Raw genomic sequence first — 59,866 nt, 5'->3', positions numbered from 1 at the left:
CAAAGAAGAAGAATAGTGACTTTCTGGCCACCTTGACATCAGAACACCTTTTGAAGGTTCCTTTTAATCTCTGAAGGGAAATTTGACAAACATTTGGGTCTGTTCCACAGCTTTGGCCATAGACTATAGAAAAGTGGACTAGCTACTTAGAGTTAAAAAAATAGTTATAGGCGCAGATGGCTTAGCGGTTAAGTCGCACCCTTATGTACAAGGGCTGTAGTCCTTTAAGCGGACGGCCCAGGTTCAAGTCAGACCTGTGGCTCCTTTCCCACATGTCATTCCCCACTCTCTCTCCTAAGTTTCTGACTCCATCCACTGTCCCTATGATGAAGGCAAAAAGCCCAAAAATAAATCTTAAAAGTTAAAGCAGAAGAACCTGAAACATGTGTTACTTCTTACGGCCTGTAGGGGGCGGCTCCACAGATTGCAAATATGGACTTCAATAGTATGAAACCCAAAGGAAGAACTCTTGAGCAGAAACATTAAATCCAAAACTGCATATCATGCAGCCACTGATCACCAATCTCTCTCTCTAATTCTCCGCCCTATTATCCATATATGGTCATTTCTGTCTACAAAAAAAAAACACGATTTATTATGATTTGATGAAGACACTTGGGGTAAGGTCACAGTTGCTTGTTCAGCATCATATATGCTCTTTAAAGGGAACAAAAAAGAAAAGCCAACTCACCCACATATGGTAACCTCTAGCTCCCAAAAACCCAAGATAGCAATGGCTGTAATGCCAAATTTAAGGCTTCAAAACAGAAATTCACAAAACCAGTTGGTGACGTCTACGACCAAGTGGTCTAGCCTATACATCTGTGGCCTTAGGGAAGTGCCCCAACATGCAGGAGCATAAACAATAAAAAATGCTAGCTGGTGGGTTTAATGAGCCAGGATTTGAAAAAGGACATCTTAGCTATAAGGCCACAGTGCTGCACTGAGCCATCAAACTGCAAACGTTTACCCCGGTTAACAAGACTATGTCCAAATCAAAAGTTTCAAAAGTGTCTTTTAGCACATAGAGCTTAAAGTCTGATTTATTGTTTGTTTAACGCTGTTACTTTCTGAAATCTCTTACATGTTGCTTAGTAAACTGGTAGTGTGGATGTTCATTATACACTCAAACATCATAAATAATTTGTACCCATTTTTGGTTGCATGTGTATGTCGATGAAGCCTTTCTTACTGCTATTGGTAACTGCTAACACCCACTCTGCTTGCCAGCCACTCCCACGTCATCAAGCTCAACTCTGCTCACCTGTGCACACAGCTGCTCCACATCTGTAATCAAGCCACATGTATAAAAGCTTCTCCTTTTTCACCCACACATCGCCAGCTCGTTCTTCAGCTTGATGCAAGACTTTCCAACACTTTCACTTGGATTGATTACCCGTTGCCGACCCTGTTTGCATATGACCAACCAGCCTTTGTAATAATCCTCAGCCTTCCATCCCCGACCACGAGTTCTGTCTCTGCCCTCCTGGTTCTTGTCTGCCTGTCCCCCTGAGCTGTTCGGCTTTCCCCTGCGTCAGCTGCTTCAGTGTGAGTTCTCCTGTCTTTATCTGCGGATTTCTGTTACTCAAAGACTCTTGCTGTTAGACACTGTGTGGGTCTCCGGATTGTACCTGCTGCTTTCCCAACCTACCTTCTGCTAGTCCCGACTCAGTTGAAAGACTTTAACAGCTCTTGCATATATTAAACTGAACTCTGTTTTCACCTCTTGCCTGAACCTGCTGAAGTTATCAGTAAAAATGATTATCACTGAACGTTGTGTCTCCCGTGTGCTACATTCGGGTTTAAACACAGAATTAAGTTGGTAGTCCAAGTTATGTGATGTTGGGCTAAGTTTCTTGAGCTCATCTTCAAGACAAAGCATGATACCCTTAGGCTCCATGTGTCTGTGTGAGGCTGTTCATTTTTGTAAGTGCAGCTATAATGGTCAGACTAATATCTATGTCAGCCTAACTACGGATTAGACAAAAGAATGAAATGGTGCGTTTTGAATTGATGTCAAAGAAATATCGATTACTTGGCTGTGTACCATTCAAGAAACGCACACAAATGAGCAGCTTTATCATGAGGCCATTCAGGAGGTGTCCAATTTCCCCTCTCTAGTCATTGATAAACGTTCTCTTTGCCTGTCACTCAGGACTTAGACTGATTTGCTCTCAGCCCAGGAGCCCAATTTAGTCACCACAAGAATCTATCACACAGCGATGCTATCTGCAAGTAACCCAATCTCTCCCTTACCCTTCCATCTGTCTTCCCTTCTGTCTCTCTCCCTTCCTATATCCACCCTTCCCTCTTCTCTGCTTCTCTACCTACCCCTGCTCTTTATTTCAGTTGTACCTTTCAATGTTTTTTCTACCCTCTGTCTTTCACCCTCTGCTATCTTCCTGGAGGACCTCACAAACTAATCAAGTGTGTGGAGAACCTGACTTTGCATATAGATCATATCCCTCGCTGACAAGGGATAGAGAAGAAAAATGTCTACATCACTTACATATGAAGCCTTTCAGTAATGTGATGGATGAGTTGCATTTAGCTTCAGCAAACTTTTGAGACATTTCACTGATATGACTTGATTAATGGCCAAGTCGAGACGGCCACTACAAGAGGGAATCTATCGGGGAGGGAAATTCTCCTCAGAAGACCTGAGATAAAATACTAAACGGCTGCTTCTGTCAATCAGTACCCTCACATACCAGGGGTCTGAGGGGGCCGCAAGACAAAGCATATTGAGTAGATTCATGCCCGCTATACTGCATACTACACTCAGTATAGCTCCTAATGGAGAGTATGCAATATGTTTTTAGTGATAAAAATCAAAGTATCATCAGCATAAAGAGAGACAAAATGGGACAAAAGTATCGTAAATGGTGATTGGCTGTTCACCCGCAGACACATACTACATAAAAAAATAGGCCCCAGAGAAAAGGAAAATGGTTGAGGAGATATAATAGAACTCTAGGGGGGGAGCCTAGGGACTTCACCTGTCAGCACTGAACAGCAGACAGGATATTAAAATCCTTAATTATGAAAATTAGATTTTATTTAAGCCTGGATGTTGTGGAGCAAAGACCTTAATTAATCCATATCTAATGGTCAAATGTCTTCTAAGCTTCAAGGGAGAGAATATCTCCTGGGTTTTGTGACCTGGGAGCGCATTTTTTAATATGAAGCAGATGTTAAACATAATCAGAGTTGCATCTTAATTTTAATGAATCCTGCAGGGTCATTATAAGTGCCATTAAATACCACACGGCGCCACAAAGTCTGAAAACCATTCCAGTAGCTGGCTCCGATTATTGTGTGACAATATGGAGTGCATAAACCAAATGGGTATTGGGAGGGGGGGGGTTGTTTTGAAGGGTAAGATACAGCAGGGGATCAGACACTTTATTTCAACAAATCAGCAGGTCAGAATCCCTCCTACTGGACCCGTTCTTACCAGGGATCCAGACAATTTGATGGATCTGTACAAATGTCGTAATACTCTTGAATAAAATCTACCCTCTCCTGCAGAAACATTCAAATGTATAGGAATTTACCCAACACATATTTTCTGCATGCCCTTTCTTCTTAAGTAAAAGTAAATTACAATTATTTTCTGTAAATGGAAATGTTTTTACACATCTACTGAAAGTGTGCAATATTTGTCTAAATTCTCATTGAGTTTGTCAATTTGTGCATAACTTAAAATATGTTAAATGAATGACATCAAGTTCTGCAAGCCAGGAAATAAAAAAAGAAAAGACGAAGAAAGAGAAAATGACATTTAAGGAATACGACTGTTTCAAATGAAAGAGCTGCATGTTTTTTTTGTTTTTTTTGCAGACTGTGCAAAAGTTCAAGTGAAATAAATTCATTATGAAATAAATTAATAACAGCCCAATGTTAGTCTATTTCTAGCTCATGCAGAAATCACATTTGTGCAAAGAGCAGAAAATAAAGAGCACAATACAACTGTGGGTCCTGAGTCAAGGTTGTCTACGGTAGGCGTATGGCAAAGGACCAAAACATCATTAAAGTTACACTGTGCTCAGCTCTGCACGTTAAGTGTCTCATTAAAGGTGTGATTTGACATCAGGTTTGGCGTGTAACTGCAGTTATGATCATGTTCTTGGGAAAGCTGCTGCATCGACACATTTTGTTTGTTTGTGTAAGTCTGACGCTGAAGTCCATACCATCGTCAGCACAAACACCATGTCCCTCAGCTGCTTTCAAATTAGAAACCCAAACTATTCCTGACAATTGGAACATTTTAAAGGGTGTACAGTTCACTGTTTTTGTCCTCTCCCTGTCTCTCCAGGGTGGATACACCATAAGCAGTTACTATCATTTAGGAGGACCTTGCATTGACATACACAAAATGCCTAACCATGAATATTAGCCTCAAAGCAATTCTTCATGCTAAAGTTTGAGAGTTACCACAAATCGAAAACAGAAGAGTACCGATAAGTTTTGAAATTATATTTGTCCCCACAAAGAAAACGGGGACACACACACACACACACACGTACATGCATGCACACACTAGACTGAAGGACATACTGATGAGCTGTTACAGCCAATAAATGGAGCATACTCCTTACCATTTGCAGATTTAATCATAAATTTAAAACAAAATCAATCATCATGCTCAGTGAAGTATCTCAACATTTCTCCATTAAAAAATAAAGTAACCATGTCCTCAGCCGATTATGGTTTACTAAGTAGCATTGTGATTGTGGGAAACATGATGTAAGAACTAAGTGAAAGTGTTTTTCTAAGGAAAGTGAGATGTCGATAATCATCAGATCTTTAAAAGGTTTCTAGAGGGGGGGAAGTGCATGAAACTCTTAAACGATTCCCAGAAACTTGATCATTTGTATAAACTGAGTTCCCAGAGAAGTAAAAACACAACTTCCTCCCAGTAACAATCTGTAAAATAAATCAATCAAAATGTCCATTATCAAAAGTCGTGCCAAAGAAAGGCTGTGTTGTGGTGAGCTCAAAGAACAGAAGTTTCTTCAATAACTCTCATCGGAGAAAATGGTTTGGTGGTAATTTCATTTCACTCAAAGCCTATTTACTGACACATCCATGTTTGAGATATAGGAGTAGCAGTGTGCACATGGAGACAGACAGAAGAGAGAGTGATACCACAGTGACTCAAACCAACAGTTGATGGTGGGAATAATCATGCCAAGGATTGTTTTTGCTACCTGCACCAAATGAACTCGACCCTGACCTGACGTTGAGAGGCTGAACTGTGATTATTGATTGTAAAGAATAAAAAAATATTTAATTCATCACAAATGAAGAGTAACTGTATCTTGAGTTGTTGTCTCAGTTTTTCAGAGACCCTATTTTATCGCCTACTGTTCTTCTTCTTCACTCATTAAACTACTTGAGGCAGTCAGCTCATAGGAAGACATTGATGTCAGGATTTTTGCCATTTGAGGTAACAGCCATGTTGATGCACTAATTGTAAGATACTGTGAATAAAAGCTTCAGCTCAACACATTGTATTCATGTAAATCTTTGTTCTTGCTGCCATGCTCAAATGTATCAACTGTTAACATGATTGAAATGTAACTCAAAGAGTTTTTTTTTCACTTTCAATTCTCAAAAAAGACAAAAACAAGGATGGTATGAAAATTCATGCTCTTTCCCTCAGTGATTAAATGAAATTCAGCTTTCCAAGTTATCAATAAACTCAATAATGTATTTGCTATTTTCTTGTTCTGGCTTTCTATTAAAACTGGAGCTATTGATCGTACATCTCAGACTTTCTGTATGTAAAGGGCTCTGATAGAATTTTTGTGGACTCCATATGAAGAGGAGATTTGTTCTGATACATTTTGAATCTCTGCACTGCATGTAACCTTTGTCTTTGTCAGATCTTCATGTTTAAGTCCTTTTGAGAGACATTTCAGTAGAGATGGACTGACCCCTAATGCTTGCTGTATCAAGAGGTGTTGAATGTATTTTTCTTGCTTTTAAATTTGAACAATGAGGTATTTCATTTTTCTCCACAGCATGACTCAGAAAACAATTTGAGCACATCTTTCTATAAATTGGAGTATTGTCTATGTGACCTCTGACTCTGACTCTGATGTTTAAGAACTATTTCACGAATGCATACACATGGAAAAAATATAAAGGTCTGTATTAAAAGTAAACATCCTTACACATTGTCCTTTACAATACTCTTCCGTAAGCTCTTGTACTTCCCTTACTGTGGTTGCAGTCATTGCCTACACAGACTTTGCAACCCACGTCTATCAAACCCGTCCTTGCCAAAGTCATCTGCACCACCAAACAAATGACCACCTCACCTTCATCCTCCCACCTTTCTTCCTCTCCTTCCTTTACACAGATCTCTATCTTCATGCGAATAGAGCCATCTTAGCATGTCATGTTTTTTAATATCCCCCAGAGCCCCCTATAAATATTTATTCAAGATGTGCCATTAAGATGGTCCAGAAAGGACACAGCACTAGACTACTAGCTCTGTTAGAGAGCAGACATGCTCTGGCATCAGAAGGCAGAGGGACATCAGTACACCTGGTCAGCTTTATGTGTAGCCATACCTGTGTCTACATTTCAAACTCAAAGACATGTAAGAAGACAAAACAATGTGCGATTTAAAGGTTAGACAAGTAGTTGGAGAATAAAGGTGAAAACTTGTTTGGAAAATTAATTCTGGTTTTGGAAATGTGAACAGGATACTTATTTTGACATATACAATGGTCTTGGTGAATGCTTCATTCTGATTGGCTGCAAGTGTGTCAATCAATTCCTGGACACCTAGAAATATCAAAAATGCAATAAGCAAAAAGAAGGCAGCCAACATTAAACATGACGCATCAATTTGAGCCTTTAATCTGAATTCTGGTTTGGGAACAATGGATAGTTATAGGTAATTTCATTTGGTACCATATTAAGATATTTACTTTATGTAACTTTAAGGCAATGTTATTGACATTGAATCTTGCCGTCCTACTCATTCAAAGCTCATTTCCTGAGTCAGAGCGACCATGTCAGCTTCGATCAGTTCTATCTACTGGAGTAGTGAATTATGTTTTCTTCTCCTTGGAAACTTAAGATATGATAATGATTTTTTTTTTTTCAAGTATAGTCAAATCCCCAAGCGTTACCAGGAAAAATATAACGATCATAACAGGAAGCTGCGTGTAACAAGAATAAGTCCCATGTGACTTTATCACTGACGCCTTTTAAATCATAACTTTAAGAGAATCCTAACTTTTAAATTGAATACTGGTTGACTATGTCATCGATGGATTTTACAGGAAAATGTTTTTAAAGGGAGTCATTTGAAAAGAGTGAGGTGAGGAAGACACCTTTATGGTTATTGTCTTTTTAAGGGCTTGAAAAACGTAGCCCTTTCCTGTCTCTCCTTCTCATAACTCCTCCCTTCCTTCTCTTTCTCACCTTTCCTCAGGTCACATCAGCCCTCGGGTCGCTCCACCTCTCCATTTGGCGTCTGTACGTTCTGTCCTGCTTCCTTCCCTCTTCCTCCGAGGCCTTGCCTGGCCCACTTAGGATCAACTGCCAAAGTGAAGCGTGTGTTTCAGTGCACCAGTGCACCTTTGTCTGTGCACTTGTGTAAGTGTGTTTGTGTCTTATCTGCCTAAGGTCATATTTGCTCTGATTAGCTTGTATAGACTTCTTTAAAAACTGTTTACTTTTGTAAGTAATGATGTCATGTTCACTCTAAGAGGAGGAGACGTGAAGTAGTAAAAGCTACAACAGCTTCATGGACACAGTAAACTTTCAACTCTTTTTGCGGGATAGTTCAAGCATGTCAAAGTACCATATACATTATTTTCAGTAATCCTCCCATCAATAAACATAATTATTCAAAGTGCAGGGAATATATCAAAATGTTAATGTGTCAGTGCAACCAGATTTAAAGCTTAATGCAAATCAGAAAGCATCGAGCACCACTTAAAATCAATAGAGAGCAAAAGTGCAAATCATCAAATATGTTTCAGTTCAAGTAAGCAAGGGTCAGGTTCAGATGTGCATGCAAAGTAGTGTTGCCACATCCTATCCGCTGTGCAACTTGAACATATTGAACTGTACATTTGTGGTGCACGGGTTTTCCAACTGCCATTATGGTTGAAATAGGATGTTTGGCACACTGCTGGAAATCTGGCAAATGGGTCAACGAATGGGTAAAATCAAATCAAAGGGGCCGGGTGGCCTAGTGGTTCGGTTATGCCACATGTACGGAGCATGTAGTCCTCCAAGGGTCGGCTCGGGTTTGAGTCAGCATTTCATCTCCCTCTCTCTCTCTCTTTCTCTCTACCATGTTCCTACTCCATTCACTGTTTTATCACATAAAAAAAGCCCCATAAATCTATCGAAGTGAGCTTGAAGTTATTATCCAAACATCACATCGGCTACTTTTAGTCAGATTTGGAGAGAATAACATCAGCAGCACTGATTTGTTGACAACACAGTTTACATACATGGTCTTCCATTAAAGAGGGGAAATGGTACAACATGTTCTTCTTTACTCTCATTAAGAAACAAGCAACCATTGACATGAAGCAATATAAAACAATTGGTAATTGTAATAACTATGGACATTAAAACAACATATATAGTCAATCCTTTGTATACAGAGTCAATGTGTTTCTACCCTATTCTTTAAATTTAGTCTAACAGCTCCAGAGGACATTAAGCAACTGTGTTCAAAATGTGATGATATAAAGTTCAAACATAGCACCCTATGTGGAAAAACATGCTTTTTGATAAATCTTCAACATCAAATTGTCCCTATTTTAGACGTTTCATTACAACTATGAGATTAAAGAATTGCCATAAATGTATGCAGTGTCATGTGTCACGCTCCAGACCAAGTAGTTGTCTCCTTTTCTCCAGACACTCTCTCTTCAAAATGTCTTTGAGGTAGTTTTATTGTGCGATCCAAACTTGTTTTAATCTTTCAGCTGGATGAATACTAATGACAGGTCTGCACTAAAGTCTAAGACGTGTTTTATAGCCCTCCCTATGCCTGTAAAAGAAGCTGAGGAGAAAAATGATTACCCCATCTGTCTGAGGGACATGCAAATCAGAAAAGGTCGTGGCAAGGTCGCAGGTTGGGGGGGAGGGGGGGGGGGGGGTCAAAGATATTGTACAATAATGAAGAAAAGGAAATTGGCCTCTGCATGTCTATAAAAATATCTACAGCTAATTGTCTGTGAAAAGCACAGTGCAGGATCAAACCCAACACAGGGATGAGTCATGCTTTAGTCTGTACTTTAAAGGCTTTTAAATGTGTGTTAACCCGCTGTTATAGAGGAAATAACATCCACCAAAAAGGCCTAATGGTTCACTTACCTATATTAAGACACTGGGACAGAGTGCGCACTTATTTGTTAACAAATGATGTCACACATTAAACACTTTTTGTCTACTCTGATCAACATTCTTCTCTAAGTGTTGTCCATCAATGATCTATAGCCATCGTTCCAAAAGTCGAGACTTGAATCTAAATGACCACGCCCGAGGAGATGAGGCGAACAGAATCAGTAACTTCTTTTAAATCCCTTTTTTAAAGACTTGCTTTCACTTGATGTCGTCTAACCCATCTTACTTATTTCCCCCAAAATCCTAAATTAATTTCATTGTTGCTTTGGTTTTATTCATTTTGATTGTTTTTATTTGTGTTGTTGCCTTTCTCAATTTACTGCTTTAATCTCTTTTTTATTGAGTCCAGTTCTTTTTAATTGCTTCTATTGCTTTGGTGTTTTCACTGACTAAAATCTATTGAATGCATTAGATATATTATTGTTTATTTAAATTAAAAGCTTATACCCCCCTCTTCTCATTTGTATCTCATTTTTAATCTTCTTCAATATTTCTCTTGTCTCTTTTTATAGCTGCGAGCCACTTTTTTATTGTTTCAATCCTGCTTACATCCTCGGCCTGAGTTATTAGGAGTTATTATGTTACCTAAATTCTCATGATGTTTGGGTTCTGTTGTTGGTCGGGTTTCTGTTTGGGTTCTTTGACTGTTTGTAAACACACTAATCACTAATCTGTGAGCATAATGGAGGAGATTTGAGTTGAAGCTGAAAGATAATGAAACACTAAAATGTATTTTGAATACTGCATGATGGAAGGTGCGTCTTGTACATAAAACGAATCGTTTCACTACACCTTAAGAAATATAAAAGCATCATCTTCTTTAAGAAGTGCCCTTTAAAATACCCCAGACTGATTTTAAAAGAGAAAAACAGACTGAAATAAGTGTTGTAGAAAGTGCTTTCAAAGCGAGGGTAAGCGATGACAATGAAAACGTTTCAGAACAAACTAATAAAAGAGTCAGAATAACAAAATAAATTCCTGCTGCTCTCTAGTCTGTGATCATACTTCACTGTCTTTCCAATATTTGTGATAAAATCAGTGACACAAAACACACCTCCTTTCAAGAGGGACTTTGTGTCATTGATCAATGGGATGTATTAGAGCAGAATGATCCGACTAAGCATTTGATCCAGTTGAAGTGCACATTGATCCAACTGTAGTCTGTCATTCATGCTCTTACTTTCTGTGATTTGAGGCTGAGTCATGACATGTATTCCTGGTCTGATGCACATGTTATATGTTTACATTCATTTTAACATATTTGATATGCAAATTATTTTACATTTTTGTTTTGGCAAAGTGCTTGGTAGGCCTAAAATGTATTTTCGAGGCATTAACTGGTACTAATGGTTACAAACCTTTGCATTGTGAGGGAGTGGCACACCCAGAAATGTGTGACCACTTTTGTGTTGATTTTGGATTTAATTGGTACAATGTTTTTTTTGGCTACTAATACAAGCCTATATGGACATGAATGATCATTATGAAATTTAGTTTCATTACACACGTATGTACTGTCAGCAACGGAGCAGTTGTTCAGGGTTGTTTCAGGGGAACACTTCCGCCCACACCTCAGATGCAACCTGGAAGGCAAACCGAATGCTCTCGTTTCTTCATTGCTGCAGCACTTTTCCTGTATTTGGCAGGATTCATTTTGGTTGCTGTGCTCCTGTTATTCTTGATCAAGCAACAATGTAGCTTCTCATTGAACTTCTTTATTTTTGAAAGAGCAATCCCGGTTTCAAAAATGGTCAAAGTCGATCCTCCTGACATTTTGTGATATGCAAACATGTATTTGTAGGCTTTGCTTTTAGAACATTATTGTCATTAATGCTCTCAGTCATCATTTGGGACTTTTTGTGATTGACATAATGTCAACCACAAGGCATTACAAAAAAAGAGGTAAAGTGCATTTATGCACAATACCACTGAAATGCTGAAGGTTTAGAATATTACTAACGGTACGTTTATCATCTTTAACCCATAAACCTAATTTATTTAACTTTGAACAAGCACAGCTGCAATGTTCTTCTTATAATGTCTCTCCCAATAACTCAATGGGGAGAAAGCCGACAATAAACACAAACCTGCCTTTTATTGCCTCGCTAAGTGTGTGCTGATTGGATGAGATAGAGTGCAGAAAAAAAGACTGTTTACATTAAAGCACTTTATTAACTGATTAAACTAAGAGATTTACACAGTAAATGTTTACTTCTTTTCCTTTTTATAGCCAGACTTACCTCGTACAATAAAATCCACACAAACACAATGAAAGTGGATTGTTTATATCCATGTTTACAGAAATAATTTCACAAAACCAACAATGAGTTAAGTATGCATGCGTGTATGCCTGAGTGAAGGCGCAGGGAGGATGTTTTTGTGCCTCTGTCAGTGCTCATGCATTCATGCATGTGTGCAGAGTGTGTCAGTATGCATGCTCACATGTGAATTTGATTATGTACATCTTTGTGTCTTCTGCAGAGAAATCAACAACAACAATATAACCCAGGGGAGCCTATTAAATAGAAGGTCTCTTCAGTGTGTGTGTGTTTAAAATTAGGAGCCATGTGTTAGAGTGATGGGTGAGCTTCGGCAGCTTAGTCGGGAGACTCCATTTAAAGGAGTTTTTTTTTTTTTATTCCCCTCACCTGAAGTACATGGTGTGTGTGTGTGTGTGTGTGTGTAATACCCAGGGAAGGGACTGGACTCCGTCTACTGTGCAAATAACTTGAATTCCTGTGTAGGAAATGCGTCATTGATAAGCCATATTGCATAACATGGTGTTGCCTGCATTGAAACAGACCCTTTCAATCCTGTATGGTCATTTTAAATATCATCCCTTTGGATATTCCTGTAAAGCCTGTACAAGGTATATTAAGTGTTCCTTAGGCTATGAAAACATATAAAGACGGCTGAAACGCTTAACTCTTCTATTGACAAGAAGCTCTCAAAAAGAGTCTTAAAAACTGAATTCAATGTTATAAAAGGAACAACAGCGTCCAAATACAGGTACATTCAGTTGTCAACACGACACAACATGGCACATGTTTCTCTGGCTGTACTATGATCCTTAAACAGTGCGTGCGGTGCTATCACAGTTGGACAGATGTGCAGTCATGTCACTGAAGCATGCTACCACAGTGACACCGTGCTAATTTGTCTGTCAGCGTGTTCATTATGATACAAGAGAGAACGGAGGAGAGAGAGGGACATGTTCTGTTCCGTTAAAATCCGACCCAGATGTACGGTGTTGAAGCAAATGTGATGTGAATGACTGCGTGTCATTGTGTGTTTGTGTTTTGTACACCTTCATTTCAAACATTCGAATGCTGCGAGGGAAAATATACTCTGGTAAATGTGCAGACAAAAAGATTTGCAGTGAATTGAAAGTTACTTAGGGCCCAACTTAGCAATGTGAAAGAGTCTGCTGCTTGTCACTAAAGCCTTTTTTCATTTAAAACTTCAATACATGTTGTGCTTTTTAGATGTTTGATAAATCAACTCAGTGTTTAAAAAAATGGCAAAAGATTAATGTTTCTTTTTCTATTAAATCAGTTTGGGAGCTAAGCCATTTTAATGTCACTTGTTCTTGTCTTGTATTTTCCACACCTCTAAATAAATCAAAGTGGCAGAGAATTTACTTCATAACAACAAGAGGGAACACATATTTTTGAATGATGTTGCTTTAGAGGGTGTCATAGCTGTTATATATGGCACCAGACATTTTGGTCCAAATGCCTCAACATCCATCTTTGTTAAAACATGGACTAGTAGCAAAAGTAGAAGTTTGGCTGAGTAATGTATGACAATGATAGTTCATGGGTTTGAAGGTGACTTTTGGAATAGAAGTGATTCTTCTGGGGTTTCAGGTATGGAGCGGTTAAGAATGGCAATGACTTCCTCTCTACTACTACCAAGTCCAACAAGCAACTTCAGAAGCGAGGATGGAGTTGGATAAAGGATATGACGCACATTGATGGTGAGCTGGCATTGAGACTAATTAAAAAATATCAACTAAAGCGATTGAAAAAGGATTGTAAACAAATTCACTTATTACAGTTTCTTTACAGTCGATGTTTTCTGCCTCTATTGCTCTCCACATTTTCCTGCATTCAAAGCCTGCTAAAACACTATATTGTACTAAAACTGGAAACCAGACCACTTCCAACACCCAAAAATTGTGTCATCTCCCAACAGATGTTTAATTAAACCACATTTAGAAATGGAGACAGAATCTGGTGTAAGGTGACTCCCTAAGTGATGAATGCATTTAGTTTTTTCCTACCTTTGTAGTGTCTGCAATGCAACATTTTAAAGTACACAGTTTTGACTCATTCTACAGTGTGCATTTTCTTAATCTTGAGAGAAAGTGTTCTTGCGATTTGTAACTATACAATTACGATTCTGATCGTTAAGAGATTGTGACCATTGCCTTTAAAATTGGGCAAACAGTCCATGCGGATGTACTCACACATTTAAGTGAACAGGACAGCTCAGCACTGACATTTCTTCATGTGTCTGTATGATTTTTGAAAGCCTGCTGTGTTATTTCCACAAGCTGTTTTATCTACTTGAACATCTGTTTGCAAGACGCCAAAGCAATTTTGGATTTTTAACACCCTCAACAAAGAAACATAAACCACTGCAGTGATGCAATCTTTGTTTAAATAAAAAATCTATCAAAATAGATTAAGCTCTATAATAGATTGGCTTACAGAAATACTCCAATCCTCTGGACCGTGTATCCCTACAAACAGCTTCCTTGTGTATGCTGCTGATGCGGTGGGCTGCATTATACTTTTCATTTGAAGATATCAACCAGTGGGACTCCACTTTGCGACTCACACACTTGAGCTTCAAACGGCATAACTAACTCTGTAATCTAATCACTGGACAGTGTTGTAATGCGGTCCACAGCACGAGCCCCAGGAAACTGCCTGGCATACAAGCAATTAATTAACTTAATTGCATGGTTAACTTAATTGATTACCTTGTTATTTAGCTAGCCTTGATATGGCTTCATTGCACAGTGAGATAATGTAGACATAATGTGAGTATTAGCCGTGTGGCAGCAGTTGTTTCAGGTATCTCTCTTCCTGCCCCCTCTTTGGGCTTCTGACTCAGTGAAACAGCAAAGTGTCCTATTTGTGCGGTGAGTGAGTGATGTCGCGTTATCACTCCATTATCATACGCTTAATTAGGTTTATTTATTAGCCATTAGCTGAATACATCCAATCCAACAAAAAGATGATAAGCAGGGCACGTGAACGCACATAAGTGCTGCTGAGTCGTGCTAGCAAAGCGCTAATGACACGAGATAAAGACAAACACAGCATGGGAATGAATTATGGTTCCAATCAGCTTATAATAATGTCCTTTTGTATGGAATATATAATCACAGCACTGTTCTAATGTATCTAGAACTGATGTGAGAAGTTAGAGAAAGAGACGGAAACAGTGTGCGTGCCTCCCTCAGTGTGAAAGTTTGTAGAGCCTGAGGCATTTATCAGCGCAATGAGTTGGCCTCAGATTTGGCCTCCGTCAACTTTCATATCAACACCGCTAAAGGGAAGGGCAGCCATCTTTTCGTTCTTTCTTCCTCTCTGCTCTTGGTCCCCACATCTGTGCTCCAGTTCTCCATTATCTCCTCGCCTCTCCTCTCTGTTTCTTCTGTCTGGCTCGTCTTAATCTCCCTGTCTCCCCCTCCTGCTCACTCATCTCCATTCTTTTTCTCAAACTCTTCCTCCCCTCCCTCTCTCTCGCTCTCTCTCCTCCCTTCCCCCGTCTGCTGTGTGTATGAGGGATTGCTCTTCCTTCTGGCCTGAGTATATTAGATCCTGTCAGCTCCGACCTTGTTAGAACCAAAGTGAGCCGTCCACTCTCTACAGCAGTGAAAGCTGCAAGGGCACCTCTTTTTTACCATTTAGTTTTACCCTTGAAGATGGATGTACATAAACACATCATCATCAGAGGATGATCATTAAGTAAGGAGCTGCCAGCGCCAAAACTTCTCACTTCACAACTCCATGTGTATCTATTTTCATCCAAAGGACTATAGCTTGGCTTTAAGCATTCTGTCCTGAACTTGATTATTTGTGGAAAACTTTTTCTTAATGCCCCATAACGGGTTGGTGACTATGTGGCACCACCCACCTCACATGCACACCTTGATTTTTACGCTTCTTATGAAAACCAATTACCATATTCTATCATGCTCCATGGCACCATTAAATGAGCTCATTAAATAACTTTAGGATTACAAATCAAAGTAATTGCCAATTAAGATTAACCTAATTGTGCAAAACTTGAAGGATCGGATTCCTGCTCAAATAGTTTTTGTCAGTTTGAGTGAAATAACAATAAATACTTGTTTGTCATCCGAGGCATTCTTATGATTGATTCCGATATGCAGAACTGACATTTTTTAAATATTTAAGCCACAGTAAATTCTGCAACTTAAAGTAAGAGCAACAGGAAGGGCAGGACCTAAACACACTTAATTTATTTCCTTATTAAAACTTTAAATGGAGATATTTGTATAATTTTCCATATGAAATCCATATGAAAGCTACTCTGTTGTTGTTGGTTAAGTGGATTTTTTCCCCCTGAAAGTTTACAACTTCTAACTTTTCTACATTATCACAAAGGTAAAAAAAAAAAAGGCCAAATCGATTGGAGACTGTATCTTTTCACTAATTTATCATAATTCAGAAGAAAATGTAGATTTTTAAACAAAGGCTTACTTTCTCCTTTACGTCTATATGTTGTGTTTTATCTCATTCTCATCGTTTTTGGTCATCAGGCATTTACAAAAACACAGAAACAGATAATGTAGCTGTAACTGTTTGCAAGCAAGACCACAGAGATCAGTAATGATGCAAACAGAGTACGTCCAAATCTCTAAATCATTATCAAACTTATTTTAAAAAAGTTATTTTTCAAAAGAATACAATATAAATAGCATTCACACAATTGAGATTGGCTGATCATGACAAGAGATAGCAAAATATTGCAAGTGATGACAAGTGAAATCATCAACACTGTTACACTCGAATGGCAATGTCAAAAACCTGATATATCACAAATAACTGACTTCGGTCTTAGCTTAGCATGGTACCTTGTGAACATTGCTAATTAGAACAGACAGTTAAGGCTAATAACGCCAAACGTGAATCTGTGTCATAAAATGTACACCACAGTGGTGGACTGACAAACTGGCATTTCTCCCTAGAGCTACATTGCTAGAATTATAGCTGTTAGAGGGTTTTCTTTGCTGTATATAGACTACAACTTTTTTTTAAACACAATTTTCTGATTTAAAGAAAACTATCAAAACAGAAACAAGATCATGTGTTTCAATGCAAATGACAATTCTTGGAACCTAAGTGCATTGTTTTCCTCTCCACAGTGAGCTTTCTATGGTCGATGTTAAATGTCTGCTTACTTTACAGCATGATGTATCTAAACAGCCTCAGGGTTAGCTATGGAAACACCAACCTCTCAGAAACAGTGTGGCCATTTAAATAGGACAGTAAATCACATTTTGCCACCGGGTACAGAAGTCCATTTTCGTAGCCTGAATCGTAAATTTAAAGAGCATTTGTACAATGTATGGACATGCCTGAGGGTTTCTCTAAATTTAGGGAATGGTGCATGATGGAGGTCTGTCTAATGTGAACTCCTGAGGTACCTAATTGCTACCTCTGCACTGTGAGTCATAACGGGAACTGTATATCCAGCACTGCTATACAACAATAGCACTGCAGAATGAACTCAGGGGCAGCTATCACAGGAAGTGAACACTTACTGTGCCAATTTCCTTTCCCTTATTTAGCTCATGTGCAGGAGTTAACACACATATAACCTAAAATATTTAGGAAGTACCACTCATGTGTTTGTCCTAGTTGCATTTAAAAGGGATTTGGTCATGCTCAAATTCATTTTTACTCTTCCTGTGTGCTGTTATTTCCATGTAGACTAAGGCCTCGGCTTTGGGGTTGGCTCACTGAACCTATACACACTGAAGTATTTTTTTGTAGGGCGAAAAAGAACACAGTGTTATTTGTAGGCAGACTTGTGCTTCTGGTGCTTGACTGTGAACTAAGGCAGAGCTGTAGAATACTTAAGTAGTCCTCTGCTATGCATTGCCCCTTGGGCTGATAAGTTTCATCAGTGGGAAGTAGTTAGGTCAATTGGGCTTAAAATACACTTTTTAAAGTGTTTGGCAGGGATGCAAAGGTTGTGGGTGGATTCTTGCCTCCTTGCAGATATGCTGATGAAATGTTTCATAATAGAAAATAATAAGACTGTTTACGTTATCACAATATCTCACATGAATTGTGACTCTATTTCTCCTCCGAGTTGTTGAAAGTAGACAAGAACTTGCAATTCTTTATCTGTTGCCACAAATTCAGCAAGAAATCGATATTGCATGCATGTTCTTTATAACCTTGTGGTTTTATATTTCTGTGGTCTCAAAATATAAAATTTTCTCTAAATCTTGTCGCTTTGGTTCTGCCTCACAGTCCTTTAAAAAAGAGCACACTCAGCCACCTGCTCTTCGGTGTCCTCCATTGCTGCTATAACATGGCAGCGGTAATAGAAAACCATAAAAGGCCTGTGCCTGATGACAGAGTAATAACAGTAGATTTAAACTGTGGCAGAGCAGGCAGCCTCTCCCAGACATAATGACTAGGACAAATGCATGTCTTGGAACCTATATATTGGGGTCAATAATCATTGTTTACTGCATTCATTATGTGAAAATGGAAAATGTTCATAAATTGATAATTTCCCTTTGAGTGTAGTTGAGGGAAATCCCTGAGATGGAAATGTAAAGTTCCCCGCTTTAGTTAAGTGATAATGTCACCGATAAATCCCTGGGATTACATCAAACACACTCAGAAATCGACTGTATGCTGACTGTGATTTGATACAGTCAGCTTTATGATGGGGCACACGGCAGAGAGGTACAGAGAGGGAGATAGGGAGACTGGGGAGACTAACCCTACACAGAAGCAAATAAAACAACTGCGTGAAATACAATTCAAAAGCGCTAATGTCGGCAGAGTCGTACTGATATGCACACGCCCAGAACACATGTATTATGCAAATGCGCACAGACTAACTGGAAGCCGTTTCCAGAGCCGAGCAGTTGCTTTCAGAGATGGGACCAGCCTCCTACAAATGGAGGAGAATGCTAATCGGCTCACAAATGGGTCAGGGAGAGTTAAATGAGAGCTATGCAGGCCGGGCTAATTATGAGTTAACCAAGCATCTACCAATCAGATCTGAAGTCGAGAAAGGACTGGTTGTTGACAGATTGGCTGCCAATTACATTGTGCAATACAGCAGTGTAATGCATACGGGTCAGTGAAGAATGGCCTATTGATCGATTGTATCTTGAGAACTTGTAGAAACTGAACATATGACCCCCGCCAGTTACTCAAAATAAATCGGTATTTGACATCTGTTTTACATTTCTTTTGTTAACAAACCTAAAAGTCTCTTAAAAGCAAAAGAGCCTATTCAAAGAAAGTTTCAGTCGCTAAATTCCAAAGATCATGTAACATGTTTGATATTAATTCATTTTTTCAGGTGCTTTTTAGAATGATTGAAGTATTTGTTTTTCACCTTGACTGGCACCCGTCCCTAGAAAACTATTTATATCCTCATACTGAAGTTGTTTAGCAACATTTAACCTGGGTCTCCGTCTGTCATGTCAGATAGGTTCCAGCACTGTGAGAGAATTTATTCATCAAATTCATTAGAGTAATTAAAGATGGCACATTAATAATCCCTGTGAGAGCCTTCATTAATTCCATTTTTAAAGTTACCCATTAATTATAAAAGTTATTTGTCTGATCTACAACACACGGCAGAAAGTGTAGCAGTACAAGTTTGCTTTTTGCAGGTAATTTAATCTCCCAAAAACAGTCCAGATCCCCCTTTCTGTCAGATTCATTCACATCTCGTAGTCCTGCAGGCCGTGTCTTGAGCTCATGCTGCCATCTTCTGGTGGCGGGTGACCTTTTTTTTTTTTTTTTAAAAGAGAGTCGACTCTACTGTAGTTCATAACGTTTGCCCGACTGCTTAATCAAGCAGATAATGAGCAATAAGATTCGGTGCTGTCCGTGTGAGTGTTTGTGTGTCAAAACCTGTGAGAGACGGGGATTTCAATATAAATATTTATGCCTGGCAAACAGATCAATGGCTATTAAAAAGGTCAAGGGCAGATGATGATGGATACTGGCTGTATGTATTGATCAATTCTGACCGCAGTAATGAATTACAAATGCACACACACGACAGACCAAATGATAGGGATTAATTCATTGATCATGCTTAATCTGTCATAATTAATTCCATAGGAACAAGTGTGATGAGAGCGAGCCTCCATTAAACAGATAAATTATTCAACATCAGGAGGAGGCGGTGGACCTGAGATAAATGAGCGTGGGGGGCTGGTGCCAGCGGTCACAGGCTGAGGCTAATTACAGTCTTTTCTTGGAAACCAGCACAGGTTAACTTACAGTAACAGTGTTATGGAAATACCTTCAAACTGTAATTTGAGGCTCAGGCTAACATCACAGTTCACAGAGGCAATTGGGCTTCATTAGCTGACTTTGAATACAGTTTGTGAGGGCAGATCATAAATGTCACACTTGATGACCTATATACCTGTGCAACTTGTTCCTTTTAAGAAGAGCGGGGGAGCTGGTCCCAGTTGGAATTAAATCTCTAACAACATGTTTTGTCTTAATTCTCTTACAGCTTTGAGCATCTTCAGATCAGAAAGTCATCATTAGATTAGATCTTGTTCTTAAACGCAGTAACCTGCAATAGTCCAGAAAGTGATCGTCATAATAAGAGGACAGCTTTAGTAAAGGAATCTACCTGGTCTTGAGCATAACAATACACTAGGAGTTAAATGATCAAAGATTTAAAATATGAACGGGCAGTCTTTGTGCCAGATGTGCATCCCTGCATATGCATTGTTCTGTAATACATAACTCAGCCACTGGGAATAAGTATACACTTCTTTGTTCTGTTAACTTTAACATCCAGCAAGGCTCCCAGCTCAGCATTTAACGCTATAATGAAAAGCCATAACAAAATAGTTCATCAAATATGAGTTTGTGTGGATAGGGCCTTGTACTTTTTCTGTGCATGCATCCTATTTAAAAAGGGGGGGGGGGGGGGGGGGGGTTGGATCAAAGACACGTTGAATCCATAAAAGTTGATTGAAATGTATTTTATTTACTTTTCCAGCATCATTCACAGCTGCAGACACCGGGGGAAGGTCACAAATCAAAAGGTGTTGATAGCTGTGAGCATAGGCATTTTCAAATATAAAACCTAAAGCAGCTTCCTCTCCTGCTTTGCACAGGTGATCTTGCCCTTTCATGATGGCACAAGGCCTCACCATCCTCCCTTTACACTCCTAAATATTAGGAAATATTTGTGGAACCTGTCCTGGTTATTGCAATAATAATGTGGTATTTTATCAGTGAGTCTACAAATTGACTCTTTGCAGGAGGTGCAAATCCTTCACCTAAAGCAACTGGCACACTTTGGTTTTCCATCTCTGTGATTCAGCATCATCGAACACTTCCATTTTTAGAAATAAAAAAATCTGGTCTTTAAAAATCAAAGAGTCAAACTCAATAATTACAGATGAACATCAGAATGGAGTTTCTGATGCTGCACATACTATACAGTCCACTAAAGCAGTGGATTGAAGAAATCGTCATCAGCTAATCACATGACTAATCATATAAACACAACAGTCACCCAAAACACAATCTTCACTTAATGTTCCTGTATTTGAGTTCAGACTGTCAGTGAGAATGATTTTCTTAACCCAGTAATGCCTTCCATGTCCTCTAGAGCAAACCTCTGACAATGATTTCCATCAATACCTTTTCATAAAAGAGTTCCTTTCTAACCTTGTTCATGCATTTACAACAGCAGTCTCTATTGAAGTGTGTTAGAAGAAGGTTTCTCTGCACAGCGGGCAGGTGGACTTGTTGCTGGAAGTGAACCATTTGTACTGTTGAAAGATGAGGAAAAAGAGACAAAACAGAACTTAATAAAAAGCAAAGTATGTTCACTTTGATGTTGTCTTTGTTAATGTTAAATTACGTATATATTTATATATAATTGAAGGATGCAACAGAGAGTTAATATATAACAACATTAGTGGGCTCTCTATGCCTTAAATTTGTTTTTTTACTAAACACCATTCTACCAAAAAAACAGAAAATGTGCTGTCGTTATCTCTCCGTTATGATGATTGATAAAGCATAAAAGAATGCTCATTATGTGTATCATGTAAATTGATATTTTGAACATTTGCAAAGAAGGCACAGAATATATGATCCTGGCAGATATAACTCACCAGACACGCTGAGTGGAATTTCTTTTTGCAGGTGCGGCAGCCCTTTTTGGGCAGGGAGTAGTTGGAGCCGTGAATAACGGAGAAACAGATCATACAATCCTCTATTCCCTCGAAGCGTTTATCCACGTTGTTCTTCCACAGAGCCAGCCCCTCCATAATACTGCCGTTCTGAACACACAAAACACTTTATGATCATACTGCAGGCCTTCAGACACTTTTTTTTCCCTCTTTAAAAACACCAACTTTTCACACTTAAATCCATTGTGTGTGTTCTTACCTGATGTGTGAGGTAGGTGCTCAGTTGCAGCATCCAGTTCCTCCACTGCTGTACGGCAACGCCAACGCGCCGCCCACTCTCGACAGTGATGGAGCCTAGAGGGTGGTTTTGCGGCAGCTGAATCACCAACTCAATGAAGATATCATCCACAGAATAGGTAGCAATCACCTCCCGTGCTGCTGAGCGGGCTTTCACCTGGGGTGATAAGATAAATAAGTCAACAAGCTGTTTCGTTTTTGCCTTCAGGGGTATTTCGGTCAAGTAAACTGACTTCTGCTTTACCATCTATTGTGTTTTTATTATTTAAAATGATGTCGACTGAATCAATTCATTCAAATCTGATTGATTATTACACTTCTGATTTAACCTAAGGGGCACATTAAGCACATATGCCAGGACTTGGTATCTCACATGACATGTTTTTAGAGCTGCATGTAACATAAAACAAGTGAAACCTTCTTCCAACTTACTGTCATGCTTTCAAACATTTGAGTGCTGGAGTGGACAGATGAGATCTCCTGCGCTGATAGGACAGGACTGACGTATTTAGTCGTGAACTTCTCCACAGCGGCGCTCACTCTCTTCTCCTGGCTGTTCCACCACAGACGTACCATGGCCGGCAGGTCCTGCACCGTGCTGTAGTACACGCTGCAGGCAAGATGCGGGAGCTCCCACTCAATACTGTTGCTCTCTGCAGGCAAAAAAAAAAACAAGGTATGAGAAGTCAAAGCTAGTTTACATCATTTCACCGTAATGTAAGAAAGAGGTGTAGGTGCTACTTACTGTCAACTGCCAGAGACAGGCTCTCTGTAAAGAAGGTTTTGGATTCCTTTGTCTCTGCCCCCTGGAGTGGGTAGTTTGGGCTCTCAGGCATCAGTTTGAAAAGGTGAAGGAGGAGCTTGTTAAGGGAGCAGCTTCTCTTGAGATACTGGGCATAATGGGCACGCAGCTGGAAAAGATGAAGAAGAGCAGTCAATACAGGGACAAAAATATAACACTTCATGACTGTGTTCATGGAGTTTATCAGCTGTTTAAGAGTGGCTTGATTTCATTCAGGACGGCCGTATCCCTCATTACTGTATAAGCACTGTGGTGGTTATTGTTGCAGTATACAATAATGTATTAAAATAAATGTTAAACCATTACTTTAGTGGCGCTGGACTGCCTTCTTATAAATTATGGTTTTGTTTATAATATTTAACACTTTACAAACTACCATGGTGTTTGGTATGGTTTTATTATGACTATCTTACTTAAACATTTACTGAGCTTTGGTAGAGTTGTCCTTGGCTCCATTTCTCCCCATTTTCTTCTTTTCTCTCTCAGGGCACGGTCACACTGGCCATCCGTACCGTGCCAAAGCACGCTTCAATGCTAATGTCCAGTTCGTTTGACCAGTGTGACCGCTCCGTATCATGCTCAGGCACGGTACACTTCCTTGGCTTTGGCACACTTGGGAGAGGTGAGCTTCGGCACGGTACACTTCATGCACGAGCACAAGCATGCGGGTAAACAACGCTGACAGCCTTCATTATGGAGAAATCCAGAGTGTCATGGCTGTATCTGACTAAAATGACTCAATATAAGCCACAAAGTAGCTGTCATGTTCTCTGTGTTGTTCTCCGATGTGCGGACGTCCGCGCGGACTCACGCGCGGACTCGGCCGTGCGTCTATTTTATTTTTTTTTATTTATTGCTGTGTCTGATTAAAATGGCTTAAAATAAGCTGCAAAGTCAGTAAAGTAGCTGTCATGCTCTGTGTTTCTCTCTGATGTGCAGACGCGGACTCGACTGCGCGTCTCTTTTTCTCTCGTTCGCCTGTTTGTAAACTGAGCACGCTTCATAATAACATAAAGCGTGCATGTGTTGTATTAAGACGGTACAAGAGGGAATCGTGCGTAGGCACGGATAGTCCTGTGTAGTGTGACCGCGGGCCACGCCGGCCAGCGGGGGAATGGCGCTACAGGGGGGGGGGGCAATCACGCTTGGGTACAGCATGGTACAGATGACCAGTGTGACCACGCCCTCAGTGTTTTTTCTTTGTATTTTATTGTTTGTCTTTTAAGTCACTAACCTGTCATGTTTTTTCACCAGTTAAAAAAGGAATAAACAATGAACAACCATACACTCTACTGAATGCACAACTAGCAAACTAGAAAGGCAAAACTGTTGTTCACAACATTCAACAATAAGCACTGATCATGACTTACATGGGAGGGTGAGGATTTGAAAAAAGTGAGGAGCAACTTCCAGGCCAGTAAGTAGCCGAGGATGCAGGAGAACTCCACACTGAGCGGCTGAACATCTGCAAACTCTCCTACTTGGACGCCCACCAGGATGCTATCACACAGCTCCTCACAGGTCGACAGAATGGCCATCAGAGACGCTGGAGGAGAGCTGAACACAGAAATGAAAACAAAAGTGTGAGAATAATTGTGAGAAATGAGCTTCATTAAATCCAAAGACACTCAAGTCTTGTATTTTAAAGACCCATGTGGCAACCCCAATTATCCAGAAAAACATCACATTTGTGTAAAAAGCAACAGTAATGTGATCCCTCCTCCCCTTTGACTTACAGACATGGCTCGTCTCTATCATCCTCTGACTTGCTGGTGTCTCCTTCTCCATCACACTCGGGCAGCTGAGGCATTACCCTATAGGGACAATAAGCAAGTAAACTCAACTTCTCTTGATTTGATCATTCCCAAACTGGGAAGTCAAGCTGGAGCTTCAAAATCTCAGTATAGCTGTGACACTCTAATCATTACACTGTAGGATAGCCTCAGGCAGTCTAATTATACACCGGATAAGAAAGCCCTTACTTTTCTAACAAGTGGTAGACTGTGATCTGCAGAGGCCTGGCCTTAAACAGCAGCAGAGGGCAGAAGGTGTTGAGGAGCGTCTGGAGGGGCTCTGGCAGGTTTGTTTTCTGGTCCGCTATGAACTTTGGGGGTAGTGAGTTCTGTGTCAGCTGCTGCACAGGAACATATGTCAGAGCTGCACCAACTGACTGCAGCACCGCCAAAGGAAACACGGGGTCGTCCGGTTCAGTAAAGGTATCTGCATTAAAAGAGAAAAAAACAGAAAGAGAAAATTTGACTTCTCTGCTTGTAAATCACAATAATATGTGTGGAGCTTAATCAAACATGCATACATGTAATAATGCAGAGTGATGTGTTACATACAAAGTTAGTTTTTTTTAATGCATGGACTTTTAGAGCGGCTTGATTTTTCAGCTTTTGTGTCATCACCTCCTGAAGTCAAATCTGCACACACACCTGTGATACTGATAGGCAGAGCCAGCAGCAGGTTGTAGATCCCTTCAACAAAGAAGTCTTTCCATTCAGCAGCCAGTTCTGCTGGCAGCTTCTCCAGTACCTCGGGCGAAGACGATGTGAAGAAGTGGTTCAGCTTCACTATCAATGTAGCATTCTCACACACAAACAGCTGCACCCATGGGTTCCAGAGACTGCTCACGTTCTCACTGGCAGTCTAGGAAAGAAGGAAGCAAATACAGCCCGAGACAAGGAGGGAGATTAGACGTGAGCCATACACAGAGTGCTAGAGATGTTCAAAATATATATCATAAAAAGGGGCAGGGACAAAATATCAATACGGCAATATATATCTCTGCCACTTCATGACCCATTCCAGTGGCACTTTTAACAGGAAAAAATGTGATGTGAACTGAGTGTGAATAAAGCTTATGTAGGAGTTATCATACAACCAAAGTCAGTAAAATGAAAACACATATCCCCAAGTTTAAGAGTTAAACACCCCTCATCAGGAAACTTCCAACCAGGTCCACTTTACTAGAAACAGGATCCTGACTATAGTATGATCCGTGTCTCACCTCCAACCAGGCTAACATAGAGCAGAGCAAGAAGTCCCACTGGCCGCCTCCGAGAACTGTGGGGCAACGAGCCACCAGCCAGGACAGGAAACGCATCATCTCCACTGTGACGTTTAACTGGTGTGCAGTCGCTTTCGACAGATCACTGAAAAGGAAGCATGTGACAAACCTATATTAATATAAAATATCTGAGTAAACAGTTTCCAATGTTTTCTTTAGATTATTTTTTTATAAGAACCTGTCATGGAGAAATGGCTGTGCAGTGTTACAGTGACAGAAAGGGAATGCAGTGAATCATTTTTGCAGCAAATGGAGCTTCTCTGGAACCCTTCTCTTCTCAGTCTCTCTAATTTCTGTTTTTAAAGCATCAGATAAAATGCTCAATAACAAATATACATGTTCTATAAATATGGATGTGTAGCTACATGAATGCACACTGGCATGCTGGGAAACATTTTAAAATGTTTTCTAAATTTCATATCAGATGATTAAAAGCTCAAATAAATAAATAAATAGAAGAAATGGAGTTTCATGCAGTACTAAAAATTAATTCAAACTGTTTTAAGAGACAGAATAACAATGTAAACCCACTACGTAAATGTGTGTGTTATATCTTTACCTGGCAAAGAGGAACCAGTCCTCCTTGCTGTTCCGCCACTCCATCACGGTGGCGAGGATCGCCAGAACGACCTCCTCCTCTACATGTGTGTCAGCTTTCAGACAGCACATCAGGACCGCCAGACACCCGTACACATCTGAGACACAAAAAAAACCCAAAATAACTTTTAGTATAGCTCAAGTCCAATATCTGTTCAGTCATGTTGTTTTTTTTAAGTGTACATTCATACCGTCATTCTCCTGCCAGTTGATTATCCCAGCAGTAGACAGAGCGACGAGAGAGTCTCTGTCCTCCTTAGTCATGGTCGGGCAGAGCACCTGGAGCGTGCTCAGTTTGCTCTGGGACACTGGGAACAAGCTGAGCACAACAGGGACAACTTTAATTATACAATAAAGTCTTAATCGCGGGACCACAACTAAAAATGTTAAGTATTTTCACAACATTAACAAACAAACTACTCACCTGTCTGCACTGCCGTAAAGCTTCCTCACAGTGGAAGTGTGAGTGGCTGCCAAGTTGTTGGTTTGGATGTAGTTTTCAAGGGTCAGAGACCAAAGACCTCCACACTCGACTGATCTATAGGGTAAGGAAACAAGTGTTTACAGCTGGGGACAACTTTTCAGACAAGTTACAAAAAGAGGTCTTTTACCCTTTTAATAAAGTGGAAAGATATACAGTATAAGCACAAGGGGATGCAAGAAGTTGAAAGGGGAAAGATACAAGTATATTTTAAAAATATAATTGTCTTGTTGGCCATAAGTCAATGAATGTTCTTCACCTCAGGTAAATAGTCTCCAGCAGTTCTTTCATTGGAACAAGGCTGTCGAGTCCCTCTGACAGCCCCCAGTCACCCAGCAGGCTGTGGTAGGCAGACACCAAGGCAGGGCCGTACTCTGCCTCCTTACACCACTGCAGGGCATACAACAGCTCTGAGGCTGTGGAAGAAAATTAATATAAACATAAAAGAGACCAACATAAAGTTTAAAAATGTATGCATGTCCTGTGTGTGGGTTTGTATGTGTGTTTACCTGTGTACTTGAGGTTTGGCAGATGTGACGAGCATTCTGCCTCTTCTTGGTCACCAGCCACAGTACGAGCAACCCTCCCCAGCAGGGCACACACGCACAGGTGGGCCGGCAGCTTGGTTGACAGCCTTGACTTCCACATGTCCATGGTGGGTTTTTCAAAAACTCCTCTGTACTGACCAGACAGTAAGGGAGTTTTGATCCACTAAAGAATACAGAAAAAAGGGGGGGGGGGATGGTTAACACATTATTTGCAGGTGTTTTCTGAGGATTTAAGTAACCAGAATACTGAAGCAACACATTCTTCATACCCACTGTTTGGCTAAAGTGGTATTTTTTCTTGAGGTAAAAGTGATTGACTGGCTCACCTGAGGAGGTAACGCTTGTCTGATTCTTGTCCATTCTGTCTGGCTTGGCATCAGTGCAGTAAAGAAGTGGGCGAGGAGGGGGGAGTCTCGATCGCAGGCAGAGATCATTGCCTCCACTAAGCTCTGCACAGCCAGGACCAGAACCTGCAAACTGAATCATCACACCAGGACGTGTTAGGTAGATGCATGACAAAGCTCAGGGACAGGTTATTAAGATGCGGTTGCACTTATTGGACTAGAACGGATTGCCAAAAAATACGTCAGCTGTTACCTTTTTATGCTTGAGACAGTGAGTAGTTGGTTTGTCACCCAATGGGCTGCCCTGTGCAGGAAACCTTCTTCTTCAAACTCATAATCAGGTTGTTGGGTCAACGATTGGACCCCGGATATACACACTTTTCTCAGCTTACCTAAAAGTACATCTTTACACAGCAATACCAAGAGTTAGTTTGTTAGGTAGACTATACAAACATAGAACATAATGTGAATGCAGATAAAAACAAGAATGTGTATCTGTGCACTGTGAGAGTCCCTACCAGACAGGTGAGTGTGTGCTTGATCTTTGGCGGTGAACTGGAAGACGGTGAACAGGAGTTCCTCCGCAGAGCGCAGCAGAAGACAGTCTTGTACAGAGGAGAAGAAGGTGGAGGCCACGTCGCAGATGAACGAGATGAGTGGCTCCATGTTGCCTGCATCCGACAGACTCTTTGCCTCAGACAGCGTGGCATGGAGCTTCTCTAAGATCTTCTCCATGTATACCTCACCTATAAGAGGCTCTGTGCAAGTAAAAAATACATAACATAATGTAAATGTATAGCTTGGTGACTGATAAGAAAATCCATGAATTCAGAGGCAGAAAATGTTTAGGCAACAGATACATTTTTATAAACCAGAATAAAGAGAAAGCCACTGAAAAAAAAGAATAAGCTGTAGAGTTTTTTTTTTTTTTTTTACCATTGTTGTGGTGTTGGGAGAGAACAAGGCTGATAAGCGTCCAACTGTGGCTGCTTGCAGAAGAGCTAGAACTGGCAGAGCTGTTTCCAACTTTGCACAGCTCCTCAGTCAATCCCAGGAGCCGCTCACCCAGAACTGAACCTCTCAGCCAATCCCTGCAGCTCTTAAGAGTCTCAGGGTCTGCACATGCCTGAAAAGACAAAACAGCAAGGTAGCTCAGAAGTCTACACAGGTGAAAATGTGATGCATACGTATATAACAAGACATAATGTCTCATGCAGCTTCCTTAAAGTGTTTAAGTAAACATCATTACACATACCCTTTGTATGATTTGAAGGATTATTCCCCACTGTAAATCCATCTGGAAAACAAAGTTAGGGTCAAGATGTCAGCAAAGTATCATCAGAAAAACTAACAGTAAAAGGAGGGATCACCACACTTAACACTACCGATGTGAATCAACATAGGGTCATGAATCTTATGGTACCGTGGTGATGTGGTTGAGAATGCGGGTGGTCTCCTGCGAGCTGCAACAGTAGAGGGAGCTGAAGACCATCTCCACCAGATGCTCAGTGTCTAGACGTCCCTTCTCAGCCAGCCAAACAACCACGTGCTCCAACAGGAACTGCATCGCCGGATTTTGAATATTCACCACTTCATGATGCTCAGCGTCCTTTACTTCATCGTCCAGCTCGACCAATGTCTAAGATATGCAGTTTAAGAGAAGTGTCAATGGTGTTAAGGAACTGTTAGCGCTGTGAAAATATGTTTTATTATTTAATATAAAAGACAGTTAACAGGGCTGATGTCCCCACTTTCCAAACATACCACATTTCTACATAAGACTCTTTCCTTAAAATTGAAAATATTTTTCATAGCTTTTCCTCTCTTACAAAGACTAATTAAACTCAGAGGAAGCCTTACAACGATCAAAAACCATCTGGAAGGCAACTTGTTCAAAGTGTACCAGAAGTTCTTTGAAGAAAAATAAACTTTGCCCTTTCAACTGAACACATTTTTCACAGATTTGGGCCCTTACACAGAAAAATAATACTCAAAGGATGCCTCACAAAGATTCAAAACAACTTGCAGTCAAATACATTTTAAGTTCTAATCATCCAATATGACTTACACTGAAAACCCTGGGAGTGTGGAAAGACCGCAGGAGAAGGGAGAGGAAAACGAGATGTTTTTCCGACTTCTTCTCATTCACATGCACCAGGCACAGCTGGGCCAGCTGGCACACGGCATCCTCAAAATGCTGGGTCTGTGGAGAGCAGACCCTCTCATTCACAGGCTCAGGCTCCGTCTGTACGGGCCTCTCCACAGCATCCCCATCCACTCCAGTTTTCTCGTTGTCCTCTGGCTTAGAGAAGCAGATCTTGACAGATTTCTTCTTCTGTGCGTGCTTTCGTTTTACTCTGTCAGGGTAACGCATCACCTGGAGATTTAAGAGGAATGGAGAAAAGATTTACTCAGGCTTTACTTTTCTGTTTCACTTTAGCTACTGTTTAAGACAAGAATGGTTCTGGCAGCCTTATAGACCTGCTGTATTATTAGTGTCGGCATGGAGATGTCAGTTAGGGATGTTTCTGAACCAAAGACTAACCAAAACAAACTCACCTGCAGCAAGGTGGCTACCCCTTCCAAAGCTTGCGGATCTGCTTCCTCATTGTCCACATAGCGCACGAATATCAGACCAAGCCCCTCCCAGAAGTCTGCCAGGAGCCCTTTGAAGACATCCTTGCTGCCATTTGCTTCACCTGCTCCTTGTACACCAGCCTTCTTCTCCCAGGAAACAAGCATTTCTGTGACCAAAAGGAAAAGAGGGCCGTTCTGGAGGGAGGAGTTCCCGAGAGCCTTTTCCAGCAGGGGGAGGAGCTACAAAAAAGACAAAACAACGTAAGAAAGGTTGGAGCTTAACTTCAATTTACCGACACAGTGAAAAAAAGAAAGTCTGTTCTGCTGAGTAATCACACCTGCTGTGAAATAAGCATGGTCCGTATTTTTTGAGGCTCCTCTTCTTCTGTATTGTGCACGATGCAATACCTCAAGCACTCGACAAGAGAAGTCACTATAACAGCACTTTCTGATGGGCTTGTGAGGGCACGCTCACTGGACAGACTGAGGCAAACACACAGACAATCAATTTTAGAGGGATACAGAAATTAAAATAACAAGGGCAATACATGAATCAGTGTATTTTACTATAACTGAAGTAAAAATCGAGTTATATCTTCACTGAATTAACAGTTTTTTTTATCTGCATTACATCAGGAAAAAGTCTTCAAACATGTCAAATCAACTACATTTCCTTGAATTATTAACAAAACTATATATAATCATTATTTCGACCAACAGAGAATTCTAAAATGAAAATGCATTACTATGACGTTTTCACAAAACAGTTCCCCTTAAATTCACATATCATAACTATACAATCAGTTAAGGATAAATACAAGAGCAAAAGGAAAAACAAATTACCCTTGCATGAATGAAGTGAAGAAGGTAGTGTAGAAGTCCAGGGTGGGATCAGTGACCTCTTGGGGCAGCTTGCTGAGGAGGGGCATTAGGTTAGGATGGAGGGCTTTAGCCATGCCTTTACCTCCCTCTTTCAGTTGAGTCCAGAGTTTAGGTAAGAAGCCCTTCTTGGCATTCACATGTGACCAGCAGTCCTGAAATTGGAGTGGAAGGATTTAAAAAAACATGCAACTTAAAAAGAAAAAGGAAACAAAATCGACTTTATTTTCAACAAATTTGTGACGCCACAACTGCTGGTTAATGTAACTGCTACTTGCACTACCTATAACATCTCCTTTTATAACATGGAGGGTGACAACACCATGTAACAGTTGGTAATATAACGGCCTGAAAATCTATTAAAACTGCTTGATTAACCAAAACTTTGTGGCGTCTGGTAAGAATGCGTCTATAAAAATACCATTAAAACTCTAAACATCTGACTCTACTCATATGTAAGGTCATCCTTTCAACACGGACTTACAGGGACTGTTGACACGACGTGAAGGACGGCTTCCCACACTGGAGGCAGCACTACAGGATCTGTGTCGTCGATGCTGAGGAGAACAGCAGGGCAGAGTCGTGCTGCTTCGGCCTGGACCAGTCCCGGGGTGAACTCACACAGAGCGCACATCATCTCGAAAAATGCCCCTCGCACCTGACAAACATGACACGGTAGCGATGAGGGAAATGTCTGTTTTGACAATGGACCACTGCATGTAGAGTATGTAGAATAATGCAGTTTAAACAGCTAACACGTAAACCTACCCACAATACATGGGCACTTTGTTTAAATTAAAGGAAACCAAAGACAAATTGAGATATTTAATCACACTTTACTCAAACAGAACTCAGGGCTTTTGGAATTTAAGGGAACATGATTGGTCTGTCGTTTTTTTTGCTTGAGGTTTGATGATGAAGGAAGGGGAATGAATAGCATCATGTGCATATAGCTAGAATGATGGATATTAAGTTGGATATTGCTGGACTAGTTCATCTAGAATACATACAGCAGTCTTATTCTAGTACCTGTGGTGTCTTGTGTTTGCTGTACTTCCAGAACTTCCCAGAATTCACAAGATGTGCTAGTCTTTGCTCCAGGGCCGTCCTGTCACTCTGGAGCAGCAGTGAGAGCAGTCTCTTCACTCCCAACAGAGAACTGGTCAGCATGCGTACATATTTAGCTTCTCTTTCCTCTTCGGTCACACTTCTAAAAAAACAAGAAGAACCATTTTCTCTCAGTAAAAGACTGACTGAACAAAGTATTATTGGGTCCATGCAATAAAATAAAAGGACACAGAAACTATAAGCATCTTAACATACTTACTGTGGATCACTAAGTGTTTCTGCTGTTTCCTTTAACAAGACATCTTGAAGTACCTGCAACACAAAAAAAAAACTGTTTCACATGACCTTTGTCTCATAAGTTAACACTTATGAGACTCCCCACCACTACTACTCACGTTAAGGATCTCATCCTTGCAGAAGCTGAGAGCCTCTGGCTGTTTGGTGGGCGAGAAAGCAGCCTGGAAGGCCTGGCAGGCAGCGGAGGCTGCAGGTGTGTAAGGGTCACACTGGGACAGAATCCAGTGGCCCATCAAGCTCTTCAGAAAAGGCGCCATGCTGCGTCGTACTTTCAGCACCAGCTGCTCGAAGGCCTGCTGGGTGGCCTCTCTGATCCTGCGGTCATGGTCCTGATGAGTCAGAACGATGGAGACAACATGTAGACGTGCCATATATTTACACTCACATCCATTAAAATGTCATCTCTAGATAGATTGTGGCTCCAACCAGCCACTTGTCTTTGATATTGCTTTAATGTGTTGATCAATTGCGTTGTCTGTATGGGATACTTGATTCACAGTTGCTTGGTAGGATAGGATTGATCAAAATACTTTGATGGGCATTAGAATGTTTATTTAAATATTCAAGCTGAATTATTCAAGTCACGTCAAGTTTCTTTGGTGTCATTTCAACCTTACACAAGTACAAAGGGAGATGAAATGTTGTACCTCAACAACAGTGATGCTACATAAGACATTTGAGAATGAATAGGTAGAAACATTGGGCTAAATGTTGTCCAAGAGAATCAGTTAAGTGGCAGAGGTAGTGTAAAAACAGACCATCATTAGCTGATCTTCCATTATTTATAAAGTGCAGCTAGTACACACACATGGTAAAATTACTGCCATAAATAGAAACATACAGCAAATAAAAAAAGAATATAAAGAAAGTGGAATCTAACTATTTCCACAAGAAGTCATTCATGTATTGTAAATAATCAACTCACCACTGAGATCTTGCAGTAAATCCTTGGCCAGTATGGCAGGACCCCCTTAACCTCTTCAGCATCCCGTTCATGACACATGGACCCAAAGTCCTGCACAGCCTGAGAGGAGGAAAACAACATTTAGCACTCAGGAGCAGCAATAGTCTAGATCAGGGATGGGCAACTTTGGTCACAGCAAGGGCCACATTCATTTAATTCCCACTGCCAGGGGGCCAAATTGTAGGATACAAAAACGATTACAGTCAATAATGTCTCCAATTTAACTCAACATTTACCAGTGATCAAATATTATTATGCACATATTTCTGGTTTTCATGATTTCATGGCAGATTTTGTCATGTTTTTCTTCATGTTTCCAAATAATTGATATGTAAAAATAGACCCGAGGGCCACGTTGAGGGTTGATGGGGGCCGCATGTGGCCCCCGGGCCGCCAGTTGCCCACCCCTGGTCTAGATCAATCTAAACATACTCAACAAGGGAGTGCTTATTTAAAACTCCTGTGAGGGATTTTAAACAGGTTATGAAACAGACTGAAACGACTATTAATGGCTGTAAACCTAACCCTTAAAAAGGAAGGAAGACCATCAGCAGAAAGACTGATTATTTATATAGTTGTTATTAACTTATGAAACTTCTGCTGCAGGGAGGTAGGTGTCAGACAAATGATTAACAGTGGGCTGCATAAACAGCATATTTTACATTTTGTAAGTGGTCTGACTGTATAAATAAAGCAAGAGGAGTTAAAAGGACATTAAAAACCCATCTCTTCGACCAATCATAGAGGAGGAGAAGACAAACTCACCAAGATACCTCTGCAGCACGCCACTGTCTGTCTTACTAACATTTAATATATCAAGTCTTTTGACCCAATTTAAATGGCATTTTACAGGAAATTTAATATATATTATAGGGTATTTTACAGGAAATTTAATATATATTATAGGGTATTTTACAGGAATTTTAATATATATTATAGGGTATTTTACAACAATTTTAATATATATTATAGGGTATTTTACAGGAATTTTAATATATATTATATGGTATTTTACAGGAATTTTAATATATATTATAGGGTATTTTACAACAATTTTAATATATATTATAGGGTATTTTACAGGAATTTTAATATATATTATAGGGTATTTTACAACAATTTTAATATATATTATAGGGTATTTTACAACAATTTTAATACATTTTATAGGATATTTTACAACATTTTAAATATATTTATAGGGTATTTTACAACAATTTTAAAAAGTTTCATGATGTATTTCAAAGGAATAGAATGGGTATTTTAACAGGAGGATGTCAGGATGTATTTATGATATAGATTTAAGTATGTCTTTTAAACTTTAGGGCCATGTGCACTCACACACATGAGCATGCACACACACACACACACGCACGCACGCACGCACGCACAAACACAAAAAAGAAAATGAAAAAAAATGATTGTGATTGTGAACTAGTGACTGATTGTGAACTGATGAATTGTGAATGACTCCCTAATGATGCTTGACGACCTCCTTTCCAAACTCCTTTACCCTCGGTGGCCACCTAAGTGGAAAAGCGGGACTGAAAAGGACTGCTAGTCCTGAGCTGTCCCTACAGGAACCATGATATTCTGATCTAATCTGAAAAGGACAAGTAGTATGTGATGGATAAGATTTATTTGAGGGATGTTGGCTCTGCCTAGAAGACCAGAGGGTTGGACATTTAAACTTTTTAACTTTAGCCTGAGTTGCATATATCATATATCAAACTGTATTGTGGGCTCATGTTTTTTTGTATGGGTGGGATATGTATGTATATATGTGTTGTATGTTATATATGTATGTATATATGTGTTGTGTTGTGTGTTTGTATGTATGCTGGCTGCTGGAACACCTACATTTCCCTGCTGGGATGAATAAAGTATATCTTATCTTAAAGATGGACTTACTTTCAGTCTGGTGACACCATCCCTCTTGGAGAGTTTCCTGAGCACCAGTCTGAAGTCAGCATCTACCAGGTTGTCTATCTCCTCGGCTCCGTGAACAGCAGGAACATAACTCAGCTCGGAAGTCAGCGCTGTGTCGAAGCCCACAAAGCCCGGGATGACGCCTCCTTCTCGGGTAAGAACCTCAGCAGCTCGGCCACTACTGGACGGCTAGTAGCAAGAGAAAAAAAAAACATGTGGTAAAGGTAAGCCTCATAAAAAGCATCGACGTTTAGACCCACGGAAACGTTGTGGTTATGAAACAGATGGGATCAAACAGTCACATGTAGCGTTAGCTCTAAAGTTTACATTAGCTCCTGCTCGGGTTTGTTGACAGCAAGTCTTGTATTTAACTCTGTAAGTTAATTCACATTTCTGGTTACTCACCCGAACATTTCCTTTAGTACGTTGTTTATTTTTACCCCCCATGGATACACATTTAAAGTATAAGCTGATATGCTAACTTTGTAGTCACTTGTGTAGGCAGTGGTCAATGATTCAGTGATGACGCGAGGAAACGAATCACTTCCGGAACCTTTCAAAATAAAGTGTAGAATTCTTGACTACACAATGTGATTTTTGTTTAAAAAAAAAAAAAAAGAAAAAAAAAGATTCACAGTTAACCTAGAAGTCAATGAAGTTCCAAAAATGTATTATTTGTTATTATTTACGCACACAAGTTTATTTTCACATGCTTTTACTCTGAGTAGGAAGTAAGGAAACAGAAAGAGCATGGTTAAAGATTTCTACTTGACTTAGATACACATACTTCCTGTATCGATTTCTTCTTCTCGTACATTTGTGGTGAACTTAAAGCACCTTGAACTCTTCACTGCCTCCCTTAGACAGATTACAGACGCTGCAGTCTTGTAAAGTAAAGGGCCGTGGAGAACATTGAAAAGAAAAGAGTTGGAAATGTTGTCCAGAGAGGGAAATTCCCTTAAATGTATATATCTTTTTTTTTTCTGGGATTTTGTATTTATTTTGTGTCTTAAGGTGATGTGATGTTAAGGTCTCCAAGGTCATGAGGAATCACTGTTGGACTAAGGCAAAATTGACAATACTTTTTGGGAAATTAAAACTTTTTATTTTATCTATTTCAAAAGACCGTGCATGAATATGAATAAAATCAGCCTTCAGATTGACACACTGTCGAAATTGCATGGTATCTGAACTGAAGCCTTGCCAACATTTTTGTGGAATTTGCCTGCAAGCTTTGCTAATTAAAAACAAGAAGTATCGAAATTAGGCATTAACATCGTTTGATTTTAGTGTCTAAGTTTAAAATCGGAGTTCTTTGATAACCCTTTGTTGGATTTAAATTATGGTAAATTATCAAATTATGGAGTTAGTTTGTTGAACTGGTCAGTATGGGCTGATGAATATGCTGAAGTTAGTTTCATCCTCTGGTCTATAATACTCATAGTCTACAGATCTGCAATGATTACATCGATAGCATCCTTTTGCATTTCCTTTTGATAAATTGGTGAATCAAAAAAGACTTAAAATTATTATGACACAGGGAGACTGACACAGTTTAGGAGACTTTACGAAAGAGAAGAAACTGCAGGGGCTCAGATAGCGTACCTTTTACTTGTCTTTCCTAACTTACAAATAACCTTCACCTCAGGAGTTGGATAACTCTTTCCCAATTTTGCAAGTTAAAAGTGCACAATGGATTATTTGGAATTTTGTGAAACAGTTTCAACACAGTAAAAACAAGTTATATTTGACTACCGCCTCCAACGAATTGTATCTGTCACTGCAGATATTTGGAATCCTGAGGCTTTGGGATAAAGAGAAACTTGAAGAGTAAAGGAGCAGTATGCCTGATTGTCTCTGCATGTGCTGCATTTCTATCACAGAAGAATACTAAACATTGAGAAGTGTTAAGAAATGTGACTGCATATGAAGAGTAGCCAGCAACAAAAGATCGGCTACAGCATGTTTCTCAATGTTTATGTTCTTCATTTCACAATAAGGTAAGGCCATAGAGGAAACCAGAACAGGACACAGCCGTCAGATGAATCATTAACTTCTCTTGGTTTCTAGCCTCTGTCCTCAGTGAAGACCAAATCCATACATTTTCTTCTTTGGTTCGCCCTTCACATTGAACAATGAATGAAATCAAACTACACACAGAACACAAACATCTCATGCACTTCAAATCAAAAATGTTTTAATAAACATCCTTTAACATAAATCAGAACATTTGCAGAGTTGGAATATAATCCTGTGAGATAGATTTAGTTAACATATATATATATTTTTTTAAACATGTACTTGAGTCTAAAAGTCTATTTTGTTCTCTACCTGTCTACAACCATGGCTTCTGGTTTGGAGGTCAGTTCTGTCTAAAGCTTGGTTGAGTCTGAAGATTAAAAGCAAAACTGAAAGTAAGCAAATACAAAACATTTCACATCTGGAATCAAGCTTTCATTTATTGTGCGACTGATATCGGAGATGCATAAAGTGTCATTTTGCGTTGAGAACAGAAGCACAAAACTTTCCCTGTTATTTCATTCACAGCAGAGCCAATGTGATTTATGAGAACATGAAATATATTTTAAACATCTTTCTGTCGGATCCCCTAATCTCTCTCAGCAAAATAAATCATGAAAGAAAAAAAGAAAAAGAATGAGCTGTGATTTTGATTGAAAGAAATAAGATTGCTTGTTGCCCATATGCAAACTCTTCTGTAAACAACGTTTCTATCCAGGTCTGGTGATAGGGTTCACTTTGAAACCAAGTGAAGTAGAAACACAGACAGCCAACAGCCTTTTGAGCTCCAGTGACACAACAACAAACTGAGATGAACTGGTCTTTGGATGTGTCCTGTGTGAGTGAATATTAGTGGTCATTTCTTACCTAAACACCTAAAGAACTAAATGAATGATGAATCAGGTTGACAGTAGCAATGACTTTTTGAGAATTTGTTTGAAAATGATGTATCGTGGCTTATAGTATTCATTTCAAACACCATCTGATGATTTTTCTGTCTTTGCATTAGATAGATTTTCAAAATAAAAGTCTCCCTTGCATCGTCATTCAAGTCTGACCTGTTGAATGTTAAACAAAGATGCGGCCCGTATACACCATTAACAACTTCTTGTGACATTTAAACATTTTGACATGGTACTCCATGCTTTCTTTTTACCCCATTAAGATGTCTCCCTCTATTGTTAGATTTTTTTCTGTCGTTAAAAAAATCCTTCAGTGACTAAAGGTGGGGATAAAAAAGAAAGCTAAACTACATTGTGAAACGTATCTTCTCCGTCGTATTTTCACACCATAAAGCACAATCCAAATACACTTCCCATTGTCTAATACACAATATATATTATTTGATAAGGCTATATAATCACCAGTCTCACACACAGTCTTTAAAACACATTCTGAAATGATCAGGGAGAAGTTATCTCCAATCTGTTCTTCAATCAATGCCAAAACTCAGGAGTCCCGTCCCTATTCCAAAAAAAACGATTAGTTTCATCCTGTGATGTGAAGCGAGCATCCAAATAACGAACTGAGTTCAGTCAGCACAAACCTACACGTGCCAACAAAAGGGAATGTTGTCGAATCGTAAGTCGAATCAACCAATCATGTTTATATTTATCTGTGACACTGTGGGGCAATCTAAATCAGTCCTACCATCCCTGCTGTTTAGATGAAGGTCAATGTCATTCGGCCAAATGCTGAATTGTCCACCTGACAACATGTACAAATAAAAATACTTCGACTGATGTATTTGTAAAATTCAAAATCACGTGTTTCATCTATTTTACCAGTTACCTGTATCCATAGCAACCCTGTCTTTAATCCAGCCTATAAAACTCAACACATTCAATGCTCCCGACATGACATCCTGCTTTTGACAGATCTTGGATCTTAACATCCAATCTCTTCACATCATCATCATTACTTCTTAACTGTTATAACACCGTTTTTAAAAAATCCTTAAATTACTCAGGAAAAAAAACCAAACTGTCTGATTTCCTGTTGAGGTAACCCTATAACGCCTGGTGAGAGCCCTGATCCCAAATCATCCGAGTGTGAAGTCGGCTCCTGGTGGAAGCACCGTGGTGAAACGAGGGTCCAGTTTGGGCACAAAGCCTTTAAAGTCCCTGGAGGCCTGAGTCCCGAACACATCGAGCAACTGTCGGTGCATCAGAGCAAACCTGAGAGAGGAGACATAAAATCATCCGTATTATCAAGAGACAGCTAAGCAGTTAGCCACAATGTCAGAGTATCCCTGCAGCCCTGACATCATACTGAATCTGTTGTGATAATCAGGCAAATAAATTGCAGTGATGCTTATGTGTAACATAAAAGTACAGAGGGCTAAAATGCACTTCAACAACAGATCTGGAGCCATATTTAGATCCACCTATTGTGAACTCAGGACTGATACCAATCTCAATAATAACTTAGTTGATCACTGATTCCGATGGTTTTTTTTGTGATTCTTCCAGTTTTTTTTTTAAATGAACTATGTGATTTAGTTTAACTGTTGTTAGTCTTCCCTCCTCTAAAGGTCACAGTTCACTTTTCTTTAATGTTTGACCCTGAAAACAAATCAGAGATTGTCCAACATGCGACTTCTCCTTCTGCCAAATAAACAAACCTCTCCTCTGAATCAGCTGTCAGGTTTACTAACTTGCCAGCATTAAACCGATGTGACACATCAGATTACACATCGGCTTCTGACATTCCACAATATTTGCCGTCTGACCGATATCCTGCCAACTGGGCAGACATCGGCCGATACTGATGTTCAACATTTACATCAGTGTGCAACCCAATTACCTAGTGATCAGAAAGTCTGTATCAGGTCATATTTGAACTTTGGAGTCACCTCTGACAAATCTGCTGACAAACAGTCAATCTTTCAAAGATCATTGAGCTCATTTTACATTCAGTCGAATAAATAACATAAGTATGAAACACATGTTACCTGTACTAAATAATGTAGAGTTTGCTCTCTTTAAAGCATTCAGAAAGATAAACTTCACTCCTCTTTTAAGGGAGCAGATTCAAACGTAGTTATACAGATTCTAAAGTATATTTTCCTACCTGCCCTTTGTTAAACGCAACAGGAACTTCCAGTATGTGGGCCTGAGGTTCTGCACTTCCATCACAGCCTGTGGAACAGTAACAAGTCAATAGATATAAACTCAGCAAAAAAAATGAGAATAACATTTATGAATGGCTGTATGTGTAACTTACAGCTTGGAAACAGATAGCAGTGGAGATGGCGTACAGGACAGTGTCTGCGTGGGGAAAGTAAGGGAACCGTCCGGCCTCGATGCCCTTAAAGTACATGGTCTAAAGACAGAAAAAACACATAAGTGTCGGTAATGATAAAATGTCCAAAATGGATATATTTCAGATAAGACATAAACATACTCAAACATTCCTTTATCTATTGGATTCTGTTAAGATGTAACGCTGTGTTTAATCAGTAAATCCTTTCACAGATTCTCTGCATACAGGTGTACTGATTAGTTCAGTGTGTTCTGCTCAGTGAGCACTGTTTGTCTATCCTTCATAGAGGGATCAATACTTTCTCGACAACACACTTTCTATGAACTGTCATTGGCTATCCTCGATCGTCTCTTACCTCCACCAGCTTAGTGAAGAGATACATGGATATGGTCGTGCTTTTGTAGAAGAACATTGAAGTACCAGCCAGGAAGCCTTCAAGCATGGAGAGAAGAAGAAGAAGAGGAAGAAAGAGTCAATCATCAAACAGAGGTAAATCAGCTGTGACATGACAACATCAGGAGGAGGATTGCTCTTTAGGAATTCTATTTAAACCGTTCACACTATCAATCCCGTCTTACCGGCAATCAGTGCGTTGAGTTCATCATCAATGTTACGCACCCAGCGCAGCAAACAGCTCGCTCCCTAAGTGAAAGACAAACAGAAAAAAAACCTGTTTTTATTTTTTAAGTTACACTCAGATGACAACATAAGTGATATTAAGCATGAATAAAACCTGGAGATGTTCGAGCACATGATATCAAACAAAGAAATCTAAGAGAATTAAAGTAATAGAAGTGGGTAGTCGCTGAAGATTTATGAGGTCTACATTTACAATCCTCCTCAAATAAAACAAATGAGTCCGTGTAATGTTTGACTTTTCTAAATACTGTTTTACCATCTGGTATTGGAATATTTAAATTTTTCTTTATTTCTATATTTTGATTCTGATTGATTACGGTGATGTTTTGTAAACGCACGCGTCTTCTCAGTGGTTCAAATCTTTGGATACTGTATATCATGGTGTGTGGAGATTCATCACAAATCTCAGGGTCATTGAGACACTGTATGACCGAGTTGGCTGGCCTGCATTGTCTATGGGTAGACACGTCCTTATTTATAAGGCTATACTTGATCTGCTGCCCTCATACTTGTGTTATTGTGTTCATGTGAAAAGTGCTGCTCTGATACCCAGTCACAAAACTCACACTCACATTAAAGAGATGGTAAAGCCATTTTCAGTGTGGCACAGTGTATTGATTTATTTTTCCATTGTATGTTTCTGCAACCGACCATCGCCTGAGAATGTAGGCTGGTTGTTCACGGGGTACCCTGTTGGTCATTTATGCTCAATAAGTGTGTTTAAAATAATAATAATACTTTAAAATAATAAACAATACTAATGAATGCACGTTGGGATTACCTTAAAAGAAAAATCAATACTACTGTCACACTATCAAAAATCATTTGTAAAGGAGATTGTAGACAAGTCGTATTGTTGATTTATTCTAATATTTGGCAAGAGAAAAAAAAAGCAACGTAGATGTCAGAAAACGTGCCAGCTATAGTAAATGTAAACACGAGGTTTTGTAGGAAGTAGTGAAGGAAGAAAGAAATGCACCTTGTAGATGCTGACAAACGATCCTAGAAATGCCCCAAGCTGGAAGTTCTCTTTGTTGTAGAAGAGGGAAGGGAGCCGAGAGGGTTTGGAGAACATCTGCCTGAACGCTGAGGGCACTTTGAGACAACACTGAATCAGGTAGCCGACACTGAACATCCTGACAAAACCCTGGGATGTGGAAAAAATAAAGATGTAGTTCATACTGGTTAAACGTCATTCATTATAAAGGATTTGAGTATTAGAAATGCTTCATAAGCAGAGTGTCTTACTTTGACACAATAGGAAATGCAGTTGTCTTGGTAGTGTTTACAACATCTGTGTCTTGGACCTTTTTTGCATCTGGATTGTAAACACACAAAAGAAAGTCATTACTAGGAGCTCTGAGAACATCCATATGTGTTTGTGTAAATTCTCTCACATTGATTCGAGCAGTTCCCTCGCGTAGGCCACCAGAGTTTTCCTCCTGGAGCTCGGCCTCTCTGCTGACACTTGTCTGTCCTCGGCCTCTATAGCAGCCGCTCTCTCCTGGGGCCTGGGGCAGATGTGTTCTGCCGTGACAGGGTGAGTCGGAATCTCTTCTTTGCCGATGATGAACCTGTGACGGATCGTGCACATGACTCACGTTAGCTCTACCAAAACACTGTCAGCGACCTCATTCAAGGCAGCAGTGGGAGCGTGGATAACTTACTTCAATGCAGAGAATGCAAAGCCTTTTAGACCATCTTGACTCCTGCAGTAAAAAAAAAACAACAACATCAAACTCAAACTCATCACACGTATGCTGGTCTTTAATAATATAACCAATTGTTTGACATTGTATGAATATGTCCAATATGTGCTGCTCTGACCTGAAGAAGTACATGTAGAGCGATGAAGTGATGCAGAACAGAAGCACCTAAATTGGATCACCAACAACAACGAGGGCATCAGAACAATACACCAAACATTAACATCTGGCCATGTGACTCTTTTAACTGGTAAAATCTGTGATGGAGCGTCATAAGTTTTGCATTTCAGGTTTTCTTTGCCATTTTAGGAAACCATCAAGTCTCAACTACAATCACTGACATGCTATGTTCAACATATGGTCAAAGACAGAAGGAAGACTAAGGCCCCGTGTCCACTTAATGTTTTTTTCTGGGCAGAAAAGCGCTTGCTGTGCACTCGTATCTCTTTTGAGCGCTGAGAAGAAAAGCACTGCACGCCCGTCCTGTCTCTATGACAACAGTCTGCTGACAACTGCCGCATTGCTTTTTACTGTATGTTTTTTTTTATTTGAGATCGTTTTTGAGACATGGAACCGTAAGCAGCAAAACTACAGGGAGTATCATACATTATGAAAAAAATAACACTTGTTATGTCAACAGCGCCTTTCTGAGTAGTTGAAAGATTTTGAACTTGAGCATTCGGAGCAGCCGCACAAAAAAGGCAGAGCGCTCAGTAAAAAAGATGCTGGCCACTGCGGCCGCCTGCTGCTGCAAATGCACAGAAAAAAACACTAGGGGGCCTAAGTCTGTACTCTGACACATTTATCTGTCCTTTGAAATAAACAGACCCACTTCAGCTGGAGATATTATAATACATGAGGTAAGGGATGTATCCCATCATCTAAATCTACTGCTTTAGACTCAGACATCAGTCTACAGCTGGTAGAACCCAACCGAGGTATTATTGTTATCTGATGACAGAAAGCAAATAGAAAAAAAAAAAGCTCCAGACTTAAGACAGGTTCACCTGTATTATGTGTTTTAATATTATGCCAACTTAATTTCTAGCAAAACCAAAAACTGGATCATCTTACCTCTCCATGTTTGATTGGTGTGACGATGCCTCGTGTCACCGCCATGCGGAACAGAGTCTCTGTGGCCTGAAAACCAGATCACACTGTGTCATATACATTGTGTGGCAACAGCAGAGTTATCTGATGATGTATAACTAATAACCTTTTAAATGAGAAAAGTAGTTCTTACTAGATTGGTCATGTATATTGTCAGCAGCCCTCTCCTAGTAGGGAAACAGACAGAAAATAGAAATAGTGTATAAAAACAGATTCAAATCTAGAAGATCAAGTCTGATATTTCGAATATATCGAACATCTTGAAGAGGCTCCCAAAAGTTAAGTACAACTTTTAACATTGACTTGTGTATGAAAATGTGTTATGGTGAAAAACAAAGAAGACTTTGAGAGAAAAGCAGAAACAAGAAACGTCTAAATAAAAATAAAAAACTCATCAGGAGTCTCACCTGCTCTTGCGCTCCAGGAGAATTGCGATATAGGATGCAGGCAGTGCCGAGCCAAAGCCGGCCGACCAGGAGTAGAATCCTCCCAACAGTTTCCTGAATTATGAATATTAAAGCGTTATTCCACCAAAACTGTTTTTTTTCTTTTCTTTTAATATGTTAAGAAAGTAGTGTTTTGCTCAGATCTGAGTTATTTCCCTTTCTTAATCATAAAGAGAGATGTTAAGTTTACAGCAAACCATACAATGAATTATAAGCAACACTTTGAGCTTCAGGTACCCTCGTGCCAAAGAAGAGTAGTAGCTTGTCAACATGGATATGAAGAAGAAGGACCTAAATATACATCTTTAGTTATTTTTTATATGAGCTTTGCAAATGTTCCGTGTGGGAGAAAACGTCTTGCACATATTATTTTTTATAATTCAAGAACACAAGGATTGTTTTGGATGAGTAACACACATTGTAAACTTGTAATTGCTATTACATAGAAAGTTCACAAAGCATGTCTGAAAAACGTGGTTAATGAAAAAAACACAACAAACTCTGAGATACATCCAACACAAACACAAAGGCTTGACTGCTTTAGTTATTTAGGTACATTTTCTTATTCCATGTTGCAGTGTGAATCTCCAGTTTTAATCATTAACATGTAAACCCATCCAAAGATGCATTAAATAAGATTCTTACAGACTTGTTCTGATACGAATATTTAATTTGAGAATCTTTTAAAATGAAGGACCTGGTAGCTTGTATGCCAGACTTTACACCAATCAGATATGTGAGAAATATAAAGCCAGAATTTGCTACGAAAAAAAAAAAGGTTTGACTTGCTTCTCTAAAGTAGTTGCCACGGGGAACTTGTTTAAAGCAGCAAATCAAAACTGATTCCGGATAATTTGTCATGTGATAACAGCATCCAACTACAGTCAAATGTTAGGGAAGATTCAGGGTGATTAGTAGTATACAGCTGTTTTAAACTGCACACTTCAGTTTATGCATATTTCCCAGATTCATCAGAATCAGTATCATGATATTGATTGATTGATTAAATTTATTTCAGACATATCAAATAAAATCAAACATATAAAAAATACAAAACAAAATGAAAAGCATGAAAACACAATAAACAAAAAACAATGCTCAAATTATTTCACAAAAAAGAAAAAGCTAATTACATAAATTCAAATTGATATGCCTGAAAAAGGAGTAGGAAGAAGTATAAAACTTATTTAATCCTACCCCTTTTCCACAGCTCAATAATTAATATTTATTAAATTAATAATAATATCAATCTCATTATCTTAATGTCAAGTGACAGCAGCCTTTGGTGTCTGTGAGTGCTACTGGTTGGACCTACTAACCTGAGAATGCAGAAGAAAACAATGTAGAGACCTCCATTGGCAGTGAGGAAAGAGGTAGACCACAGGATCTCAGGGAGAAGCCTTTTTAAATAGTAATCCTTCTTCCTTCTCCTTAGAACTGCTGCTATCTGCACAGACACAAATACACTCATGATGCACAGAGTTCAGAGCCACTTCAGCGTCATGAGAGTTGGTTGCCAAATCATTGCAAAATTTGTGTTTCAAATGTAATTGAACTTTGGAGCTGATGATGGGAGAAAAGCAGAACTGCAAAAAACGTGATAACTAACTGGTTAAACGAGTATTATGTCTGGCTGCACAGTTGGAATTATCAGATGGTGTTTTGGAAGGTTATTAGTTAGCCTCTGTTACTTAACTTTCAGTGTGTCTTGCCGTGTTTTTTTCTACATGGCAACAAAGTTCGAGCACCGTTTTTGCTTCTTTCACTTTGAACTTAGAGCCCCAGTAAAAAAAAAAAAAACTGTCGAGCTAATCTTTAACTTTACAACGCGTGTTATGAACTAGCGATTGGTTAGCCTTACCTGGTTAGCGAGCTAACTTTAGCTTCGGAGACTACAAGTGCAGACACTGCAGAGCAAGAGGCACAAACTCACCAGGTAAAGGGGGGCGTATATTTTAAAGGAGACCTCGAGAGCACCCCTGGTTATGTCCACAGCAGACTGCACACATGAGGGGCTCCAGGTGTGACCGATCTCGTAGCAGTTGTGGGGTAGCTTACTGAGCACAGCCATGTCTCTACACCACTGACAACCAGCAGCAGGGAGGCGGCCACGCGCTGCCGTGCGCGTTCGCTGTGAGATCAGCGCGTTCTCGCGTGGGAGTTGTTCACGCGCACGGCGCTGTAGAAAGCGTACAGTAGGCTATACCAAATTAAATAACCAAACAAATCTTTATTCACCGAATTAGACCAACTTAGTTAAACTGTTTATTAATCCAATTAGATCAAATTAGATATTTACAATATGAGGTCTGGAAGTCAGTAAAGTGAGTGTTGTGTGATGTGTATGAGTGGAGTGTGTATAGGTCTTGTGAAATGCAAACATTGCAAAAGGTAACTTTGTCTAACATTCTCAAAAAAATGCAGTATACCTGTGAATAAGATCAGAGCAGTGCCTGGTGACACTACTGGGGCATCACAGTATGCCTATTGTCCGTATACTCGTTTAAAAAGTCTCCATTTTCTTCCTGTCAGGACGTCATCGTGTTTAAGCCTTGGATACAAAAAAATAATTACTTTACTTTAGGCTACACACTCATACACATCACACAACACTCACTTTACTGACTTCCACACCTCATATTGTAAATATCTAATTTGGTCTAATTGGATTAAGAAAGAGTTTGTTGCAACCTGTGGTCTCATTTCAGCTCACTATATTAGAGCAATAGTTAGTCACACACACTCTCTCTCACTCTCTCTCTCTGCTCTGACCTTATTCACAGGTATACTGCATTTTTTTGAGACTGTTAGATAAAGTTACCTTTTGCAATGTTTGCCTTTCACAAGACCTATACACACTCCACTCATACACATCACACAACACTCACTTTACTGACTTCCACACCTCATATTGTAAATATCTAATTTGGTCTAATTGGATTAATAAAGAGTTTAACTAATTTGGTCTAATTCGGTTAATAAAGATTTGTTTGGTTATTTAATTTGGTATAATCTGGTTAGCCTAAAACACATAGGAAATCAGGTTAAAAAAAGTATTTGTATTTGGGATCGTAATTTGCAAGATAGGCCTATTGAGGAGATTTGTGTATAAAAAAATGAAGGATTTTTGTTTTTAATTCTACTACTATAAACATCACAGTTGGTTGTGACTAAATACGCAACACTGCCTATTAAGCTAAATGCTCTAATCTGTAAATATATATAAAATGTTGCAAGGCCTTATTCGGGCACATGTTGAGGATTTTTAGAACCAACAAAAAGACTAAATTGTAAGGGCATGCAAGGTACTTGTTCTGCAAATCATTAGGCTACTCTAGTATGGAAACAAGACCTCAAACCTCATAAAGTTCAACCTTGCCTGTTAAAGGCATATATCTTCCTGTAGACCCAGTGCCATTTAAGCACTTGCTATTAAAAGCTGCATCGCTGTGTTTGGTTGGAGTCTGAACAGAGAAATGTAAGGGATTGATCGGAATGATGAATACACCAACCAAAGTCAGGCGATAATACAAGTGTAACTGAGTTATGCTGCTTTTCTGTTCACCTTTACTTCCTAAAAAGCTCAGCCTCTCTACAGTTGTACTGCTCAGAGTTTTCCAGCAGGTGTCAGCCTTATCTTCTAAGTATGACACAAGTGCTGTGTTGACAGGAATGTGTTTTACAAGGATGAGTTGGCTTAAAAAAATGTCCACTTTTTGCAAGACAGGGGTTTCCAGTGTTGCTGCAACTGATGAAATCCCTGAACAACATCACATCATAGTTTATTTTCATATATTTAGCCGTTCATAATAAGCTATGAAGCACCACAAACTGACTAGGAAAACATTATTAAGATGTAAGATTTCTTGATTTCCTATTTCAATAACTGCATTATGAACAAATAAACCCAAGATGGACTATTATTTCACATACTGGAAATCCAATTGTTCTACTGATTTAAAAAACTCCAGTGAATGACATCAATAGGCTACTTAGAAATTGGGTGCTCGTGATTTATAATTTGTTTCACTTCTGGATGGCAGCCAGAGTGTGAGTTGAAAAAGGATGGACAACCAGGTTGCAGATTTTCTCAGTTGAAACTGAAATGTATTCATGCTGGCCACACACACAAAAATTAAATCAGGGGAAATGTTCTTCCATCCATTATGAAATGTCATCTGCAGACAAAGATAAGGAAAAGTGTGTCCTCAAAAGGGACATCTCAAACACCTTGTATATACCCTGTTACCTGTCCTCTTGTGCCAATCAGAGAGGAGCTCTGTAATCAGTGCCACATTGACTTCAAGTGTAATCAACCTCACCTCCCCCTGGAGTGAATGAGACTCATGCATGATTGAACAAAAGAAAAATACTAACCAAACTTCCCTTCTTAAGTTTAATAAGGGATTCCTTTTATTTTACTTTAAACACAAATACGTTCAATTCGGGAATTCTTGTATTCATGTTAAGGTTATCAACTTACAGTAAGTGACTTGTAAAGAACAAAATTCACCTATAGGCCTACATGTTTTTACATAGCCTAAACGAATGTGCACCTTCTTCTCGGCCAAAACATTAACGTTTATAAAATAGAATCTTCCTATTTAGCAGGGGAGGCAAAATGTGGTCCATGACAGAATGACTCATCAGGTGGTGACGATGATATTGTGTTTAAAGCATCATATATTTTATTCATTTTTTATTTATGTTTGTCTCGTCATTTTTCTTTTTCATTATTATTATTGTTAGTAATATATATATATTTTTGATACTACTCTCAAATGTACTTCTATTTTTTCCACGTTTGTTTATTTGTTTTTATTTGGTTATTGTATTTTATTTTTATTTTTTTCTGTGAGTTTTCCAATCTTTTATTCTTGTCTTTAAACTAAGAGGTCTATTTGTTGGTCTGGGAGAGTTGTTTACAGGGCGAAGTGATACTGGGTTTTTGAATGTTTCTGAGGAAAAAATAAATATGTTGACTGCATCCCAATTGCACTGTATGTTTTGAACTTGCTTTAATAAAAATATGTTGAAAAAAAAACCCATCATATATTTGTAATAACATTTTGGACACAGGACATTTAAAAAAAGGTTATTCAAGGTCTAAATCGTTAATATTTGGGCTATATCGATTGCTTAAAACACTTTATTGGTTGAAATAGTGCCACAAAATTCTTAACCATATCCATACCTATCCATATAGCCTAACCTGCACACATGGGCCCAGCGGACTATTAACATGCTGACTCATCACTTCTGGAAAATTGACAGATAATTGAGACGACCCATGGCGCTTGAGTCTGCATTTTAGCACAAGTAGATCAATTACCCTTTAATTTCCCAAGAGTCACTTTTAACTACGTCTTATCATAATCAGCGCGAGAGCACTGAGCGGTTATTATGGGTGATAACCGGGGGAGGCGGTCACTGCGCCGCCGCTCTCTGTCTGAATAGACCGACTGTTTCCCTCCACAGAGTTTCGTAAGTGCTGAAACTCCTGCGCGCGCTGTTAATACACGCGCATGTTTGCATGGACGAGTCCACGGAGGTTTCCACTTGTTGCTCCTGAACCAAAGCCCCACTCTGTGTGTGTGAACACTCCGTGAGCAGAGGAGCGACCGTGTGAACATGGCTTGGCATTCGGGGCTGTTTGCGAGTTGTTTGTTGTTTCTTCTCTCCTCCGGCGCGGAGGGGAAGCGCAGCAGGGAGAGAGTTTACTATGTGGGGATCATTGAGGACTCGTGGGATTATGCACCCAGTGGAAAAAACCTCCTCAACGGGAAAGACGTCGAAAATGATGAGTGAGTAATGATGCCTTTATTTTTTCTGTAGAATTATGTAGCCTAGTTTACGATCGGTATTATTCAGGTCATTGTTGTGATTACAATGCAAAGTGACTGGACGTACTGGGACAAAACCGGAAAGATCCACCATCTAAGGTGACAAGAATCTCGTTTTGGTGGTAAAGTTGTACAGTAGGACCACAGTGGGTCATGGTGTCATGGTGTGACAGTGTCTAGACCTCTATATTGTTGTGGACTTTCACGGATGTCTGGCATCAGATCCACAGGAAAGATGACAGTATTTGAGAGACTCACAGTGATTGAAGGTCTTCCTTCATGAGATTAGAGGCTTCCTGTGCTATGTGTTACATTGACCAAAGACATCTGCATCTATTTAAACAGGAGAAGGGTTTGCATCTTAACAGTGCTGGGATTTTACACAGATGTTAGGTCGCTGGAGAATAAACTGGCAGATGTAAAAGGGCAATAGAAATATCCAGGTCTGAAAATAACCAGGATTTGGATCCAAATTGAGACACTTGATTGTGTTTGGCAATTTTGATTTAAACCTGCATATGTAGTTGATCCCCTTTGTGGCTGTATAGTCAGTATTATCAGATGTCGTCCAGCTGGCTAATTATACAGATTTCTCTGTGCATGGGCTCCCTGACAACTATTTCTGGCTCCGATTGTGTTTAAAATGATTTTTAAAACATTTGCATCACAAACACTGAAGACAATGAACTTTATCCACCAAAAACCCTTAAACAGATTCAGTTAGATGTTTTATTTAATTGATGACAGATAAGGAGGATGTTTGCCGCCTTAGAGTAAAATTGAATATGAAGATAAATGTATGAATATATATCTTTTGTATGAAAAGATTTGAAAGTAAAGCCAACCATCATATGATCATCATATATTCATGATAGGTGTAAACACAGGTGGTGTGCTTCAATTGTGCCACATTTGATCTCTTCTTTTAAAACTGAGTAACTTTAAAGTGTAATGTAACAGCTGCAGCCTTACATAATGTTGGAAATTCCAGACCTAACCCAGTGACAAATACCAGATACATGTTCTTAATATATATTATGATTATCATATTTCAATAACAAGGTTAACAGGTAAGAATCTCATCCTGCTAAACTTGGGTGATGAGAGGTTGTTTTTGAAGAACTAGTAAAAAAAAAACAGATTAGGGCCTTCCTTATAAAAACAGGTATACAGTAATATATAGACATTTGTATGTTTTCAGACATGATACATACTATAAGGTCATTCTTAACATGCATGCTGTCTCCTCTACAACAAACAACAATGGGTGCTGGTTTAGCTCAGGTAGAGCAGCGCCCCATGAACAGGCTACAGTCCTTGTTGCTCTGGTCACAGGTTCTACTCCAGAACCTGGTGCTATTTGGTGCATGTCATCCCCCGCTCTCTCTCTCTCCCCCACACTTTTCCTGTCTCTTCAGCTTTCCTGTCCAAATAAGGCAAATTTCCAAAAATGTCAATATATATATTTGAAACACAGTAATGTCATCATTTTGTCTACCTGCAGAGTTTAAGCACTGAAACTAAAAAACTGTTTAGCTAATGGTTGGGCAGTACCCAATGCCTCACACACGTAGTCGTGTTTAAATGGGATCAATTAGTGAGCGATGGAGGCTGCATGTTATCAATAAATCACTTCGATCAGGTCTTTGATGAAACCCCCTTCATCAGGCCTCCAGCACAGTTGTCAATACGACCCATTTGTGAATCTAGTGAAGGTAATGCTTTGTGTCCATCCTTTTGCTGGGGTTATATAGTATACTGTAGCAAAAACTGTGTAGGCAACAGCTCCAGTAACAGGTTATTAGCCCACAGAATGCTGTAATAACAATAATTACAAGTCTAATTGTTAGAGACCTGCCATTTGTTCCCCTGTGTAACATCTATAATTAAAGTCAAATAATCCACCAGATAGATCCAAGCCTTTTGTGAAATCTTACTAAGTGAGCTACAGTGATATCACTCTCTTTGCCATCTACTTCTTTCTATACTGGTACCACCTCTTCTGTATTTTATATTACTATAAGGTGGGTTACAGTCATGCAGTTTGTGTCTTGACAAAAATAAGTAATTTTAACAATGTGATGTTATTGTGTATGCATATAGAGCATTCAATACTTCTCCCACTTGCTCTCCACAGAGCAGTTGTGTATTTTCCAAATGTGTTGATATTTTTTTGCAAATTTTATGAACGTATTTGGGATTTTTTAAAGACTACGCATGTGTCAAGAGAGGGAGAGAAACTGCATGTCATTGACAATTGTGCAATCCTGCTTTGTATAATATGACAGTACCCTGACCTTAACCTTAAGAAATGTCCAACAAACAGGATTAACAGCTGTCTCTTTCTCCTCTCCCACCTCCACACTGCTCTCCCTCTGTGTTACCACTGCTGTGTGTTTATCTCTCATGTCCACTTATATCTCAGGCATGCATCTGTATTCCTGGAAAGAGGACCTCAGCGTGTTGGCAGTGTGTATAAGAAAGCCATGTTCCGACAGTATACTGATGCAACGTACAGTAGCCTGGCCCCCCGGCCGGCCTTTCTGGGCTTCCTGGGGCCTGTGCTGCGAGCCGAGGTCGATGACATCATTGTGGTCCACCTGAAGAACTTTGCAAGCAGGAACTACTCTATGCATCCCCATGGAGTTTTCTATGAGAAGAATGCAGAGGGTAAAGTATTATTATAATATATGTATACTGCGAGAACACATAGAAACACATAGAGAATAAGAGAAGGTGATATCTGAAATAACAAAATTGGCCATGTTACTAATAAGTCTGCAGTTGAAACTGCGCTAAGAAGACTGAAAAAAGGTTGGTATACTGAATGGATTCCCTTTCAAAATGAATAGTAGCTCTGGCAAGGTGTGCACTTATTAGTAACAAAGCCATGTTATCAGGTTTTAGGCTCCATGGGTCAGATAACAATTTTCTTGTCCTGATCCACAGCAGAGTTGGCTTATTTGTTTTTTTGGTTCTCCTTGGAAAAAATGATCTTTTTTTTTCCATACAAGAGCTGTTATAAAGGTATTTCCCTCATTGGACAGTTTATAAAGTTTTGTCATACGTCAGAGAATCAGGACAATTTGGAAACATAGACTAAGTAGGCTAACATTTTCAGTTTCTAAATTCAGCTGATTCAGCCAAATTAATATTATGTCTTCAATCAGATTTTTGTCACATAAACTGTGGCTTTGTGTAGCCTATATATCTAGGAAAGTATGCTGTCTGTGTCTCCTTTTCTTCAATGCCAGACGTTCTCTGATAACGAGATACCCACAGGCTGACATGACAAAGGACAACAACATTTGATACGGACTGAAAGAGTCCATTTATGCCAGTGTTCAAAGGCAAGAAGTATATAACTGCAGTCCCCTTGCCAGATATGTCTCTTGAGTATTGTGAACTTTGCTGTTCTTTGTTATGCAACAAGCCCCCTCCTCCACTCATCCCTGGTGATGCATCCTGCCTCCGGGTTATGCAGGGTCTTAGGAGAACTGAAACTGAAACTAAATTCTTGTTGTAGGAGTAAGTTCTATAAAAACAGAGGAACTGAATCAGATTCAGCCAACCTTGTCTCAACCATGTCATGTGGCAAGTACAAATTAGTGCAGAAGTTAAAGAACTACACTGAGGTCATTTTGCTGTTTATAGATCACACACAGTTGCACACGTGGAGGCTGAAAGCTTAACAGAGATAAGAGAAGAAGGATATGACCTTTATCTCTGATACCTCCTTTTAAGAATGTGATCATTTAGACATTTGCAGATGATGAATCACTTCTTCCCTTAATATCTTTTTAGATTCATTCCAGATAAACAAAAAGTTAGGATACATTTGACTGTGGCAAAATAGAGCCATTGCGCTGTTGAGCCAGTGTGCTTTTAACTTGTGCCTTCAGAGGACACAAAGGGATCTCAGCATGAACATCTTGTATTTGTCTACCAGGGGCTCTCTATCCAGATGGGACATCAAACATGTTGAAGAAGGACGACTCTGTTCCACCAGGAGGCAGTTACACCTACCGCTGGGAGGTCAGACCGGAATTTGCCCCCACAGACGATGATGCCAATTGCCTGACCTGGGTCTACCACTCTCATGTGGACGCACCCATGGACATCGCCTCGGGACTTATAGGGGCTCTGCTCACCTGCAAAAAAGGTATGAAGATAACCTGTGAGGTTACCTCCCTGTATGTATTATTTGTTCCAAATCAAATGTATGACTTTTAGCTCTTTTATTATAACATGGTATTCTTCTTTACTTCATGATCTTCTCCTCACAGATGTTTCTGTTTACTGTGCTTGTCTGATTTAACTGGTCCTGTGTACTACATTTGACACTGTTGATCAGACAATCTGATCCTTAGCCATTAGCACTGCTTTGAGTTTATTCATATCCTTTCTCAATAACAGAAGGTAATTTATCCCCTCTCAAGTTAATCTGTTTTATGGTGTCCCGCAAGGCTCCATCCTAAGCCCCATGTTGTACTTTATCTATATGCTCCCATTTGGCAAAATCATCGCCAGAAGCACACCATCTCCTAACACTGCTACACTGGCGACACTCAGCTCAATCTTCCGAGAAAAACTAACTTTTTTGGCCCCTATATTGCATTAACTGATCTCTTCCTGAAGGTCAATGTTAACAAACATTGGAGTAACATTTAACTTTCCATTTAAATTTGATGATCAAGTAAAACTGGGAGAAACAAACTGTTCTTTTCAGCTTTAAACTGTTTATTTCCTCTTATTCAGCTTGCTGTTGTTCTTAATTAGTGTATACTGAAATCAGCAGGTCTTCCTTGTTTCTGATGCAATAAAAAGAAAGACTGCTGCCAGACTACTGACTGGTTCAAGATATCAGCCCTATTCTATCCTCTCTTTAATGACTTCAAGAAGACACTTTAAACATCTTTTAGGTTGTGCTGTTTGTTTTTAAAACACTGAATGACCTGTCCACCTCCTATAAAAGCAGACCTCTTGAGCCCTCACACAACCTCCAGGCCCCTGGGATCATCTGACATGGGCCTCCTGGCAGTCCCTTGCTCCAATTTTACACTTAAAGATATGCTTTTGCAGTCAAAGCCCATAGACTGTGGACCAGCCCTCTCTCTATAGTCTGATCTGTCTCCTTTGTTGACTTGTTTAAGTATCTTCTTAAAATATTCTTCTTAATTCTTAGTATTTTGTCCTGAATAGGCTGCTCTTGTGTTGTAATTATGTTTTCTGTTCTTTTTGTTCCTGTTTCTTTCTGTTCTTACATTTTTCTTGTTTGTTTCATTCTCTTATCTGACATTTTGGCAAACTGCTTTAGTCAGCAGCTGTGGTTCCAAGATTCATGAATACATTTTAGCGACGAGGATAGATAGTTTTATAGGTATCAGCCAGGCCTTAAGCACTAAATGACAACAATAGAAAATTGCAACAAAATGCTTCAGGAAAAAAGCAATGATCATCGATCAATACCAGAGAGGTAACACAGATGAATGCCAACGTTTGACAATCATGCATCCAATGCATGGTGAGATGAGAAGATATAGATTAAATTGAATTTAAATATTAATTTATCTGCACTTTACGACCATTTTGAACCCTGTTCCACAAGTTGGTCTTAATCTCATTTTTCTCTATGAGCACAGGGATACTGAAGGAGACGAACAATCCAGTCCTGGGTCAGACAAAGCCAGGTGCTGTTGTAGATTCAGCCAGAAATGATGTAGACCAGGATGTCTTCCTGATGTTCAACGTGGTGGATGAAAACCTGAGTTGGTATCTGGAGGATAACATTCAGAATTGCAGTGATCCAAGTGGGGTGGACCAAGAGGACCCAGACTTTAAGGAGTCAAACCTGATGCATGGTGAGGGATAAGTACTACAATGTTGTTTGTATTTTCAATTTAAAAGATAAAAAAAAACTAGCTGGAAGTTTAATCGATTAAACTCATATACAACATACCAGTCTCACGATGAGCCTCTTAAGAGCTTCCAGTTAAGTAAATCTAAGCTAGCGTCAGGTGTAAATGTCTTCTGATAAGACTTCTTGATTGATGTCCATGATTTGCCAGTCCAACTAGACCTTTGACCCACACTGAAGGAGCCGCATTTGTCAACTGAGCTGTCAATCATGGCATTTTAACCCCTTTTTGGCATCAATAACACAATAAAACTAAACTTCTCAGAAAAGTTAAAACTCAGGCGTAAATTGAGAAAATTGAGAAAATAGAGAATTGTTTTTTTAATTCTATACTTTAACCCATGTCCACACCTGTTAACATGATGGAGACAAAGTTTATGACCCGTACCTGCCATGACCCTTCACTTTTAGGCAGCTGTCATGTCGTCCAGCTTTTTTAAACAGTTGATAAAGTGCACAATAAAAATAAGACTACAAACAGAAACCAAAATGCCACTGACACTAAAATATTGTCTCATTGGCCTAGAGATTCTGCATTTATGTGCCAAATATGTTCATAGAAATTCCAGATTATGTAAAAGACTGCCAACCCATCAACTAGTTGACAACAAAATATTCTGTTTTCACAATTTTTTCCCAGAGTTCTAATGGAAGTCCTCTCAGACCCCCAACAGAGGGAGTTACTGGTTACTTCAAATGATGTCATGCTGAAACAAAGGTTTACAGGCTAAATGAATCTCCTGTTTTAGTTTCCTCTGTCTGTGTTTTTCTCTGTTTGACAGCTATAAATGGCTACATGTTTGGTAACCTGCCTGGAATCGAGTTATGTCAGCACCGTGCAGTGGCCTGGCATTTGTTTGGCATGGGGAACGAGGTGGATATTCACTCTGCTTTCTTCCATGGGAACACTCTCCTGGACCGAGGCCATCGCACGGACGTCCTCAGCCTGTTCCCCGCCACGTTCGCTACAGCCGAGATGGTCCCGAAAGCAGAAGGAAAGTGGCTGCTGACGTGCCAAGTTAATGACCACCTGCAGGGTAGGGCATCTGACCTTTATCCTCTGCGTTGACCTGCTCTGAGACTTCACTGGTTGTACAGAATTGCTGACAGGGAAGAATGCATTTTTCTGTGAGGTCCACCTCTGTTATTCTGTCAAAGCATTTTGTTAGAATGGCTTGTTTTTGACTCCGAACATGCCGGGTCTTGTATTTTAAAAAGGGTCAAAGTCCACTGAGCAAATAACTGAATGAGCCGTATACTTGCTCAGCATTAAATAAATATTGTTGACTCTTGGAAAATACATTTGCTTTGTATCATATCACTCTCTGCATAAAAGCCTATTCAGTCCTGTTTCTCAACTGAACAAAAGAAAGTAATATACAAATATGTTAACCATACAGATCAATCTCTGGGTAGTTTTATAGGTTACATGTCCTGTCAGGCTTTTTAAAGTAAGCCCTCATTTTTAAAGGAAAACACAAGGAAGTAAGTGTAAACTGAACCTGAGAATATTTATTATTTTATAGACTGTTAAACCTGACCTTTTAGACTCCCATGTTGGTTGCCAGCCATTAGGATTTCCTAAGGCTCTAAAGGTCAACTTTCACAAGAAGCTTATACTTCATACATGTCATTTGTCATACATGTGGGTCTTTTTTTTATAGCTGGGATGCAGGCCTTCTATGAAGTGAAGCCATGTGACAGTGAGGTCAGCTCCACAGAGATGGGCGGTGGTGTTGTGAGGAATTACTACCTGGCAGCAGAGAGAGTCTTGTGGAACTACGCTCCCTCAGGGAAAGATCTGATCAATGATGTATCGCTAACTGAGGCCGACAGGTGGGCGGACACTTCATGAAATTACAAGTGACTAGCTACTGCATCAATCAGAGATTACAGCAAAGACTGCTGTGAGATAAGATGTGAGTTCAACTGTTCTTGTACAATCAGCCCAAAAAAGTTTGAGAAATTGGATGGCTGATGGCTCAAGTCTATCTTTTTGTGCAATTTTATCCTAGAAGACATCGTTGTTGCTCCACATTATTGTTGCCCAACAGGTATAGTTTTATAGAAAACTGTTTAAATAACATCCAGGATCGATAAATTTGCTTATTTCTAAAAATCTGATCTTTTTTTTATGGATGACGTTTTGGATCAATTGAAAGTTGAAAGTTGTATTACACTGAAATCTTACATATACATTAATGTCACCAAGCACTCAGTATGAAGACTAAATCCCTGCGTTATATAGCCAAACAGTCTGTTTCAAACAATCAGTATGTCTGAAAGTCAGATATGTACCACATGGTACCATACTATTTACATCTGGAGAATACATCCATAGTAGCTTTGGAGTAATAGTAAGGGAGCTAATGGACTCTAAAGATAATTACAGGTTCATATAAAAATGTACTGTCCCTTTAAGGTTCATAAAAAAAACATCTGAATAAAGTTTTATGTGTGTTCATATGTGTAATACCAGACCTCTGGACACGGCTGGTTACACAGCAGCGTGTCGTTCCTGTGGTGAGGCAGTTCTGTGGTGTCTAGAGTAAGCGTGTGGATGGCGGTGCAGTGACTCAGTTGTTATTGTGTCTTTGTTATTGTTGCCTGTCCTGACACAGTGAGGCCCGACTGACTGGCCAGCTATTTGCTCTGTTGACTTTTTCTGTAGTAAGAAATTACACAGTGCTTCTTCATCCAGGCCGCAGACTGTAAACTACAACCCGGGTCAGTCTTTCTCTACATCCGTCACCTGCATTCTCTTGTTCCTCATTTCTTTCCCTCCCCTCCCCTTTTTCTCTTAGTGCATCCGAGATCTTTTTTGGTACAGAGGGTGGAAGGATCGGAGGTGTTTACCAGAAAGTGGTATACAAAGAGTACACAGATGATACTTTCACCACAATGAAACCACAGGATTTACACTTAGGAATGTTAGGTAAGAAAAGAAAAGACATCTCACACTTCCTCTTTTGTGTCTTGTGTACCTGACTGGTTTCTTGCCTCTTACCTCCTGTCTGGTCATGATATCCTTCTGCCGTTGTCCAGGTCCCGTCCTGAGGGCAGAGGAAGGAGACACTCTCAGAGTGACATTCATGAATTTAGCTGATAGGAACTACAGCATCCAGCCCCATGGCCTGCACTATGACAAACACTCCCAGGGAAGCAGCTACGAGGACGGTGAGTTGACACAGAAACTTGTTGAACAGCAAAGAAGAATAACACATGATGCAATAAAAGTCAGAAGCTATGGCAATT

At 39.6% G+C, this 59,866-nt stretch overlaps 3 protein-coding genes across 3 annotated transcripts in view; 1 reads left to right on the top strand and 2 right to left on the bottom strand.

The window, feature by feature from the left end:
• Positions 1 to 20,632: 20,632 nt before the first annotated feature.
• On the bottom strand, positions 20,633 to 36,204 carry ltn1 (listerin E3 ubiquitin protein ligase 1). Its single transcript, XM_061054917.1, has 32 exons — positions 36,073 to 36,204; positions 35,650 to 35,856; positions 33,700 to 33,798; positions 32,873 to 33,103; positions 32,737 to 32,789; positions 32,439 to 32,619; positions 31,894 to 32,067; positions 31,374 to 31,564; positions 30,869 to 31,013; positions 30,513 to 30,770; positions 30,022 to 30,330; positions 29,377 to 29,592; positions 29,209 to 29,250; positions 28,890 to 29,079; positions 28,472 to 28,711; positions 28,207 to 28,357; positions 27,936 to 28,086; positions 27,571 to 27,772; positions 27,321 to 27,477; positions 27,005 to 27,118; positions 26,772 to 26,899; positions 26,543 to 26,678; positions 25,924 to 26,068; positions 25,349 to 25,562; positions 24,893 to 25,130; positions 24,647 to 24,724; positions 24,281 to 24,467; positions 22,854 to 23,019; positions 22,541 to 22,761; positions 22,071 to 22,265; positions 21,794 to 21,961; positions 20,633 to 21,445 (listed from the first exon to the last, which is right to left on the bottom strand). Exons 1-32 carry the CDS (start codon positions 36,112 to 36,114, stop codon positions 21,383 to 21,385), a joined length of 5,292 nt encoding a protein of 1,763 aa, XP_060910900.1. The 5' UTR covers positions 36,115 to 36,204; the 3' UTR covers positions 20,633 to 21,382.
• A 1,643-nt stretch (positions 36,205 to 37,847) lies between these two features.
• Positions 37,848 to 46,969, bottom strand: tmem135 (transmembrane protein 135). The gene is made up of 15 exons (XM_061054916.1): positions 46,785 to 46,969; positions 46,171 to 46,298; positions 44,813 to 44,905; positions 44,539 to 44,572; positions 44,370 to 44,435; positions 43,417 to 43,463; positions 43,257 to 43,298; positions 42,987 to 43,163; positions 42,838 to 42,907; positions 42,569 to 42,736; positions 41,529 to 41,592; positions 41,306 to 41,382; positions 40,912 to 41,010; positions 40,759 to 40,826; positions 37,848 to 39,863 (listed from the first exon to the last, which is right to left on the bottom strand). The coding sequence occupies exons 1-15, from the start codon at positions 46,920 to 46,922 to the stop codon at positions 39,728 to 39,730; spliced, it is 1,407 nt and encodes a 468-aa protein (XP_060910899.1). The 5' UTR covers positions 46,923 to 46,969; the 3' UTR covers positions 37,848 to 39,727.
• A 3,304-nt stretch (positions 46,970 to 50,273) lies between these two features.
• hephl1b (hephaestin-like 1b) overlaps positions 50,274 to 59,866 on the top strand; it is a 21,520-nt gene continuing 11,927 nt past the window's right edge. The window contains exons 1-8 of the mRNA XM_061054915.1: positions 50,274 to 50,655; positions 53,120 to 53,364; positions 54,644 to 54,856; positions 56,337 to 56,555; positions 57,394 to 57,648; positions 58,276 to 58,447; positions 59,416 to 59,546; positions 59,657 to 59,788. Coding sequence (XP_060910898.1) covers positions 50,483 to 50,655; positions 53,120 to 53,364; positions 54,644 to 54,856; positions 56,337 to 56,555; positions 57,394 to 57,648; positions 58,276 to 58,447; positions 59,416 to 59,546; positions 59,657 to 59,788 — 1,540 coding nt within the window. The 5' untranslated portion in view covers positions 50,274 to 50,482. The remainder of the gene's footprint in view (positions 50,656 to 53,119; positions 53,365 to 54,643; positions 54,857 to 56,336; positions 56,556 to 57,393; positions 57,649 to 58,275; positions 58,448 to 59,415; positions 59,547 to 59,656; positions 59,789 to 59,866) is intronic.

This window comes from Labrus mixtus, chromosome 14 (genome assembly GCF_963584025.1).
Source record: "Labrus mixtus chromosome 14, fLabMix1.1, whole genome shotgun sequence".
NCBI classification, from domain to species: Eukaryota; Metazoa; Chordata; class Actinopteri; order Labriformes; family Labridae; genus Labrus; species Labrus mixtus.
Note: the sequence above shows the minus strand (reverse complement) of the source record. Positions and strands in the feature narration are given on the sequence as shown.

Bases quoted from the DNA above. Each gene is read 5' to 3' on its own strand.
- ltn1 (XM_061054917.1), bottom strand. From the start codon at position 36,114: ATGGGGGGTAAAAATAAACAACGTACTAAAGGAAATGTTCGG. The intron at 31,014-31,373 runs GTAATTTGTTTT...TGTTTGCCTCAG, and splicing joins TTCACTTCATTCATGCAAGG to TCTGTCCAGTGAGCGTGCCC. The intron at 24,468-24,646 runs GTAAGTCAAAGG...TTCTGTGTTCAG, and splicing joins GATAGAGACGAGCCATGTCT to CTCTCCTCCAGCGTCTCTGA.
- tmem135 (XM_061054916.1), bottom strand. From the start codon at position 46,922: ATGGCTGTGCTCAGTAAGCTACCCCACAACTGCTACGAGATCGGTCAC. The intron at 46,299-46,784 runs GTGAGTTTGTGC...GTGTCTGTGCAG, and splicing joins TATACGCCCCCCTTTACCTG to ATAGCAGCAGTTCTAAGGAG. The intron at 40,827-40,911 runs GTAAGTTACACA...ACTGTTCCACAG, and splicing joins CTGCTATCTGTTTCCAAGCT to GCTGTGATGGAAGTGCAGAA.